Genomic DNA, 60948 nt, shown 5'->3' with positions numbered 1-60948 from the left:
AAGTTAAGTTACAAATATAGCCATAATTACAATTTCAAAAAATGCATTCTAATAACTATAATTAGAATTGATTATTATAAAGCGCGATTGGATTGCTAACAAAAATATTCTTCAACCTAAACCAAACTATATTTACAAGGCTCACACAAGGTGAGTCATAAACCAGAATAAATAGGGGCAATACCAATAGGAGTTTGTAGGGGCCAATCCCCAGTGGGAAAATAGTATTTTTCTCCCTTTAAATTTTATAAAACTATAAATTAGTAAATCATCAAATTGCACTTTATCCTGAAAAATTATATTTTTTTAAATTTAATCTTTTAAAAACTATAAATAAATAAGTTAATACAACGATGAAATTACATTTCAAATCACATAAAAATATATAGTTTCAGCCCCAAAAGATAATTTTTGGCTTCACCACTAAGAATAAATATAGATTAATAATCCACACATGATTTACATAAGATGAGACTCGATCCTGTAGGTTTAAAAATCCTAGAACCTTAACCTTACCATTAAAATAAGGCATTAACTTTGAGATAATTCAATTTTTTTTTCATTTCTTCCTTTATGTTATTTTAGGATTTATTTGGTCATATAAAGTAATTGGATGAAAATGCAATTATCAAGATAATAATTTTATTCTTTTGTAATTGTAAACAACTCTAATTCACTAGATATGTTTAATTGGAAGAATACAATTACATTGTAATTTTTAATATTATTTTGATAGTGTGATTTGTAATTACATAACTTCGTATTTATATTCTAAAACAAATATTAATTTTATAAAAACAATTATCGACAAATATTTTAAACAAATATCAAAACCTAAAATCAAATTATTGTATACAATGTATTAGTTGAAGTGGGTATGACAAAATAATTATTAATAAAATTAATAAGAAAAACCGCAATTTTATTTATTTACTTTATCAGTTTATATTTCTTAGGCTATCCACATATCCCTCTATAACATTAACGCATTGTCATCAATGGTTAGTCATTGATAAGTATAAATAATTAACAATAAAAGATTACATAATTTAGTTAAATTTAATAAGGGTGTGTAAATTTCGGCTAAAAGAAAATTAATCGATCAAATTAATTTGGTTAATGGATCGATCACCAAATTTAATTCAATCAGAAATTAATTAAAAGTTTTTTCTTTAAATTTTAATTATTGATTAATTTAATTTGAAATTAGGTAATTAATCAATTAACTAAAATTAATAATAGTATATATTATATATCTACAAAACTATGAATATAAACCTAATATATTTACATAAGTCTAATATCTATAAGACTAGAGCAAACATATCAAAGATTCATTGGACTAGATTATACCATTTAATTTAGATATCAAATGAAACGAAATCAAACTTAGATATCAAATATATTAACCCTAATTTGATATTAATGGGTTTATAAAATCTTATTAAATGGGCCTTGTTTTTTGTTGGACAAACGTTGACCAGTATTTCATTAAGCAATTCAACCTGTATTTCTTTTTTCTTTTCCATTTTATTGTTTTCAATTCATTTAAAAAAAGAAAAAACATGAAATCGACTAGCTTTTTAAAAGGACAAAAAACTATGTCTTTATAATATGATACGTGGTGATTTGCATGCGAGCTACGTATATAATCATTGTAAAGATTTTTAATGTATATGAAGGGTCTCATGCAAAGTTCACAATTATTTGACTCATTATTTTACATTAAATCTAATAAATTTGGTTAAATACAAAGACAAGACATTATAATTTATTATGAAGTTGAGTAGAGTGGATCAATTTCGAATATTTTCACGTAGCTCGTAAATTTAATTAAATAAATTCAAAATTTAAACATAAAATATTGAGACGTGTTGATACAAGGTATTAACGGTAATAAAGAAAGGGACGAGTGTTCTGGTTTAAGAGTAGAGAGAAAAAAGATAATCCAAATAAGATTATTTTCAGTACCATCCTTCTCCCTCCTTCAAAAGGGTCTTTAGAGTTTTATTATATAAAAAGATTAATCTGGTCGGATTCTGAGCTGAATCTTGAATCGGATTATTTTTTTTTTATAATTATATACAAGATGTAAGAACGTATATAAGAGACACAAAGAAGACAAAATGGCAAAAGGCAAAAATATAAAAGAAAATTTTTCATTTTCATATAAACCATCAAAAAGAAAAAAAAAACCATGAGCATATTCCCCACTAAATATATAACATCAAAATTCTTTTAGGCGCGACAAAACTAAGTGGGGTGCATTATCATGGTTATCCCAATTTCCCACATATCCTGCTCCCCACCTTTCTGATGCTGCCACGTCATGCATCCAAAACCATCACTTTTCTTTTTTTACTTTTTACCTTTTAACTTAAGTCAACCCCACATTCATCACCCTTTTCAACCAATCAAATCCATTCACATCATCATATATATAATTTTAAGGTCAAATTCTACTTTTGGTCCCTCTACCATACTCAAAATTTAAATTTAATCCATATATTTTAAGTTGACATAATTTAATTATCTATTTTTATTATAATTAATTATTCAAATAACTAACACAATCAACCATTCCAATGCTTATATGATTTTTTTTCTTAAAATTACCTCCTCCATTCAATGAGTTGGAAATGATATTTTTAAGAAAAAAAATCAACATTAACATTTTAATAAAAATAGTTAATTATGTTAACTATTTGAACTAATTAATGATATTATAAAATTAGAAGACCACGTTATGTCAAATTAAAATATAGAGAATAAATCCAAAATTTTAGTATAATTGAGGGACCAAAACTAGAATTTTACCTTTTTTTTCTTAACCCCTAGATATTTCATACAAAAAAATTTCCCCCCCAACTAAACCTCTCTACTCCACTGGTTTTAACGTTTTATCTACCTTTGTTGTTGTCGTTGTTGTTGATGACGTCTTTTTCTGGTTTTATTTCCGGCGAGCCGCCGTGAACGTTTGGAAGACCACGGTACCGGCCGTGGGGAACTCATCCATAGCAAAACTCCGGCATTTGAGTCCTAATGGTTCCATGGCATGAGCTACCCTGGTCCAAACTTCACGGCGATGGCTCGTCGTTGAAACAGAAACTGTCGCTGGCTTGAAAACTTGAACCGCCTTCTTCAAGGTCTCAACAATGTCGTCTTGGTCATCGTAAACGGACCCAACATACTCGAAGCTAGCGTAACTGAACCCATCTTCAGGTGTGACATGGATCGTGGAGTACCGATCACCGTCGACGCCATTCATGGAGTACCCACAAGGATCAAACACGAAATCGCAAATCAAAGCTCGAGGGTTAATGTTGCCGATCCCAGTCAACTCGGTCATTTCTTTAGCAGCTGAGTCTCCACCGGTTTTGAAGAATTTCCGAGCCAAGACTCGGTCGAGCTCCGTCATGCAAACTTCCACGGTGAATTCACCGTCGGAGAAATGAGCTCCGTTGTCAGAAGCGGCGGAGAAAACATGCCACGAATACGAAGGGTTCTTGGAAGGCATAACGGAAGCTTTTCGAAAGCAAAGATTGTTGGGGAGATTTTCTTCAATGTAAATAACTTCTTGTTTGAAGTTAATATGAGGGAAAGGCTGTGATTTAGGGAAGATGAAAGTACCTCGGGTGTACCTACACCCGCATATCGTAAGGCCGAGATTTTTGGCCAAGTGAATCAACGGCCGAATCGATTTGAGCAACTGAGTGGTCCCACATGTTTTGATGATGATCTTAGTGGGGTAAACAAACAAACTGGATTCAGACAACACGTAAGCATCGAAGAAATGGTTCCCGACAGCCGAAACGACAGTGCATTGAACGACACGTAACACATTTTCCAGTGATTCAAAATCAAGCAGCTAAGAGCCTCTTTCGATACCAACGCACAGCAGTGCGTTGAATTTTTTCCTCTTTATTATCAATTTGATTATACTGGGGTAGACTGAGACAGCCTTTGGATGCCAAGGCTTCCAGCACAGTGAGGGAATTCTACTGCACTGGACAGCCTTAAGCTGACTGGTGATAAAAGCATCAGTTGGGTGTAGCTGGGGCAATAGATATTTTTAGAAGACAATAACACCCTTGTTGCTGTTTCTGTTGTTGCTGCTGCTGCTGTTGGTATTGTTGATAATGGGAATGGGAATGGGAAATGGGAATGGGAATGGGAGGAGGGAACGGTGGAAGAGGGGAATCGATGGAAGAGGGGAGATGGAAGAGGGGAATCGATGGAAGAGGGGAGATGGGAATGGGAAATGGGAAATGGGAGGAGGGCACGGTGGAATGGGAAATGGGAATGGGTATTGCATGGGAATGGGAAATGGGAGAAGGATACGGTGGAAGAGGGGAATGATGGAAGAGGGGAGATGGGATTTCATTGTATTTAAAATTTTAAAAATAAAAAAATATATGTAATGGATTTTAAAAATAAAAAATACATGTAGTGTATTTTAAAAATAAAAAAATATATGTAGTGTATTTTAAAAATAAAAAATATATGTAGTGTATTCTAGAAATAAAAAATATATGTAGTGTATTTTAAAATATATATATGTAGTGTATTTTATTAAATGAATTTATAAATTCACATATTTTAATAATTTAAAAAAAGTAAAATAATTTAAATAACTTCTATTATATATCAATTCTAATCTAATGTCCTTAATAGTCATTTCTTATTCTCACCTCACCGCTACAGCTGCGTTTGAATCCAAACACACACTCCACCATTGTTTCTAATCTCACCGCTACAGTAACTAATCTCACCGTCACCGCTATTTTTAACCTCACCGGAGGTAAACACACCGCCCATCCAAACTAGCCCTAAGTCCCATTGTGGTGACCGTTGGATCATTATCGTCCCCAAAGAAATGGAGCTCTAAGCATTTCTCAAACCCTTCGAAACCTGAAACAGCCATTGCTAAAAAAAAAACCCTCGACCAAATCGAAAAAAAGAACAAGGAAAACCCAAAGTGGAAGTTGGGAAAATGGATCAGAAGGGAAGAAAATAGAGAGAGAGGGATGAAGATTGAAGAAGAAGTGGAGAGAGTGGGTTTTATAGGGAAGTTTTTAGAGAGAGAGAGAAGTGGGAAAGGCATGCGGGTGAGGCAACCAAGAATCATGATTGCAGGCATATAATGAAGTGAAATAAGATGATGATGGTGATGATATATACATATATATCTTGTCTAAAAACTTTCTTCTTTTTTTGATACGATATACAAGGCTGTGGCGAAGCAAATTTACCTTTTTTTAAAAAAAATTTAACAGGATTTAAATTAAATTATTAATAATTGATAAGGTTACATATCCAATTATCCCATTTCTGTTGATATTTAGATGGTTTGATATTTTACAACTGCCATTGCCAACTCTCTTTCAATCACTGTTCTTCCATTAATTCATGAGTACAAATAAACACTGTCTTAGCTTCTTTTTTTTCCCTTTTTGGAGTAAAGTAAGCCACTAACTTGTTTACTCAAACAGATATACCATTAGTAGCATCAAGGTATTTTTAAAATGATTTTTTGGTGATAAAAGAAGAGATTACAAGAACCAAGTTACATTAACAAGCCCAACTCTCCAAACGGGAATATTTTAAATATTCGTAATCTTTGGCTTCCAAAGTCACCCATCTTGGCCAGATTATCTGTTTCTTGATTCTCTTCTTTGGGTATATAATAAAAATTCTAATAAAGAATTTGAAATCGAATTAAACCCTTAAACCCTCATATAAGACTTTTCAGAATGGTCGTAACCACTTCAAAACTATCAATTTGGATCAACAATTTTTAAAATACTTTTAAAACCATTTAAAAGTCTAAATTGTAGGATTTTTAGTATATATGATTCATATAATTTATTAAATCCATTGTTATTATTTGAATTAGTTGTTATTAATTGGTTTTCCAATTACTTATCAAATATCTATAATTGCAAATGTAATGAACGATATTATAATAAATTCAAAGTATGATAGGTAAAAATCTTATAGAAGCTTTTCTATTATGAGTTAGATTGTATTTTGCTCTTTACTCGAAAAATTGGTAAATTGGTCCTTGTAAGTTAGATTAAAAAATAAATTGATCTTTATGTTAAAAAAATTGATCCATTTTTATAATTAAAAACTGGTTCATGTACTTTGATATAATGTACAGGAATTAATTTACCCATTTTTTAGATAGAGGAAACAAAATGTAATCTAAAACTTAATATAAACACCTTCATGATATTTTTACCATATATGTTGCTACAAGCAAGCCAAATTATGAAAACAACTACACTATCCCTTTCAGAAACAATCTCATTAATCAACCATATGTAATATGTAATATGTATATGTGTGTATATATATCATCTATATAATCAGATTCATTAACTAGTGTTTGATTGTGAATTGGAGTATGTTTCAAAATGTTTGGATAGAATATAATTGGTGGCACTCATCAAAGGATGATGGTGTTGGGGTGAATTTGTAGCAACATGAAATCATAACCATAATCCTTAGTTGTTTCTTCATCAACATTTCTCTCCCAGAGTTATCAAGGATTTTTGTCTCAATTTTTTACTTCACATGCAAACGTCTAATTATTCCAACATTCCTGTCTGGGTTTCATTGTAAAGTAAAACTAATTACAACATGAGTTTGTATAGCACGAAACGTCGTTACTCGAATTCGTGCCGAGTATGAATATTTTTAAGTTTTTTCATTTGAGAAACATAGAATAAAATTCGGTTTTTGGGTGCCTTTTTACTGTTAACAGGCAAACATTGACAACAAGCTAAGGGGAGTTAGCATGGGATAATCAAAATCATTGAAAACTTTTTGGCATTTGATTTTGTTTTAGGTCAAAACTGATGGAGGATTTACTGTATCAAAAGTCATTCATGGCAGTGTTCAAAGAACAGAAAACATATATAATCATAGGATGGACCAAAATGTTTGAATGCAGGACAAACAAAGAATCATCAGCTTTTGTAAATTAGAAAAATGTCTGGTCAGCTTGGTTTTGCTATTTTTAAATTTGTTCTCAAGTAGTGAATAGTTTTATACCCTGCCAAGAAAATAAAATTTAATTTAGTTATATACTATTAACGTATTAAATAAAAATTCAAATCTTATTTAAAGAGTGTTCGGTTTAAAGAATGTACTTATGATCATATGATTATAAAAATATAAATTACTTAGCATATTAATGGATATGCAAGCTTTAATATTACTTGGTTGATGAAATCTAAAGTTACTTAAAATTAAGCGCATTTTACTAAATTATCTTTATAATAAACATTGAAGTTTAAAACATTTTAGCTTCATGTTAAATGAATACATTTCTATAATAAATTAATTTCATTGGTTGTTCGACAAGGAATAAAGTTTATTCAAAAAAGATGCGGTATTCAGGTTACCCCTATGCTCTAAAATCTTGATACGGTTGAAAATGTGATATTACCAACTCAAGGTACCGTTTGAAATAAACCAAATGCACCCTTAAAATAATACTTCCATCCCATGCTTTAATATAAAGCTATTACTAAATAGTTCCCTTCAAGGCGCATTATATTCCTAATAAGAAAATTCACGTTCAAATGTTGGAAATGTCACTATTTCAAATAATGAATACCAACCTCAAAAAAATTAATTTTCATGAACCGTAAATTAAACATAAAAGATACATTAATTTTACCAAAAGAAAAAGAAGAGAGTGCCTTTAAAACCTATAATAAATTTATTTATTTTAGAAAAACCTAACATTTTAAACATTCGAATTTACTTAACTCATTAAAGACTTTACCCTCAAATTTAAATGTTTTGTATTTAATATACCGACAATGTTTAATTCTATACATTATCAGTGAACCAAATAATGACATGTCATCTAAAATTGATGGTGTATCTTTAAAATTTTTAAATGATGCGTTATCATAGTACTATACTCTGCGAGTAGATCAAATGTTAACTTTTTTAAACAGAAAAGATTTTTAGAATCGAAAATGAACTAAAATTAATTATCGTGTGGATCAACAAACATTAATTCATATAATATATACTAAATTATGGCACAATCACGATGTTTTATCCGCATTTATCCCAAGTCGGTTTCCCTATGCGCATTTATCCTAAGTTGGTTTTATCTGGTTATATTTTGTTCTTTGTCCATTTGTATTTTTTATTGATTTGATTCTACATTATAATTATTCATATATATATTTGTATTTGTAATCTCTAAAAAAAAAGACATGCCCAAACAATATCATTAAATATTAGAAGATGAAAAAAGACTTAACCTACAAATTAAATTGGTACCTAAACTATACCATTTCCCCATCTTGATACTTAAACTTTTTTTGTCAGGAAGTGGTACCTAAATTACCTTTTTCTCAAGTTGCTACCTTCGTTAGTTCAACAGTTAGTCAAAAGTCTATTTAAAACAAAGGCGTAACCTATAATTTAGTTCTTAAACTATACCCTTTCCCTCAAGTTGATACCTAAACAATTCTTTCGTACCCTTTCAACACGAAAATGTTTTAATTTTTTTCTTCATTTACATCTATTTTTTTCCTATATAATGTCTAGCAATGCTTGCAATTTGCCCCTCCCCAAGCACAGACAACCTAATGTTTTTTAAAAATACACTCAACGGATTTACTAATTGTTGGACTAACGAAATTACCGATTTGAGGAAAAAATAATTTAAGTACACTTATCAAAAAATATCAAATTTAAAAAATGGTATAATTTAAGGATAACTATAAGTATGAAGAGAAAAAATAAAAATATATGAAAAAGGATTCAGGCGTGGCAACTAAATAATGAGAATATCCTTGAATTAGGGGAGACCCCGTACGTGAAAATCAAAGGCAATCTATAACATCATTTTTATTCTCCATGAACCAAAAATAAATAAATAAATTTATACAAAAAAATGAAAAATCAACATATACATACAACTATCTATAATTTATAATATCCACATATAATTAAAAAAAATACTTTTTATTTATGTAAAATATTCTAAAATATTGTTTAAAATAATTTTATTATAAATTTTGATCATATCTGCTCTTTAACGTACTCAAATCTACATCCTCCTCTTACTTATTTTATAATTAAAATTTAAAATGATTTGTTTAGTGATAATCTAATTAATTGAAGGTTGGATAAACAAGATGTATGTATCCCTAATTCAAACAAAATCTTCAATAACTTTTTTTTTTAAGTTGAAAAGAAAAAGAAAGAAAGTTTTAAAAAGGTTAAATTATGTGAATAATCATAACTTTTTGGTCAAAATATTTTACAACTTTTTCCCTCTTAAATGCCTCTGTTAGTCATAACTTTTAATTTGAACTGTGATAATACCAATTTGTACATTTTTTAAATCATTGTTTTAATGTTGAACATAAACACCTATTTTAGTCCATAAATATGACGAAAAGCTATGATGGGAGATTTTAAATTTGAGTGTTGTAGATAGAAAAAATAACATTGGGAATTTTGTCATTTGTTGTAGGAATCCAATTTATCTTTATTTTAATTTAGTTGAAACTTATCGAATAGTGAAAAATTTTAGGAATGAAAACAAAATCCTCTCATATCAAATAAAAACATGTAATTTAAACTTTACACCAAAGATTATAGTAATAATTAAGCATGATAATTAAGCTGTATGAAAAGTATATATAGAGAAGAATAACCAAAGGGGAAATACAAGAAGAGTAAAAGAAGTGTCATAATTATCTCAAAAGCAAAGGTGGAATTAGAATGAGAAATGGTGATCTGGAGACAAAAGCAATGATGCTACTATAGATGTCTTTTAAGTTTTCTTTTTTTTTTAAATTATTATTACAAATATGTTTTAAGGGAAGATTTTGTGATTAAGTTTAGAGGATTTAATTAAAATTTTGAGAGACTAAAGCATCCCTTAGCTCCCATGAGAAGGGATTGTATAAAATTATTTTTCCACGTCATTCCTATCATTTTCTAATAAGAAAATGACAAATTAAATTTTTTTCACCTGATTTTCAGGTTTTTCCTCCTGTAAAAATTCAAATCAAGCTAAGAATACTAAAACTCAGGAGAAAAAATCTGATTTATCATTCTCCTATTGGAGAAGGGATAAGGATAACGTGAAATCACAGTTTCGTACAATCCTTTCTCTAACTTCCATTACCATATGCCTTGAGATATTGCAATTTTATTTTGGAATTGAAAGGAAAGAGTTGAAGATGATGGTATTTTTAACTTCATAGTTATTAAAAATAGTTGGATTACTCGTTAAAACTCGAAATCTTGATTAATATTTAGGAGGGTTTAGATAAAAATATTAACTTTGAAAAATGAATTAAGACAAAATAAAAATAGATACATTTAAAATATGAGTTGACTTGAATCTATCATTCAAGACCTGAATGGCCAAACCCTTTAATTGTTTCAACGCTATAATTTTTAATTGATTTAGAAAAATTACATGAACCTATGCGATATTTGTACATTTTCGATTTGTTTTTTTTAGATTATAATAATATTGATTTTTAAATAATTTCGTTAACCGAACTGATATAAAATTAACTTGAGACACCAATTCAATCAATCAATTTATATACAATATAGATATATAAATAAAAAGTGAATCTAATTGTAAGAAATACAAAGGGGGGTATAGGACAAGAAAGTGAAGACAAGAAGATGATGGAGAGGCAATGATGGGAAGTGGTGAGTTTTAGAATCAAATTTTTTGCAGTTTTAAAGGAAGGAAATGATTGAATAATGTTAATGTTAACTTATGGGTGGCTGGCAGCCCCCCCATTATTACCACATTCCCCACATCTTCAGCTGCATGCGCACCCCACCCCTCTCTCTCATTTCTCTTCATCCTATATCTTAAACAATAATTTATCTTGAATATTTCGATCGATTCGGTCCGTTAATATATTTTATGTTAATTTATCAATATTATTCACTAAAATAATATTTATAAAAAAATATTAAACCTCAAACACTAAACATAAAAATTTGAATTGATGTTCATAAAACATGTTATTTTTAACTTTTCTTTTTTATTTTTTTTAACTGTCATATCAATAAAAATGGTCATAACACTAGTAATAATAATACCCATTTATTGAAATCAAAAGCTTACTTGAAAAGACTCAAACAAAATCCCACCTTTTACATCAAAAGATGAAACCAAAATCTTCCTTGTTAGGGATTTAAATGCCTACATGTAACTCTAAGCTAAGCATATTCATATCACCCTACAATAACTATATATAGTGCAATAAATTAATTCAAAATTCAAAACTATGTAAGGTCCATCAAGATAATAAGTAAAAAGCACACTTATAAATGATGAAACCCCTAAGTAATGCCTAAATATGATTGGATGGATAATTACAAATATTGTAATTTAAAATATATATTGTGTAAATTGAAATAAACCCAAAGCTAGGCACAATTATTGGTCCCACTTTCTTACCCTTTTTAAACCATTCCCACCAAAACTCACCACCCCAAACCCCAAATCATGCAAGCCCTAAGCTAAGCCACCAAGTTTGGTCCCACTCATGAGTTTGAATGTGCCTCCCCCGACAACCACCATGGCTTGGTCCCATTGCAACTACACACATAATCTAAGATGTGCCCCAACATCTTGGCATATAATTGGTATAAACCTTGGGGTTTTATATGTTTTTTATGGGGAGGGTTAGACAAATAGTCCCCACAAGATCCCTTTGGTTGGTCGACATATGAATGTCTATAGGGGCATCTAACAAGTTGCCTTTAGCCGCCACACATATATGATTTGCATGCGCAACATCTGCCCACACACATGTTGCACTATTTGTGCAAAAAATTGCTTTCCCAAAATAACTTAATGGGTAACTTTTTTTTCCCTTTTCTTGGCTTTGTGAGTCTCTACTGAGTGCCACTGTACCATGCGCACAAATTTTGGTTAAAATTTTGTACAAATGGCCCACTATCTTTTATTTAGAAAAACGATATTATCCGCTCTAATAATATTGTCTTTAATATTTAAATTTGAGTTCTTATCTTGAAGTATAATGTGCACCATCATCTCATTTGTCTTGGATATGCTCTCATTATAATGAAAGTACTTGGCAGATCCTTAACCTTATCAAATAATCAATCTCTGCTAGATCAATTTAGTTCATATATTATTAAAAACAATCAAATAAGATCATATTTTTAATGAAGTAAACACTTAGGCTTTAATTGATAGAGTGAAAAGAAAATTAAAATGATAGGAAATTGAAAGAGTAGAAAAATAGAAAGATGAAAAATATAATTTTCCTTCTTTTTGATGTGCTTGATGGGAGGGATAGAAAAATTGAAAGAAAAACTAAATTTTTTTCCGGTTATTGCTCAATAGAGTTAAAAAGTAAAAGGAAAGAAAATATAATATTTGAAAAATGCATGCTTTTGAACAAGCATGCATGCACCTAGACCAGTTCATGGGTTGGGCTATTCGGCCCGGTCCGAAGGCCCGCCCTAAATGTGGGAGGGTTTGGGCAAAAATATAAGCCCGAAAAATGGGCTTAGACAAAAAAAATAATGCCTGTTTAAAAAATAGGTCGGGCCTCGGGTAAGGTATTTTTGGCCTGGGCCTGGCCCGACCAGGCCCGAATTCACTAAAAAACAAAAAAAAAATCTGCTATTTTTTTTTTACTTTTTGAATGTTATTTTCTTGTTTTTTTCTCCTTATTTTGCTACCATATTACTATTAGTTACTATTATTTTGTTGTTATTGTTTGGATATTGTATAAAACTTATTTTATTATTAATTTGTTATTATTTTAAAGGTATTTGTTAATTTTGTTATTATTTTAGAGGTATTTTCTTGTTAAGTTGCATCTATCTTAGTGCTATTTAAGTCTACGTATTTTTTAAAATTTATTTTCAATTTGTTGGAAAATATTTATTTTGATTTTTTAGTATTTTTGATGTATTATATATATTTAAAAATTATATAGAATAATATAAAAATAAATACTGGTGGGCTGGGCTAGGCCCGAGTTTTAGTATTTTTATTTGGTTCGGGCTTGAACAAAATTTTAGGCCCATTTTTTGGGCCCGGCCCGACCCATGATCACCTCCACATGCACCTCTTTTTTTTTTCTCTCTCTCTCTTCTTATCATTTCAGTCTCTAATGATTTATTTTTATATATTAGGATGAAAAATAGACTTCTCTCTTGTTTTCTGTTCTCTCGTTTTTCTTTTATTTACTTTTATTTACTATTTATCAGATTTAATATTTTAAAAGATTTTATGATTTTACAAATAAAATTTTTTATTTGGAATTGAACTGCAAACAAAAAAAAATATTATCATGCCATTTTTGAAACAGTAAATATTATATCTATTAAAAATTAGTTTTGTTTGGTTCTTATTAATAGTATAGTAACTAAATTGACTTGTTTATTAATAGGAGAACTAATTTAATCCTGTCTATATAAAAGGAGGACTTGTCAAATACTTTTACCTTCCGTTATACTATAAGGCCAACATGAATCTTATTCGAATCCGAGTAACCTATGCTAGATCTACTAAACACCGTCATATGATTGTATAGACAATGTGAACTAAACTTAAGTTCCATGACTAAATGCTTTACTCTTGGATTCATTTTCATTGGGTTGAATCACTTCTATTCCAACTTATAGAGCAGGTCTTTAGAGACAATTTAAGTCACAAACCGTATCAAATTTGGGTCCTATAATAAAAATTAAGTCATTCCGATAACTTTGTTAATAGATTTTTTATTAAATTTTGAATATATTACCTTCTTATATTTAAATATTTAATTTTAAAATTAAAATTCAATTGATAACGCATATTAAAATTTAACATAACTCAATCGATGGAATAAATAAAAAGATTAAAATTCTAAACTTAAAAATCCAAAGAATATAGCGTTATCAAAATTTGGTTCTGAAAACTGTAGTAATCCAGTTATACTGGTACAACAGTATCATACCTCGTAGATGCTAAAGATTTTTGAGTCAAATGTTAGGGATGGTTTTTAACATAAAATAAAATTGGTAGTAATAATAATGATCTTGTCAGATTTAGCCCCACAAACACATTAAAGGAAAAAAAAGAAAAAACATCTTTTATCATTTTCTCACATTCTTACTCAGGCCTATGAAAATGAGTGAAAGTTATATTTAAATATAAGGATATATCATTTTTCTTTGGTATTTTTTTTCGGTATTCGATTGTTATACTGTGTTTCATTTAAATTCGGGTAATTTTTTTTTAAACTATTTTTTTAAGAAAGAAGAATAAATAAACTAATTATATAAATTAGACTATTCCGTTTAGTGGGGAGATCTCAAACAAGAGTAAATTATTTATTCTATGTTGGGTTAAATTGACCAAATGATTAACTCTTTGATTATCCCCTCTAGAATTGTGGCGAATGTTCAGTTGTCTAAACCGCGATAAAATTTGATGAATTCTCCTGACCAAAGTAGAATTACACCTTTCTGAAGAACCGCTTTAAAACTATCAATTTAAATTAACACATTGTCATAGTCTCACTCAATTAAAAGAACCAGTCCATTCAAAATATCCCGTGGCTTAGTATCAAAAACAAAATTTAAGTATTAGCACACTGCTTTCTTTATTAACAATATTCGAATTTGAAATTTTATTTAAAAAAATATTAAATTCTTCATTATTTGACATTAATCAAATGTTAAAGGAGATTAAGTCTTAATTTAATTAACATTAACAATTAAGAAAACGTAAATTCAAGTATGTATTATACGAAATATTAGTAAACTTATAGTGTACTGTGTTGTGTTTAAGTGTCTATGGTGTCTTAATTCGTTTCCCTTCATCCCTACAGCTTTTATAATAACTTCCCGTAATTGTACAGTGTACAGTACAGCAGCAGAGATTTTCTGTCGTCTGTCCCACCCAATCATGCTTTGTCTACGTACACGTCTTAAAAAGTTAATTTATTCTTTTCATAAATTAAACTTATTTAAATCAGTTCAGTTGAATTATTATTTAGGATAAAGAAATATTTAAATTTTGAATTTGCTTTTTTTCAATTTAATTTTTGAATTTCTTTTATCTATATTAAATTTGAAATTTGATAATTTTTTTAATTTGGTCCCTGAACTTTGATTTTGTTAGGGTGTGATGAAGAGAAACCTTGATGGTGTACTTAATTGAGTTCAAAACTAGAGGGATGAGAGAAGAATGCGTAAAAATCATTCTTCCAAATTAGAATGATAAGAGGAGAGAAAATGAGAAAAAAATGCATGTTAGTTCAAAATTATTCATTTTTCAAATGCTTTATTTTTTTTCTTTCATTTTTCAACTCTACCAAGCAATGGATGGAAAGAAAATTACTTTCTATTTTTATTTTTCTATCTTTCTTACCAAACACCTATGGAACGAAAATTTATGTTTTTCATCCCTCTAATTTTCTATCCCTTTAATTTTTCATCATTCCAATTTTCTTTCCACTTTATCAAGTAAAATCTAAGAGTGTGCAATGTTCTCACCTAAAGAAAATTTTACATTAAATATAAAAATTATTCAAAAATTAAGAGATTATAAAGAAATTGTGATTTCTTTTATAAATCTTTTAAATTTTTGAAGTGATGATACTTCACAATCATACTTTAACAAAATCTAAGTTCAAAGACCAATTTTGAGAAAAGTTGGTAAGTTTTGGGACTAATGTGAACAAAAAAGTTCAGAGACTAAGGTGAGCGAAGTTAAGTTCAAGAACTAAAAGTGTGATTTGTTGGGTGGGAAAGTAGAGGGATGGAAAGAGAGAATGGAAAAGTAAAAAGAAAATAAATTTTAAGTGTGCTTGATAGAAAAGAAAAGTACTGAGAGGAAAAAAAATATGAGAGATGATCATTTTTCATCCTAATGCATTAAAAACAATCCTTTCAAATTGGAATGATGAGAGGAGAAAATAAGCGAGAGTTGTATGTTAATTCAAAACTATGCATTTATCAAAATTTTTATTTTTTCTATTTTTCAACTCTAACTAGTAATAGATGGAATGAATCATTTTTCTTTCAAATTTTTCTATCTTTCCTACTAAACACACCAATGGAAAGATTGGTTTTTATCCATTATAATGAAAATGATCATCCTAGTACATAATTTTGAACTAACATACATTATTCTCTCATGCATTTTCTCTCCTTTTATCATTCTCATTTAGAATGATTAATTTTTATTCTTTTCCATTTTCTTCCCTACCAAGCATACTCCAAATTTATTTTCTTTCCATTTTTTCACTCAATCAAATACACTCTAAATTTAAAAAATGCAAAAAATTAAAAACATATTTTAACTTTATATTAATACATAATCTAATATAAATATAGAAAAATATATTTTTAAAATTATATAATAATATTGAGATACATATAATATAATCCTTGGAATGGATTAACACCTCTACTTATGAAAAATGGAATTCTTATTACAATTAGTAATGACATAACCATGCTGTCATTCCTTATGCCTAACCCCAAAGGGTTGCACCAAAAAAGAGAGAAAAAAAATAGTGGACCCATTGAAAAGTGAGTGAAAAGAAGTGCAATTTTTTGTTTCATTCTTATTTATATTCCTAATTAAAGATTTATTTTTAAAATATAAATGTAATATTGTAAAAAGATTAATTATTACTCATGCATGGGAAAGAAAGTGGAGAGATTTTGTAAAAAAATTAGAGAGAGCCCAAAAGACCTGGTTTTTGATGGCATTAATAAATGCACATTGAGGAGGGGCCAAAGGCATGGCATATCCAAACATGGAGGCTATCATGCCCCTCAAGGCCTCATCTCTAAACTCTTTTGTCTCTTTTCATATTCGATAATCATATTTAGAGATAATAAAATATTAAGTATTAATTTTTTTAAATTATTTAAATTTGAAGCCGTTATTTTACTTATAATTGGAATATATAAATTAAATATTATTATTCATTGCATATATGAAATTGTAAAAAAGAATGTTAATTCAAATTCGAAAATATTCGAATTTAAATCCATTAAAATTTTTTTATATATAATTGAAATTATAAACCTTTTATGACTAACGGGTTTAGATTTGAATTTGTATCCATTATCTGAATAAGTAACGCGGATTTAGATAACGGATGTTTGGAGTATCTATTTCCATTTGCAATGAATAATAATTTTAAGATTTGTATCCAAATGTTATTTGCATATGCAATATCTAGATCCGAAAAAATAAATTAAATATCCATAAATATTTAAATTTGTAATCTAAATTACTATCCCTGATTTGATTTAAAAAAATAAACTTTTGATAATCGATAATTACATTAAATTTCAAATAAATTTAGAATCGAATCGAAATAGATTTAATATTCTTTCATAATATACAATGAGATTTTAGTTGAAAGATCCGTCAACTTTAGATATACATGGATAATTCAAAAGGTTTTAATAATATGTTATTTGGGGATGTTGGGGTTCTCATCTCTGGACAAACAAATCTATTGGAAAAGCTTCCTACACTTTCAACAATGGAAGACAGGGTTTGGGTTTTTGGATTTTGGAAGAACAAAAAAGTGTTGGATATGGTGATTAGGCTTTTGGGACTGACAGTGAACCAAAAGATATGAGACCACACTGCCCACATCTTGGAACTTGGGAAACTCTTATTATTTAATTAAATTAATACTGCTCTTATTTACTTACTGCTTCCACCAACTTTTTAGGGTTCTAATTACTCTACCACTTAAAATCATCTCCACCATTCTACAAAATTATAGGTGGTAAGATGGAAAGTATTATTTTCAAAAAAAAATTTAAAAAAGAAAAGGTTATTTCTCTTATTCTAGCTAGTCTCCTCAACCGTTATAATTATATTTAAATATCTAAATAAGATCGAATTATACATTGAATCAAACTTAATTTAACTCAATATTATGATATTCATATACGTCAAAACATAAAAATTATAAATATTTAAATATTTGAATATTTGATTTTATTTTCTTGAAATTTAAAAGAAAATGAAGAGAGAGAATCACAAAATTGCATATGAAATAGGTTTTGTTGATAGATAATGATATTAACACTTTTCCTTTTAGGTAAAGAGGGTTTCCTTGCATCCAAAACAGGCACTTAAAAAGCCCCCCCCCCCCCACCATCTGGTTTGATTAGGCAGACAAAAGAATCTATTAATGAGATAAAGAAAAGGCTAAAAATGTGACATAATGATTATAATGTTGATATTGTTATATGATCAAAATATATGCTTTTAAATGTGGCATGCATGATACAAGCATTGCATCAACTTAACCAATTTTATTATTATTTTTAACTAAGTTATAGGATTGATTAAATGTTACTTCTATTAATATGGAATTGTTGTCAATATAAGAGGATGTATGTTCTAGTGCGTTAAAACGTTTATCCTCCTGAGTTGGGGAGAGGCTATGGATAATTTTAGACATTGTGTCAAATAAAGCAGATATAATCAGAACCTATAATAAGATTGTTAAAAAAAAAACCTATATAATGAATTTTTGCTATTCAATGTTCTTAGTTTAATCTATAAATTTAAACAAAAACATTTTAATTAATAAGTAAATTAAGTTAGCTCGATCAAGGTGTTTATGAAGCAGATTGGAGCCGGGTCTAGATAATATTCAAGTCAAGTCAAATATTGTATAGTATTAGAATAATTTATGTTTGTTCAAGATTCATCTATATTTGTAATAAACTATTCTAGTTCTTTTTTAAACTTGTGATTTAAAAAAATAAATTATGTAAATTTTAATTTAATATTTAATAAATTTATATATTTTTTCTTTTATTAAAATTTTAATGTAATAAGATATTTATTAAAAAATGATTAAAAAGTAAAAAAAGACTTTAGTTGAAATGATATAGTACAAATGTTTAAATATTTCGTGTTTTAGGTTCAAATTTTATTATATGAGTGTTTTTTTTATATAAAATATATAAAAGGACAAAAGCATCCTCAAAATGATGTAATTTATTAGAGGCTTAAGGGTGTAAAAAGCTTGCAAATTTTTTAACAAAAAGCAATTAAGCCACTCATTTTTTTTTGTACTCAATTGAGCACTTAAACTTTCAAAATGCATAAAAAAGGCCCTCAAACTTCTTCTTCAAAAAAATTAAGCCCTTGCTTTCTTTTTTTCACTCAATTGGGTGCTTGAACTTTCAAAATGTATAAAAAAGACCCTCAAATTTTTTTAAAAAACTATTTAAGCCCCTGCTCTTATTAAAAATTAGAAAAAAATTTATAAAAAAAAATAAAATTTAAAACTTATTAAAAATTATATTTTTTTATAAAAATCGTGAAAAAAATTATTAAATTTTATAAAAATCATAAAAAAATTAATGACTCTTAGTTTTTTTTTTCAATTAAAGTCATCACATGCTGGCGTAACATGTGGCAAAAATTAAAAAAATAAAAATCAATAAAAATTATAGAAAAATTATAAAATGCTTCTTTTGGAACGATAACTTTTATAATTTTTTATATTTCTTTACATTTTGTATAATTTTCTCATGACTTTATAAATTTATATAATTTTTTTATATTTCTATATATTTTTTAATTTTTTACAATTTTATAAAATTTTACAATTTTTTAATATATTTTTTTATAATTTTTATAATTTTTATAATTTTTAATAATTGAATTTTTTATTAAAAATTAATAATATTTATAGCTTTTATTTATTTTAAAATTTTATAATTTTTTTCTAATTTTTAATAAAAGCAGGGGGCTTAATTGCTTTTTTTTTTAAGTTGAGGTTTGATGTATTTTGAAAGTTCAAGTACCCAATTGAGTGCAAAAAAAAGTAGGGGCTTAACTGTTTTTTTTTTTAAAAGTTTGAGGACTTTTTGCAGCTTTAAACCTTCATTTTATAAAGCAATAAATGTTTTAATATGAAGTTCTTTGAAGAATTTTCTCATTTCTCAATCTACACCCCTCATTAAGGGAAAGAATGTGTTTTTTTTTGGCCAACTTAACCGGTTATAATTTTAAAGAAATAGATCCAGTCAAATTAAAGCTCGAGAATTAAGGTAATCGAATCGATTTTAAATCAATCGGTTAACCAACTTTAATTATTAGATTTAAATAATATATGTTTATTTTTTATATTCTAAATAATAAATATAATATAAATGCTTAAAAATATTAAATTAAATCAAAATGTTTAATTAAATTAATTTGAAAATTTAAAAATAAATAAAAATAAAAATAATCAACAAAAATCGAATCCATAAATTTAATTAATTTCCTCAATTTTAACCTAAATAAAGAGAAGTTGGGTAGAGACTCAAGATAAATGAATTTTGGGTCATATTATTCATTTAACTGTTGATACTGATCTTGGCCTTCTCAATCTTGAAGCCGGTAAGGCCCAAAACCGCACAAGAGGTAGCCGAAGCGATCAAGGACAGCTCCATAGCACTCTACATCAAACCCCTTTTCCAAAGTTGAATATCTTGAGAAGGTCTTTCTTCTTTTATATGTTGGCATAATTTCAAGCATTTTTATTTTTATTTTGGAGTTGGCCGGAGTGATGGGTTTCATGAATTATTTCATTTGATAATAGTTTTAGCATTGAATTTACTGGTTTTATCTTTTATTACTTCACACGTTATGCCATTTACATTATTGTTCTTCTCCATATATTTGATGCTCTTTGCTTTCCCAACTGGCATGAAATGCTACGAACCGTCAACAGGATGTCAACAATGGAGTTTTTGAAGTAATTGTTGATTTATTACTGCCCATATTTGAAATTGGTAATTCTACTTTGAATGAAGTTAATATTTTGGAGGTATCTATAACAATCAATCTATTTGAAATAATTTATCTTAAAAGATTGAATGGAATCAGATTAAGGAATAGGATCAATTGGATTGGAATAGCATTGAAGACATATCTCCTATAATTCACTTTATATTGGTATTTATTATTATATTGCATCTTGTTATTATACTTGTTTAATAGAGAAATTAATTGTAATTGATCTCTAGTATGTTAGCAAATTTCAAAAAATATTATATATTGGGAGGCTTGTATAGATTTTTGTATTGAGTATCGAGAGCACTTCTCTATTGATTATGGAACAATTTGTGTTTACTGCCTAGAGGTAAGTGATCTAAACCTTTTATGTATAAAAGATAGTTTGCTATACTAGGATGTGATAAGATTTGGATTACTTGTTGTATTGGGTTGAAAAATATTAGATTTATTTATTAAGTGAGAATTTGCAGATATAAGGAAACCGAACTGAGTAAACAATTTGTTGTGTTCTTGTTTTCTCTGTTTTATTGCAATGCCACAAAACAACCATCACTTCCATTCAAACACTCTGTTTTCCTAGGCAAATAGCGCCGGTTTGTTTCAAAAATTGGTATTAGACTATCCCGCTTAATGTAACTAGTGGTGTTTTTTTGATGTTGTTAATTGCTAGACATGGAAGGATCTTTAGATTATTATCTCCCTATGTTGGAGGTTCCAACTATGTTTATCAAAAGGCAAGAATGAAAGCATTCATCAAGTCCATTGATGAAATGCATGGCGCTTTGTAGGGATGAGCTTTCAATTAAATTGAGTGACAAAAATTTAAGTTAGTTGAGTTGACGAGTCTTATTTTATCATCTTAAATCGATTTAAATTTTTGAATTTTTTTAAAATCTGGTTGAGTGAAAAGAAATTCGAGTTTAGTCGAATTGAGTGAAATTGTTAAAGTTAACTTAACAAAATTAAATATGCTAAATTAAAATTTTGTTACAATATAACTAATTACACATTAAAGCACATAAATTTGAAACTATATGTATTTGAAAACTCTTTCAAAATAAAAGATACTTTAGTATAATAAACTTAGATTGGTAATGTACTTGTTTAGGTCCTCAAAAATATTATTTTGGAAATTTTTATAAATTTTTTATATATTCTTTAAAATTTTTTAGGATTTTCAATATTTTTAATTTTAAAAATTATGAAAATTTAGAATTTTTTATAAATAATTTAAAATTTTAAAAATTATTTTGATCCTTTTTTTGTAATTTTTGTTAAGAAAAACCAATTTGCTCATTTTCAAAGTAGCAAGGGCCAAAGGGGTATTTGTATTAATATGTTATTTAAGTTATTCGAACATTTTGAGTCATTTGAATTGCAAAATCAACTCAAATCGAACTTGAAAAACCAAATTATATATTTGAGTTTACTCGAATAATTTAATTTGATTAACTTGATATTTAAAAAAAATCAATTTATTCGAGTCAAATTAAGTTTTGCTCACACTATCATTTTGTCCTGACTTAATTAAATAATCTTAAATCCTTGTAAAAAAATAAATTAAGAACTAGTAAAAATGTAAAATAATATAATTAACCCCTCCACATCATCATTTTTCCACATCAAACTGACTATGTTTACTGTCTCGTTATCATTTTTTCCATGCCATTTGTCATGTTAACTTATCACTTCAGCACTTAACGTTCGTCAAAGATTTCGACAGAAAAACGAATACAAGAAACTCGATTGGGTACATTTAAAAGCTCAATTTATTGTACTTTTCGATGGGGCTTAATTGATTTTATTAATTATTTTCAGTAGGCTTATTTGAAAATTTACCAAATTAAATAATAATTGGAACGAACAAAGGTCCAAAAGCCTAGCCTGAACCGGTTTCCGTATAATTTGAAATTTGGCGTCAAAAACATTCAAAAATAAAAATGAGACCCATCTCAAAACGGGCAATCTCCTAATTCCCAATTCTCCTCTATACGTCCCTTCAAAAACCCTAATTTCCCATTAATAAAACATTAGATTTGATATAAAGCCGAGAAAAAAGGAGGGTTTCTTTCTTTGTTTCTCTTACAGTTGAATCTGTGCAATCCACAATGGATTTCTTCAAAATTGTATTCTCCAACGATGTACAACCCCAAAGCCCCGATCCCCCCACTGAACCGTCTCCAAACCTGGGATCGTCCTCCACGTGGAGTTTCGGCGGCCTAGTGAAAACCCTTGCGAGCAAGTCGGAATCGGTGATTGAATCCTACCGGAAGGATTTCGAGGAACTCGGATCGGGATTGAAGAAGGAAACCGAAATTATCAGGAGCGTGGCCTCACGCGCTGTCACTGACTCCCTCGATATCGGCGCCTCAGTTGCTCAGGAAAAGCTCGAGTTGGTGGGACAGGCTATTGATGACATCGGTAGCTCCGTTTGGAAATCAACGGCTCAGATCATCTCTCACGGTAAAGATACGTTCTTATCACCTTCCGACGATTATGATTCCGATCCTGAAAATTCTAGAAACAAAAAATTAAATATCAATAGTAATAGCGTTAATGAGAAACGGTACAGTCGTTTTGAGATGCAAATTCGAGCGCTTCAATCAAGTAGAACTACTTACTGTACGGAACCCGATGATTTGGAGGATTATGGGAATTGGAAATTAGGGATTAATTTGGAAGATAAAAGAGGTGAAATTGAAGATTTGTTAAATGAAAATTCAGCTGTTCAAGATATTTTTAGAGAAGTTGAATCAAATGAATTTGAATATAAGAGATACTGGAGTAACTACTTTTATAAGTTAAGTAAGCTAATCAAGGCGGAGGAGGCGAGAGCTAAGCTCGTTAAACGAGCAATTTCGGGGGAGGAAGACGAGGATTTGAGCTGGGATATTGATGAGGACGATGAAGGAGTAGAGGGTGGAAATGTTGATAGTGAGAAAAAGGAGCATGATTTGCGTGAAGATAGTGAGGAATGTTCGAAAAAGGATGAGGATAAAGTGAGTTCGTGTAAGGATAGTGATGTTTCCATAATTTCGACCCAACATTCAATGGCTGAGGAGGAAGGGTGGGATGAGATTGAGGAGATTCGGAGTAGTAACGACAATAAAGGGGACAATGTTGTTGGGAGCACTAGTAGGATTGATCTATGTAAGCGGCTGAGTGTTGCAGAGGAAGAAGAGGATTTGACTTGGGATATCGATGACGAGGAAGAAGATCAGCCTGTTAAAGCTTGATTGAATACCTGTAGTAGTATTAATGATTCTTTTAAGATAGTTTTCGTTTTTAATTGATAAGAAACTTAGGTTCTTGTAAGGATAGTGATGTTTTTGTAGCATCAAGCCGACACTTGCTGCCCTAGGGGCTAGGAGGAAGGGTGGGCTGAGATGGAGGAGATTCGTAGTAGTAATGGTGATAAAGGGATGACGTATTGGTAGCACTGATAGGGTTTATCCGTGAAGCCGCTTAATCTCGCAGAGGAAGAGGAGGATTTGAGTTGGTATATTGATGATGATTTTGAGGATGAGCCTGTTAAAAGCTTAATTTGATATTGATGTAGGGAATCAAAATAAACCGTTGATGCTAGCAATATTATCATTTAGGTTCTTTTCGGATGATTCTTTTTTTTAAAACCCAGCTTCCATAGTTTGTATATGATAAAAGATCAACCAAATATTTAGTTTATTATGTAAAAATTTCACAGTTATTGAATTCAATTGTCTTTTTTCTTTTTTGAATGTTTGGCATACTAGAAAATTAACCCAAAGATAAGATAATCTGTAAATTGATCCATGGACAATGAATATTACATATAATAAAGCAACCTCATAAGCAAAACTAATTAAGAATAAAAAAAGGTGGTATTGAACAAGAAGAGAGAACCAATGATATAAAGTTAGGATAGTTCCAATTATGCATATCCCCCATATGATACTGATCAGGTTAGAAATACTGCAAACAGAAGTAGCTGGCTTGGTACTCGTGAAGAAACCACCGGCGAAAGTATTTTAGTGTCACCTTGTTTCGGTTCTTGCCAACCTGACCTTGTGAGTGAATATGATACAACTAACTGTCACCTGATCTCAGAACCCGCATAATGGAAATGAACAAGTTCAGGATGTCTAAATAGAGAGTGGCGGATGCTAATATGTAATCGTCGTATGTGAAGCGCTTGATCAAGTTGTTGGTGTCATAGACTATGAACACGCAGAATACCAAGGCGCTGATTGCACCATAGATGGCAGTAGTGGTTGGGCCGAGTGGGAAGAACATCTGCATGATAATAAAACATGTGTTAGGTCGGAAGAAACCTGCATATGAGTGTGTGAAAGCACAAGTGATGTTATAGTGTTGAACTTCTAATTGCATAGAATGATGACCAAGACACATGAAACCGTACATACGAGCATGTGCAAGCACAAATAATCGTATATTGTTGAACTGAGACCGAGATGTCTCACCTGGATTAGACTGGTTAGGACGAGGATCACAAGGCTGGTGAACAAAATTGGCCCAAGGTAGTTAAAGTCCTTGCCATTCTTAGACGCCCAGAAAGTGTAGCCAGTAAGAGATGTAACCACAGCTGCTGTTAAAATTTGTGCTTCAAGCACTATTCTTCCTGAATCCATGCAATGAAAAGCAGTTTAGTTTCAAGAATCCCAGATTTATAACTAGACCTAGAACTTGTTGACAGCAAGTATGGAGTAGGGATACTAACCATCAGTGTTGGCGCAGCTCACACCGACTGTGAGACTCAGAAACACGGTGAAGGCGCCAAGGATGATAAAATTCAGTGGGTGCTTTTGGTGATAGACGTGCAAGGGCCACACCACTGCATGGATTGAGTTTTGTAGGTAAGAAATAAAGACAAAGTGTGGTAATGTGACATAATAAATGAAGAACAGCTCCTAAAATTATTTGAAGTAATTGCTTGGGAGACAAAAGAGTCCTCTATGAATCAAGCTAAATGCATTATAACTACTAGATATGTTCATGGTTAGGTTATCTGTCCAGGCCATCTGTCCAGACCTGAAGGCCTGTCTAAAATTTGAGAAGATTTGGACAAAAAAATTAGACCCGTTTAAAATATAAGTTGAGCTCAAGCTTAAACATTCAAGACCCGAACACGACCTGTTTTAAGTTTATAATATTTTATATTATGTTATTTTTATATATTATGTAATTTAGAACACATTAAAAAAAAATCTATACTAAATATATGATACTACTTTCTATGTAAACATTAAAATAATATTAAGATGATTATATACTTTTTTTTTCAATGTATAAAATTATTAAATATTAAAATAATATAATATAAATATTTTTAAAAAAAATTATAAAATAATATGGACGAGCTTAAAATGGACTTGGTAAACCTTTTACAAATATAGGCGGGTTTAGGCAAGTTTTAGATCCAAATTTTGGGCCAAACAAAGTTTGGACAATTATAAAATATGTTAATATCATTCTTAAACCTGATCTGAATACTGCCTAATCTAACCTATGAGTACCTCTAATTATAACCGATAATTAACCAACTGAAGAGAAAGAAAAAATGGTAAAGAGTTATAGGAAATCTCTTGAAGCACATGATTATTATAACTGCAAATAATACACATTTGAAAAACTATTACTAGAATTATTAGAATTAATAATTCTAATAATTATGATCGATTTGAAAACTTGAATATATTTTGATCCATATCAAAATAAATTTGAACAAATACCCCATAATTTTGTGTTTCGATCGGATAATCACATGGTTGAAATAAAAAGAATAGCAGGTGAAATGCTATCGTACGAAGGACAAAAAAATAGGTAAAAGAAAAGAGAGAGGACATTACAGATGAGAGGGACTAAACAGAAGAAGAGCAAGAGGCCTGAGTTTCCACGTAGGAGGTCGATGATCGACGGCGACGAAACCACAAAGGCGGAGACCACGGTGGTAAGCAATAGCTGCACCGCCAGGATGCCGTAGACCTTGCGGATAAAGCCCCATCGGAGCTCATTCTCGCCATAGCCGAGTCCCGGGTAAAGAGTCTCCCCTGACTCTAGATCTATCTGCTCCGCCTTGCGGGCGTCCGTGCGACTCAGGCTCTCGTATCCGTACATCGTTTTTATTTCCGCGGGAAAACCCGTTCGGAAAAAAATCGTCGGGATTTATTTATACTAATAAATTATTAATAGTAAATGTAAATATAAATATCGATAACCAATCAAAATGATTGGTAATGTTGGACCCACGCGTTATTAAGAGCTTAATAAACTGATTATATATATTTTTTCAATTTGATTATAACAATAAATTTTATTGGTCGTTTTAACTAAAAAAATTAATTTAACCTCGTAATAAAAATGACTTTTTGGTAATTTTAAAATAAAGAAAAAAAAAGAAAATTCATTTTTTATATTTAAATTATAAGTGTAAATGTTATTTAGTCAAATAAATAAACAACACAAACGGATTTTCGATGGAATTCATGGAAATGGTGTCACTACACAATCAATATATTGTAAAATTTAAAATTGAAATGTCAAATAAACTCAAATAATAAGAAATTTAATTTATGATTATTATTGAATTAAGATAAGTTCTAATATAAATATATTTGTTTTTTTAAATGAAAATTTCATCAAAATCAATTTTCCATATATTATTACATAAAATCAAAATCATACAAAAATGACATTATTATACAAACACTCAACCAGGATATTAAAAAATTGATTATATATTTTTTCTACAAAAATTGGGATGTTAGTGGTGTTAACAAATAATCATGTAAAACCTGTCCACTTTCTATATATATATATATATTTGTATTACGTTGTTTTTATTTTACCTCAGTCAAAACAAACAGCAAAAAAAGAAGAAGAAGAAGAAGAAGAAGAGATTTTATTAAAGAAAGAAGCAAGTAAAAGAGAAACGAACTAAAAGGAAAATTATATTTATTTAAAACGATTTAAACTTATAAACTACACTATTTTGATTTGCATACAGATAAGCATCCATAGTGCAGTTCAGATTAAACTAAATTGAACAAAGTTTTAAGAAATTTCAGACCCTAAAAAGCGAAAGTAAAAAGGGAAAAAAAAGATAGATGAGTACTTGAAACGATTCTTCTTTGTTTTTTTAGTTGATATCGGAGTCATCAAAATCGTCTTCGAAGTTGTTGAAGAAATCGGCATCGGCGAGCTTGTTGTCGGAAGCGATGACGCCTTCGCCGAAGATCTCCGGTGTGTCAACATCGTCGACTTCCATGGCTGAACCTTGGTCGTCTGGGTCCGTCACGAATTCCATCGGCATCGGCCTCATCTTTCCCCCCTTTCTTTAAGCTTCTAGGGATTTCTTTCGTTGGTTTAATTTTAATTATGTTAATTGAAATATCACGCTGAGGTTATATAGAGGATGTTAACCCCGAAACGATGCCGCTTATAGGTCCTTTCAGAAAACGCAGCGTTTCAGCTTTTAATTGAGAAGAGAATTTTTTTCCTTTCGGCATAATGACGTTTTTGTCGCTCTAATTTAAAATAATATATATATTAATCATTTATTTAATTAAATGTCTTTTTTAATTAGTGAACTTATATTATTTTTTAAATTATCCTAAATAAAAAAAATTATGTTTTTTAATTTTACTAATGTCACATATACGTGAATTGTCATATAGATAAGGGAATTGACAAGAAGCTAGAAGTGTTCTCCAAGTAAAGTTTTTGACCTTTTCAAGGACCATGCAATTCCAAAGGCGCGAAAATGGTCCCTCCACAACATAATGATACACCGTGGTAGCTAAGTTCACTATTACTCGATAGTCGGTCTTGACACTATACTAGTCGTCCTTACTATGGTGTCAAACAAGCCTGTCCAATTGCTTATGGTATCTTATAGGGACCTTTAAGCTACGATGCACATCAATGGGAGCGAAAATGCATCTAAGCAAATCCATATTCCACTACAGACAGTCAACTGAAAAAAGCTCACTTACCCGTAAATTCTCCATGCCCGGAAAAGGTAGGGACTCAACAAAGAAGCTACTATAATCTCCCAACCAAGGATGGTTGAAAGCTTCATACTCAATCCCTCCCCCTCTAAAACCACCGGGTGCACTAGTAAGTAAGTCCTTTGCTGCATATGCTCCTCCAAGTGTACGATGGGCATAAACCCTAACTCATTGTAAAAACATCCCCATCAGAGAAATATTTGGCTTTGATAACACAATTAATAAGAGAATCTGGGTGAGTAACCAAGCGCACCGCTTATTTACCAAGCATAGCTAAAGTAAAGCAATAAAGGTTCCGAAACTCCATACCCTCATGCTCCTTGGGAAAGCAGAGCGTATCCTATAGTGCCCAATGAATCATTTGCCTATTATTGTTTCCTGACCCTACCAAATAAAATTAATCATCCTCTATAGCTTCTCACACATACTAGCAGGTATCAAGAAAGCACCCATACAGAACATAGGAATAGCTTGAGCCATAGTTTTAATCACAACTTCCTTACCCGATTTGGACAACAATTTATTCTTTTAAGAGAAAAGACACCTGCTAAACCGCTCCTTAATAAAAGAAAAAAATTTCCTCTTGTTTTGACCCACCAACAATGGCAACCCAAGATATCGACCATGGTTAAATGGTGTTGAGACCCCTAATACTGACGTAGCAGCATTCCGATCTTGTAACTTGGTATTTGAGCAGAACAAAATTTCAGACTTCTGTAAGTTAACTGTCTGCCTAAAAGTAACTTCATAACAAGATAATATGCTCTTCATAGTAGTATAGTCCAAACTTGTAGCCTGGAAAAAGAAGCTATCATCTGCAAACAACAAATGGGATACAGAATGGTTCCAACAGCTTACCGGTATTCTATGCAAATCCCCTCGAGTTATAGCTTTGCGAAGAAGATGACTCAGACCTTCTATGCACAAGATAAATGAATAAGAGGGTAACTGGTCCCCTTGACTTAAACCCTGCTTGGCACAATTAGCCCCACCTCTCGGCCACGATATCTACTGTCTGCCAAAACTCATTCTTTGTATAATAAACTCAAAGAAGCCCCAACAGAAACTGTCATAAGTTTTTCTAATATCAACCTTCAACGCTACCTCTCCCACCCTCCTTCGACCCATATTTCGTATATGATGGATCAACTTAAAAGCGACAAAACATTATCTGTTATAAGCCAACCTGGCATAGAGGCAGATTGCATCCGAGAAATAACACCAGGTAAGGTAACCTTCAGTCTATTAGCAAGCACCTTCAACAAAATTTTATACAAGACGTTGCACAAAGCGATAGGCCTCAGATCCTTCATACAGTCAGGCTTATTCATATTACAAATCAAAACAATTGTAGTGTTAATGAGAACTATAGAAAGGAATCAAGAGAAGTAAACTGATTGAATAATTTTGATTTTTAGAGTACATTGCACAGCATTTATAACACAATGTATTAATAGTTAACTAACTATAACAACCATAACTACTAAGCTCTAACTACTAACTACTAACTGCCATAACAGTTTCCATTCCTTAACATGCCTCCATCTTCTCGATTTTTATTGATTTGTCAAACTTTTGCAACCACTTTAAGACATGATCTAAATTTTGTAAACAAGGGGCTGACAAGGTTTTGGTAAACACATCTGCAACTTGCTCATGTGTTGGAATATACCCCACACTAAGCTTTCCAGCTGCAATCTTTTCTCGAACAAATAACAGGTTTAACTCAACGTGCTTAAACTTTAAATGCAACACTAGATTTGCAGATACAGCAATGACGCCTGAGTTATCACACCATACTTGTAATGATTTGAAATTTACGGTTATTGGAAAAGTGTATTTCCGAGTCATTGTTCTATTAAAACATGTTCGTAAATATTTATTAATATTTACGAAGTTAATTGTGAGGTTAATTAGGTTTTGGCTAGGCGAATTAGCTTGAATTAATGTTAATTTAGTGTTAGGATTAAATTGAATAAAGTGTAAAAGTTTAATTGTAGAATAAAGAAAAGATGAAAGACTAAATTAGCAATTAAGCCATAGATGCCAAGTGTGTGGTAAAAATAAAATACATGTGTATTAAATAATATACATACACTTGTAATAAATACATGTATTTACTTATAATTTAAGAAATAATTATTTAGTTAATATAATATAATATAATATAAAAAACATAATTTAAATAAAGAAATAAAGAAACAAAGTTAGAGAAGAAACAGAACAGCAAAACAAAAAATAGGTGAGAAGAAAGAAAAGAAAGAAAGAAAGGGGAAATATGGATTTCAAGGTTTAAAGCTTGATTGCTAACGTTGAACCGGAGACATCGACTAAAAAGGAGAAAGAGAAAGTCAACGACGAGTGACTCGAAAAAAATACGATTTGTATTTCTATAAGTCGAATTTAATTATTAATTGTTGAATTTTGATTATATGTGTATGAAAAGATATTAAGGTAAGTATTAGTGTTCTGATATTGAATTGAATGTATTTGAATTTGTGATTAATATGATATTTGAATATTGGATAATTATGGTGTTGAATTGAATAAAATGGAATTGAATTGTGTATTATATATTATTATATTTATATTGAATTAAGATTATGATGATTTATGACTATTGTTGTAACACCCCCTAACCCTGTCCCATCGCCGGAACAGGATTACAGAGCATTACGGGTCTTTACAGTCCTTTAACACTTGAAACGGAAATATTTGAGTAATGTTACTTGATATGAATCTTATTATATCCTTAATAGGCCCACAGTGCTTACTATAAACATTTAAATCCAACCGGGGTTCGATTGGAGGCTTATAAAATTTTTCGTAAAACTTTAATATTCCCCTTTTTGAACAATACCACACGCCCGTGTGGCTTATGGGACACGTCCGTGTGTCCCCTTACCACGCCCGTGTGGGCATTCCGTGTTGCTTCATTTTAGAATCTGCCAATTTCACACGGTTAAGGCACACGTTCGTGTACTTAGCCCGTGTGGATTTATTTTCAATTCGAACTTACTGCAGTTTTCACACAGCCAAAGCACATGCCCGTGCTGCATGGCCGTGTCCTTCACACGGCTGAGACACACGTCCATGTCTCTTGCCCGTGTGGCAATCCAAGTATTCTGTTAGGGACACATGTCCTGATAACACGCCCGTGTATAAACCGTATGTCTCTCACGATTCAATCACACGCTTGTATGATCTGGCCGTGTGGACCTGTAATAAGCTTTTATTTCAGATTTACCAATCCTGCAAGACTTAAACCTCAAGCTAATATTTATTTATTTCTTTTTATATCGACTATTAACATAGTTAAAGCTAGATTAAACATACTTAGTACTTGTCCAGTTTAATAACGAGACATTCAACCAATGTACCCTCAGTGGCACCACAGTAAAAATCGGCTTAAACTCTTTTTATACAATCATAATCAACTTACTTAAATTAACTTTCCAAACATGCATGTTTTAAAATATTTACTATCTTTTACAACACCACACTTATGAACCTATGTACATGCCATTATCAACAATTAACGTGGTTTACTTTATCCAGTCTGGGATCGGCTTGGGATGCTGATTTGACGGCTTAACCGTAACTTAACCTGCGCACGGAAACAAACCGTACGCTAAGTATAAACTCAGTGGTATTTCTATAAACAGAATTACTGAATAGTATAAGGAATTTAACATTTACTTAAGTCATATAATAATCATAGTAAACTTGTAAATCATTAAATAATAATACTCGTCATTCATATATACATTCGAGCTTTAAACTTTAACTTCATAGTCTCTATAGTTCAGTCATTTAACTTAATCTCATAACATATATACCTTACCATTTGATTCAGTCTACCCTCATTATCCATTTGTACCTTCCATTTCATCATTCATCAATCAATATAACATTTACTTTCATTAGCAGTTAACATTCATGTATTCTTAGACTTTAAGCATTAACTTTAGAATCTTAATACTTCAACCATTTACTCTTCATTATTTAGCCTTAAAATCTTATTAATCGGTCTTCAGTATACTTTCATTACTATACAGTAATCTTCATCTGTCAAGCAATCAAGCAGTCTTTATAGACATAATAGTTAATAAATAATAAATTAATAATATTCATTCTTTGATATCCTTGATTATCCCTATTAACATGACTCGGACCTGACGGATACACGAACTCAAATCCAACCCACACACCAGAGATATGTCACAGTGTTTCATCGATTGAAGCCGGAATACACCGTAAGGGTAACAGTAACAGTAACAGTAGCGGTACACAAAGTACCTCATTGGAACAAATCTGAAACAGTAACAATAACAGTCAGGTACAGAGTACAGAGTACCTCTTCGGAACGAATCCAAAACAGTCACAGTAGTCGACATATATAGTGTCTCATTGACACACAGTCGAAATATCCCTAACTCCTCTGGTCCTATGGCATGCCAACTATATCTGACTAGCCCGACATTGTTAATAAGGTATTCAGTCAACTTTCAATTTCCACTTTCCATTCTTAATTTACTTTCACTTCATTTCAATACCTTTCCATATCAATTCACATGTAATTTAATTTTAATACAACATACCTTTTAATTCATTTTCCAATAATCACACATTCAAATATTTCATACTTACTTGTCACATATCAATCATCATACAACAATTAATAATCATATTCAATAAATTATAAAACATTATAATTCTTATCTTAGCATTTCCATTCTCAAGCAATTCAAATATTAACATAACAATTAACTATTAAGTTCAGTTTATAGAAATACAAACCGTAATTCTCGAGTTTACTCGATATCCTCGTCCACTTTCTCTTTCCCCTTCTTCGATGACATTTTCGGTGCTACGTTAGCTACAGAAAAATTTACATTCTTTCAAAGTCATTAATATCACATTCTTAAGATTTCCATGTAACTTTTCCATAAATTTCAATTTAGTCCTTCCACCATAACCATTCTTTTTCTTCAAAATTAACTTAAGTTTTCATCTTTATACTTGCTTAAAATAAATTCCAGCTTTTCATATTCAACATAAAACTTAAATTCTGAATTTCTTTCAACTTAGTCCTTACTATGTCAAAACTTAACTTTCTCTTTATAATTTAATCATTTCCCACTTCTAACTTAAATTCCTATCAATAAAACTCATAATTCTTTAATTTGTTCAACTTAATCAACACATAAAAATTCATGAACTTCCTAACTTTTGATATAATTCATGTAGTACTCTTCTCTAGGATTCCATAAACTTCCAAGCTTCAAAATCCTTATTTCCCCCTTTTCTTTTCTTTTCTTTCCTTTCTTTTTCTCCTTCTTTCTTCCCTGTTTCATTTCTTCTCTGTTTCTTTCTATTCTTTTTCTTTTTCTTTTACTTTCTTTTGTTTTATATATAATAATAATAATAATAATATACTTATATAATAAGTAAATCTACATGTATTTTACAAATGTACATATATTAATATTACACATGTCACTATAGATACCATACATTTGTCAACTTTTTATTTATTTTTCACATAAAAATCTTATAATATAATTATTTAATTAATAAATACCTTTTATAAATAATAAATATCTATTAATACTTAAATACAAGCATTACAAGTCTATGTATTTTTATTAATACACTTGTACCCAATCATTACCACACATTTGTCTTACTTTTATTTATTTATCATATAATATCAATTTAGTAATAATAAATACATTAATATTTACTTAAATAATAAGCAAATACATACATGTATTACAAATGTGTGTATTATATTTATTACGCTTGTATTTTGTTTTTTTGCCATACACTTGGCACTCTCTTTTGGCTTATTTACTTATTTAGTCCTTTCTTCTTTATTTTATAATTAAACTTTTACACTTCATTCAATTTAATCCTTTTATCCAATTATCCTTAATTTAAGCTAATTCACTTAATTAAACTCTAATTAACCACTCTCGTAAATATTTTTAATAAATATTTACGAATCAATTTTTCAGAAACGGAGACCCGAAAATACATTTTTCGGTAACAGTAAAATTCGCGTCATTACAATTCTCCCCCCTTAATAAATTTTGTCCTCGAAATTTTCCTGAAAAGAGTTGGAGGTACAGAAATCTCACTGTTTCTCTCGGTTACCGTGTGATTTCTTCAGTATTATGACTTCACTTTTCAAGGTAATACCTCAATCAATTATTTTTATTCATACCATGATTTAGTTCAACTTTCATTATCCTTTGTCGAAGTAACATGTGGAAAATCTGATCTATATCTTCTCAGCACTAAATCTTGAAAAATCTCATAAATTTTCTATAACTTCAGATGTAAAACCAGTCAATATGTTATCGGTTTGACTTTTCTGTGATTTCACATAGCCAAACAGATTGTGAGCTCAATTTCACCTTTTTAATCAAATATCAGATTTTCTTCCAACATGCAACTTAAGAAATACTTTATCACTAGCAGAATATTTGATATACATAATTTCCATCTTTCAAAAGCTGCTATCGATCTATTTCAATCTCTTTCACTCTTCTTCAATTTCACAATCAAAACAACTCCACATATTCCCTTTCTCGCTACATCCAGTCAAACACTATGAAGTTTTACATTCACAATCATACAGAGCTTCATACAGTGCTGAAAACTATTATCGCGTACCCAGAACTTCTTATATTCATTCTAGAATCTGAATATAAACCATTTAGCTCAGTCAGAAATAATAGAAACTACCATACCATATAATCTAACAATCTTAGAAACCCATATTTCAGATAATTACTAAATAAGAAACTTATTCATACTAGAATAAAATATACAGACTTCGCCTTACCTTCGACGATTATTCAAATATCATCTTTCTTTTTCACGGGCAGAGATAATTCCAGTTCAAATTCTGTAAAAATTCTATCCATTTCCACTTTGATATCATCAGAGATTGTAGTAGTTCTGAATTCTTCAGTACATCTTATGTTTCTAAATAACAGACAATAATCAGATTCAATTAGAAATTTTTCATCAAAAGTCATTTGTACACTATACCCACATAACTGGTAACTCGTTACCACATGTTTGTAAATGAAATATAAGTTAATATTGGTAATTATATAAATATGTTTTGGGTTATAGCTATTAAATGGTATATTTTGGTTAAAATTAGTATAATCTTATATTTAGTTCAAATGGTGGTTTTCGAATTAATTTGGATATTATGGTTAAAGTATTTATATAAATAAATAGGTCAGGTCATTAGATTGATTAATTTATGAAATATATGTTATTTAATTGCGTAATGTTTATATTTGAACTAAAATGACTGGTAATTCTCTGTAACCCTATTTCGGTACCGGATAAGGGTTTGGGGGTGTTACAATACTGTGGTTTTTCTTGAGGTTGAAACATGCAGTTCAAACAAAAGAGACTCAAGCCAAACCACCTCTGTAATTGTATGAGCTAGCCTTCTATATTCAGCTTCTACTGTTGACCTGGAGACAATCTGTTGCTTCTTTGATCCCCAAGCTATAAGGATACCCCCAAGGAACACACAAAACCCTGTAGTAGACCTTTGATCATCAACATCAGTTCCCCAATTTGCATCAGAATAGCTAAAAAAATCCAAGTTGGCAGCTGTAGTAAAGTGAAGACCATAGTCTATAGCACTTTGAAGATACCTAAGGGTGCATTTGATAGCCTTGAAATGCTGATCAAAAGGTCGACGCATGAACTAATACACTTTATTCATAGCAAAAGTAATATCTGGTCTGGTGATGACCACATACTGGTGAGCTCCCACAATGCTTCTATACTCAGACATATTTCTAATCGCACAGCCAATATATTGAGACAAGTTGGATGAAGTGACCATGGGTGTAGGTGAGCCATTTGCCTGATTCATTCGAGCCTTTATTAGAAGATCAAGAACATATTTGTGCTTGCTTAAAAACAATCCATCAGCAGTGGAAGTTACTTCAATACCAAGGAAATAACTGAGGCCCTAAATCCTTCAAGGAAAACTGAATATCCAAGGTTGAAACAAAGCTATTGGTGCTGTCCTGATAATTTCCAGTGACAATTATGTCATCTAATACTAGAACATACAAAAGCACCCCCTCAGTTTTCCTAACAAAGAGAGAACCATTTGACTTAGCCAAAATAAAGTGGAAATAGAGCAAAAAATCTAGCAGCTTGGCGAACCAAGCCCTAGGAGCCTGTTTAAGATCATACAATGCTTTCTTCAACTTGTACACCAGCGATCGGTCATTATGGTTCTACTCAAAGCTAGGAGGTTGAACCATATAAATCTCCTCAAACAAGTCATCATTGAGGAACACGTTGTTGATATCCAACTGCTTTAGCTACCAGCCAAACTTGACAGCCAATGTCAAAACAACTCGAATTGTTGTTGGCTTTGCAACTAGACTAAAAGTGTCTTGAAAGTCAATACTTGCCTACTGAAGATAACCCTTAACTACCAATCAACCCTTGTAGCGAGAAATAGTGCCATCTGAACGATGTTTGAGTTTGAACACCCACTTATAGCCCACGACACTTCGTTTTACAGGTAAAGGAATCAAATCCCATGTGTTATTTTTTAACAGAGTGTCATACTTTTGCTGAGCTACTAGTTTCCACTCTTTGCTAGCAAAGGCTTCTTCAATTGTAACAGGCTCAGTCTCACTTAACTCAGTAGGGAATAACTTGGGCTTAAAAATGCCACTTTTGGACCTGGTTTACATAGAATGAAAGTTGGCAGGTAAGCCTGAGGAATGATCCTAACTTGAAGGCACTGGGGGAATTACAACAGGAGTAGATTAAGTTGAAGAATTAGCAGAATGGCTACTGCAAGTTTCATTCCCTAGTGAGAGGCTATCATCTAGCCTTAATATGAAGTCAGTAGATTCCAAGGGAAAATGACCACAAGGAGGAGCAGCAGACCCTAACACAGCTTATGAAATTTTCTGAGCTGAAGTAACAGACAAATTTGGAACACCAAATCGAGGCTGATCCACAGAAGAGACGATAATTGGAACTTGAAACTGCTAATGCTAGAACCTAGGCTAAGTGCAAGAAGTGACAGAACCACCACTTGAGCCAATAGAACTGGTAAAAAGAAATCAGACTTCATCAAACACCACATGCCTAGAGACAAAGATCCTACTAGTATCATCAAGACATTTGTATCCTTTGTGAACAAGATTGTAGCCAAGGAACACGCAAGGCCTAGAACGATATTGGAGCTTATGAGTATTAAAAAGTCTTAGATAAGGATAGCACCTACAGTCAAACACTTTAAAATACATGTAGCTAGGCACAGTCTTATGCAACACCTCATAGGGTGACCTGCCAGTGAGCACTGATGTGAGAAGTCTGTTGATAAGATACACGTCACTAATGAAAGCTTGAGACCAAAGATGCATAGGCATATTAGCCTGAGCCAGCAAAGTCAGACCAGTATCAATTATATGCCTATGTTTCCTCTCTACCAAGCTATTTTGTTCAGAGGTATGAGGAAAAGAGAGTCGATGATGAATCCCCAACTGAAATAAGAAATTTAGAAAAGAATGAAATTTTGCACCTCATCAGTTTGAAAAACATTTATTTTACATCCAAATTCAACTTCAACAAATTTCTATAGATGTAACGACCCATATTTCACGGGCACCAGAAAAGTGAATTTAAGGCATCCGTCTTAAGAAAACAAGTCCGTAAATATTTATTAAAAATATTTACGAAGTTAGTTATGGGTAGAATTAGATTTTGATTAGGTGAATTTAGTTTAATTAGAAGTAATTATTAAAAAGGGCTAAATTGAATAGAGCGTTGATAAACCGTAATTTATACATATTTTTACCCCATGTTTAATGCATTTTATGGATGATTTCCCATTAGAATTGGTTAATTCGATGCTTTTAATGCTTTAATTTCATGTTTTATATTTAGGAGAGTATAGAAAAGCGAAAGGAACGAGAAACAGGCCCAAAACGGAGAAAATAGGCCAAGGTACGAAATCAACACGGCTTGGACCACCTCACACGGGCCGACCACACGGCCGTGTCAAGTTGGTAGGCTCGAACATGACCTGAAGTAATTAAACAGGGGCGTGTCACACGGGCGTGTCCCTGCTGAGCCCAAGTTAAGTCCAATTCGGAAAAAAGCTAATTTTGAGGGCTCTTAGGCATTCCAAAGCCTATAAATACACCTTAGAGAAGGAAGGAAAGTCACACAGAGAATAGGGAGTAAGGAATTACTCCAAGGAAGCCAATTGATCCATCTCAGAAGCCGAATTCATTACCAAGACTGAAGATCTCTCATGAATTTCCTTTCAGGAGTTTTGGGTTTTCTTTATGTTTTGTATTCTTTATCATTCTGATATGATTTCTTATTTAGTTATGAACTAAAACCCCTAAATACCTAAGGGGAATGAAACCTAAGACCAATCTTGTTATTATTTTCTGAATCGTATGATAAATATTTAACTTGTTCTTAATTATGTGTTCTTAATTCTTGTTTGATATCCCAGGATACTGATTCAAGATAAGCTCTTATTCAGAGAAGGAATAGACCTTGTCTAAGAGTACATTTGTCATAATTAAGCGGAGTTGATTGCGCGCCTAGACATAGAGTGACAAGATTTTGCCAGATTAGGGTGAAACTTAATAAGGGGATCCATAGATCGAGTTAATGCAACCCTAGAGTGTTAATTAGAGAAAAGTCTCAATTATTCAATCTAGGGATTAGACGTTGTTAATCTTGAATAGGGATAATAACATAACTTAGGGATCTCTACGGAACAAGTTGAATGAATAAATCGTCCGATTCGGAGCCAGAATAACAAGTAAAGTCTAGGTGGATTTTTCCTTAGGTATTGTCTTAAGTCAATAGATTTTCCCCAAAAGCAATTCCCCAATTCTTTTCTTTGTGAGTTCTTAGTTTAGATAATTAGTTAGTAAAAACAGAAACCTCTCTATTCTTAGGCTAGATAATAAAAAGACAGTCATTAGTATTTTTAGTTCCTTTGGGTTCGACAATCCGGTCTTGCTAAAACTATACTACTGTTTGATAGGTACACTTCCCTACATCGCTGTAATAGTTAGTTCAAGAACGAATAATTATAAATATTTAAAACCTATCACGAAATCACGGATCAAGTTTTTGGCGCCGTTGCCGGGGAACTAAGATATTAGGAACGCTCAATTTTTATTACTTTAGCCATTTATTTTTCTTACAATTTAATTTTATTATTATTATTATTATTTATTAATTTACTTTTTCCTTCTCTTGGTAGGTTTTTATAGTTTATGACTAGAAGAAACCCGTCAGGACTACTACTTTTTGAAGAAGAAATCGATCATACAGTTCACAGAAATCAAAGAGAAATAAAACGAAGCTTACAATACACAGAGAACGAGCAATAAGATGATGCTCAACCCCCAACAGAAGAGATGGCTGAAAACCAAGGCAATCAGCTACCTCCTGCAATTGCGGCTAATCAAAATCCTACTCCACGGATTGCAGGTAATGAAAATCCTACTCCACGGACTATGTATGATTATGATAAACCTTCTTTAACAGGAATTGAATCAAGCATAGTTAGACCTGCTGTAGCTGCAAATACTTTTGAATTAAAACCTAAAACTATTCAAATGATACAGCAATTTGTTCAGTTTGATGGTTTGCAGGATGATGATCCTAACGCTAATTTAGCCAATTTCTTGGAAATATGCGATACATTTAAAATTAATGGTGTTTCTGATGATGCTATTCGTCTTCGTCTATTCCCTTTTTCATTGAGCAACAAAGCTAAACAGTGGTTGAACTCGTTACCACGAGGGTCAATTACTACTTGGAAACAAATGACTGAAATTTTTTTTACTAAAATATTTTCCGCCGGCTAAAATGGCTAAATTACGTAATGATATCTGTTCTTTTGTGCAGATGGATTTAGAAACACTTTACGATGCATGGGAGAGAGACAATGATCTTTTGAGAAGGTGCCCTCACCATGGGTTACCGCTTTGGCTCCAAGTTCAAACATTCCACAATGGTCTGAATCCTTCGACTCGGTAAATGGTTGATGCAGCTGCTGGAGGTACCATCAATAATAAAACACCTGAAGATGCTTCTGAGTTTATAGATGAGATGTTACTGAATAACTATCAGTGGCAAGGCATGAGGACAAAGTCAACGAAAATAGCCGGCGTGTATAACGTCAATTCGGTCACCATGCTCTCTAATCAGGTATAACTCTTAAATAAAAAGATTGATGGTTTTCTTAGTTCTTCACAGGTTCACCCAGTGATGCAGTGTGAAGCAAGTGGAGGTGGAACAAGCCATTCGGAATACCAACCTTATGGCCACAATATGGATAACGAGCAATTAAATTACATGGGTAATAATCCTCGACCTTAAAACAATCCATATAATAACACTTACAATGCAGGTTGGAGGAACCATCCCAATTTCTCGTGGGGCGGTCAAGGAAATCAAAGACCACAACATCCTCTGGGTTTTCAGCAACCACCCTACCAACAAGAAAAAAAGCCGGACCTTAAGGAGATGCTCTCAAAGTTTATATCGGTATCAGAAACCCGTTTTTAAAATACCGAGACAACACTTAGAAATCAACAAGCGTCAATCCAAGGGCTCAAAACTCAGATAGGCCAGCTTTCCAAACTAATCTCCGAACGACCACAAGGTAGTTTGCCAAGTAATACTGAACCCAACCCAAGGGAACAGCTCAACGCGATTAATGCTCAAAATGAAAAAGGATTTGTAGAGCCTGAACCAGAACCGAGGCAAGAAACTATGGTAAGCAAAGGTCAATGTGAGGTAGATCAAAATACAAACAAATTGGTGAATGTCAAATATAAACCTCATGTGCCATACCCCAACGCAACAAGAAAAGACCGCTCAGATGAACAATTTGGTAAATTTCTTAAACTCTTAAAAAATTACATATTAACTTACCTTTTATTGAAGCCCTATCGCAGATGCCAAACGCAATAAAATTATTAAAAGAGCTTTTAGCAAATAAGTGAGAATTGGACGAGGCGTCGTATGTGGAGCTAAACGCAGTGTGCTCAGCTATTCTGAAAAATAAACTACCGAATAAACTAAAAGATCCAGGGAGTTTTACGATTCCTTGCTTAATTGGTAGTTTAGATGTTAATAATGCATTAGCTGATTTAGAGGCTAGTATCAACGTCATGCCTTATAAAATGTTTAAACAACTAGGTCTCGGGAAACCCAAACAGACTAGGATGAGCATTCAATTAGCAGATAAAACTATAAGATTTTCTAGGGGTATTATTGAAGATTTGCTAGTAAAAATCGATAAATTTATATTTTCCGTTGACTTCATTGTTTTAGACATAGAGAAGGATAGCAACACTCTTTTAATTTTAGGAAGGCCCTTTTTAGCAACTGCTAAAACAATTATTGATGTTGGTACAGGTGAGCTCACGCTTCGGTAGGAGACGAAACAATCACCCTTCAAGCTCGCAATTCTGACAACACATCGGAAATTGAAGGTAATTGTCTAAACCATTCTATTAAAACTAACCACATGATATAACCCACTTTGTAGGAGATAAGTCTAAAAGAAGCACATGAGCCACTCTCAAACAATAGTAAAACATCTATTCATGAAGAACGAAGGCTGCAAATAGAGGAGCTAGATGAATGGTGAACACATAAACAAAGAACACACGATAAACCGAAACTACACTAGAATGATCTTGACACCTCTCCAAATCAACTTAAAGTTAGAGATAAAGTCTTATTAGATGCCACAGATCCCCACATTGTCACTACCACATCAAATGAAGAAATCCCTCTTACGGTACTCAGCATTTTTCCATTCGGTACAGTGGAGGTGAGTCATCCCAAGTTCGGCACTTTTAAGGTAAACAACACCCGTTTAAAACCTTATTTTAAGATTGATAGTAGGAATGAGGAGTATAAACTCCTCGAACCATCATGATCATTCAACGGAGAGGTAAGTCGAGCTTAGACTATAAATAAGCGCTTCTCAGGAGGCAACCCGAGCAGTAACTGTATTAAGTTCTTTAAAAATTTAGTCTTCAACATCTAACTTACTAACAGAGCTCTCGAATACAGGTTTTCCATAGAGACACGGCCAAGCACACGGGCGTGCTTATGGCCGTGTAAAAATAGGGCAAGGATTTCTCCAAACACGGGCTACGATAAAACGTCACGGCTATGCGACATGGCTGTGTTCGAACCTGCCAAAACAACATGGGCGTGCGACACATCCGTATGAAAGACCAGTGGTTGAAACTGAGAAACTAGCATGGGCGTGTGACACGCCCGTGTCTAACACTTGTGGTCGAACCTGTTAGATTGACACGGGCGTAAGGCTCGTACACACGGGGGTAGAAGAAGCGAATGAAGCTAGACACGGTCGTGCGACACGACCGTGTGAACCCACACGCCTAAGGTACACGGGCGTGGGATGAATTTCAGACGCGCCCAAATAGGAACAACACGATACACACGGGTAAAAATTGGAGAACACAGACGTGTACCCTGGCCGTGTGGCCTAAAATCTATAAATACCCTGTACTATTCACTTTCTTTTCCATTTAAAAACCCTAACCCTAGCCGCTGCAAGTTCACACGGACTCTCTGCCACGCCCGTGCGCAGCCTCCAACACCGTTCTCGACGCCCAATCTCTTCCCTTAGCGTTTGTTTACACCTTTTTCTTTTATTTCACTGATTTATAATGCTAGTTATCATATTAATCTATATTTTTCATGTTATTTCCATATTGATAATCATATAAATTTAATTTATCAGTCAAGCTATCATCTTTCTCAAGTTTAAAATCTTACTCATTACATGATTCCTACACTTCATTTAAGTAGTTAGAATTGAATATTCATGGCTAGGATATTGGAAATAATCATGCATATTGTGTTGACATCTCTTTTCATTCATCTAGTATTTTGCATTCCATTCTTTACCATTTTTACTTATAAAACCATGCTAATGACACAAAGACATGGGTCATTGAACTTATTGTTTTAATTGAATTTAGTTGTTGTGGCTGAATATATTTATGCATTTTCCTTTTCGAATTTAGTCGCATTCCTTTTATATATTATTAATTGTCTACTCATCAAAGACGAATTGATGTTTCTACTTTCAGGTATACAATGTCGTCTTCAAGAGGAAAAAAAACCGCTGTACCTGCTTCAAAGAAGAGGAAAGGAGCGTCCTCTTCCGCGGGTCCAACCGCAAAAATTTGTCACCCTCTCCTACAGTTCCCCCGTGGGCCCTAGGAAGAACTTTTCCAAATACTTCAGGCCCGACCTTTAATTGCGGGCCGCTGCATCGACTGGGCTGCCGTAGAACAAGTTCAGTTGGCTGATGCGATTCGAGCCCTCCTAACCACCGACCATTGAGAACTATTTTTTGGGATCATCTAGCCAACATACCTTGAGCTCACGATGGAACTATGCTTAATATTCCATCTTCAGACTATAATGACGAACTAAGATGATCCTGGCACAGTCTAATTTCGCCTAGGCAGATTAATCTACCAGCTAAGCGTCCCAAAGTTCGGTGCTGCACTGGGTTTATATACGGAGGATTTCAAGAAAGAGAATGACTTAGATGCTCTCACTCGCCACATACATTTCTCTCCCTCGAAGTGCTGGCACATTTTGGCCCCTGACGCAGCCTCCTAAATCCTAGCCACTCCAAGGCATCAGTTCTCCCACCTTCCTTGAGATGCCTACACGCTATTTTGGCTCACACGATTACAGGAAGGTGAGAGAGTACGGGCGTCGTCAACACTCACGACGCTTACTTTTTATAGTGTTCGACCTTGCCTATTTCATCGCCCTCACGATTCAGCACCAAACGGAGCAGCATCGGAAGTGGGTCATCTCTATTGGCCCCTACGTAACTTGACTAGCGCTATATTTTGGGCTCTTCAACACCGCGGCTCAAGAATCATCCCTCACCCTATTCGGCCAGATATCTCCACAAGGCATCTCGAGCACGCTTAGCATAAGAATGATCGAGAGGTGCCAATGAACCTACCCTCCCTAGTATCGTTTCGCCTAATCCACCGAGGAGGAGGCCTACGAGGACATTCCTGATGATGTCCCTCTACAGCACAAGGACCCACCGACTTAGCCGCCACCACCCTCTCGTCCAGTTCATGCGGCGACTTCATACGCTGACATCTCTGAGCGCCTCACTCGATTCAAGCAGCAGTGTTTTCAACGATTTAACAACATTGATGCTAATCTACAATAGATTTGTCAGCACCTCCACATCTCATCGCCAGTCCCACCTCGCGAACCATCCAGCGATGAAGATGTTTAAAAACATTTATTTATAATTTTATGTTTTTTTAATTTTTATTAAAACTACTTTTTATTTTTGTTAGATTTTAGAATTTTATTCTTAATTATTAATTTCGGTTATTTCTTTATGAGTAATTATTCTCCCTATATCCTCTAAAAAGTTCTTGATTTTATCACAGTTATATAGAGCTTTTAAGCTAATCATCACATAGAAACTAAAACTCCACCGGGAAAGGTTCTCCACGACTACCATGTCCTGTTCGACCACGACCATAGCTACCACTAGATATAATGTTCTTTTCGTGCAGGACTTATGGACTAATGAACCTCTACGACCGCCAGAATATCCACCTCCACTCTCGAATCGATTACTCTCCAAAACTCCAGTTTGAGGAATTCATCATACAGGAAGTCTCACTTCTCTTCTCTCTTTTTCTTATACTTTAATATCTATCTTTGTACATTGAGGGCAATGTACGTCTCAAATGTGAGGGATATTTATTTCATTATCAGAAAAATCCCTGAATTATTGCCTAGTTCTCTTGAAAAGCTTTCATATCATATTTAGGATAAATTTTAATTGATTTATGATTTTGATTAATGTATTTTGAATTAAAACATAGGAAATTATGCATTGATTATTTAAACTTTGAGACATTAGAGAATCAAGCATGATGAGTTGATTTTTAAGAATTTAAAATCTTAGGTTGTTTCCCCAAAGTTGATGTATTACTTTGAGTTGGAATTCACAAGTTTTTAAATATCAAAAAGCCATAATTTTTGTGAGATTTTTGAGCCTTTTGAGCATCTAATTCTTTTTATGCTCACTTTTATTATTGCTTTGAGTGCGTCAGTATTGAACTGTTTTTCTAAAACTTGCTTGATTATGCATGTCGAGACCACACCATTTGATTTGATATGTCAAAATGATTAAGGCACTTAGGATTAACCTACTCATGCCATGAAAAGCCTACCTCCATGATTAACCCCTAGTAAACCCCCTTGAGCCTAACAAGCCATTCATTGTATTATCCTTAATATTAACCTTTAATGCATTATTGTTGAAATCCCCTAAATTAATCCCTATTTTTGTCGAGATTTAAGTTGAATGGATTGCTTAGCTATGTCTTGTTCTTAATAGTTAGTCTATGTTATGTGACTTGCTCTTAAAAAAAACTATGTATACATATTAGTAATTCCATATTCTGAGAAGAAGCTCTGTTGTACGTAAGTGAAGATTAACTCTTTTTCTAGTTAGGCAATTTTTCAATTCAATCTCGATTTCAACCATTTCTTTCAGCTTGTGACCACACCCCCTAACCAAGCCTCATTACAACCCTCTAAAGACCTTTTGATTGATATATCATCTTAAATTATAGTGGTGGAGATTTGATTTTCATGCAAGCCTATGGTAATGACTTTTCATTATTGACTATTGAGTGCTTCATTTATTGTCCATAAACACCTCGAGTGATTTGAGTGAATCATTAGTGAGGATGTAAAACTCTGTGATATTCTGAATCAAAGGTAATTACTTAGACGAGGGGAGGCACCTATGTTTACATGACTAAATATTCAACTTTTTAGTTGAATTCTCAATGTATGATTACCTATGGATTGTTTTAAGATATTATCGATAGAAATTATAAGTTGAGAAGAATTTATTTTGATTATGAGTTGAGAATTTTGCTTGAGGATAAGAAAATGCTTAAGTGTAGGGGTATTTGATAAACCGTAATTTATACATATTTTTACCCCATATTTAATGTATTTTATGGATGATTTCCCATTAGAATTGGTGAATTCAATACTCCTAATGCTTTAATTTCATGTTTTATACTTAGGAGAGCGTAGGAGAGCGAAAGGAACGAGAAACAGGCCAAAAACGGAGAAAATGAGCCAAAGTACGAAATCAACACGGCCTGGACCTCCTCACACGAGCCGACTACACGGCTGTGTAAAGTTGGCAGGCTAGAACACGGCCTGAAGTAATCGAACACAAGCGTGTCACATGGACGTGTCCCTGCCGAGCCTAAGTTGAGTCCAATTTGGAAAAGGCTAATTTTGTGGGCTCTTAGGCATTTCAAAGCCTATAAATACACCCTAGAGGAGGAAGGAAAGACACATAGAGAATAGGTAGTAAGGAATTACTCCAAGGAAGCCAATTGATCCATCTCAGAAGCCGAATTCATCACCAAGACTGAAGATCTCTCCTCAATTTCCCTTCAGGAGTTTTGGGTTTTCTTTATGTTTTGTATTCTTTATCATTCTGAGATGATTTCTTATTTAGTTATGAACTAAAACCCCTTAATACCTAAGGGGAATGAAACCTAAGACGAATTTTGTTATTATTTTCTGAATCGTATGATAAATATTTAACTTGTTCTTAATTATGTGTTATTAATTCTTGTTTTGATATCCCAGGATACTGATTCAAGATAAGCTCTTATTCAGAGGAGGAATAAACCTTGTCTAAGAGTACATTTGTCATAATTAAGCGGAGTTGATTGCGCGCCTAGACATAGGGTGACAAGATTTTGCCAGATTAGGGCGAAACCTAATAAGGGGATCCATAGATCGAGTTAATGCAACCTTAGGGTGTTAATTAGAGAAAAGTCTCAATTATTCAATTTAGGGATTAGACGTTGTTAATCTTGAATAGGGATAATAACATAACTTAGGGATCTCTACGGAACAAGTTGAATGAATAAATCGTCCGATTCGGAGCTAGAATAACAAGTAAAGTCTAGGTGGATTTTTCCTTAGGTATTGTCTCAAGTCAATCGATTTCCCCCAAAAGCAATTCCCCAATTCTTTTCTTTGTGAGTTCTTAGTTTAGATAATTAGTTAGTTAAAACAGAAACCTCTCTATTCTTAGGCTAGATAATAAAAAGACAGTCATTATTAGTACTTTCAGCTCCTTTGGGTTCGACAATCCGGTCTTGCTAAAACTATACTACTGTTCGATAGGTACACTTGCCTACATCGCGATAATAGTTAGTTCAAGAACGAGTAATTATAAATATTTAAAATCTATCACGAAATCACGAGATCAAGCGTAAAAGGTTAATTTTAAAATAGAGAAAAATGATAAGGGACTAAATTAGTAATTAAACCAATTTAGTGACATGAGTAAGATAGAGAATAAATACATGTGTATTTAAATTATTAATACAAATGTATGTTATATATTTACTTATAAATTAAGTAAAATATATTTATTTATTTATTTATTTATTTATTATTATTATTTACAAATGGTGACAATTGTATGGTGATAAATTAACACATGTGTACATGTGTGTATAAATACACATGTATTATTTTTATTTGTTATTATATAGATATTTTATAATTAAATATTAATTAAGTAAATAATGTAATAAAATAAAGGATAAAAGAAAAAGAATAGAAAAGGATACAGGGAAGTCACGAAATTGGGGAAAGGAAAGAAAGGAAAGAAAAGAAAAAGAGAGAATTAGGGTTTTAATGCTTGAAGTTTTAATTGGTAAGTTTAATTAAGCCATTTTCTTGTGATTTTGATGTTTTTGAAGTCCTAGAGTTGAATACTTTTGAGTTTATGTGGAAATATTGAAAATTAATAGATTTTTGAAAAGGGTTTATGTTGAGAAAATGATGAAATTATGGATTAAATTGATAGAATCATTTATTAGAATTGATTAGAGGACTAAATTGTAAACTAGGCTATAAGTTTTGAGTTTATGGGCTAAATTGAAAGAAGTTTGAAAGTATGGTAAAATGATGAAAATTTGATGGTTATATTTAAGTTTTGATGGAAATTGAATAAGAAAATGATGTGAATTGTAAAAAGGAAGAAGATGAAAATGGTTAGGACAAATTTAGGATTTAGATAAAAGTTGCATGAAAAGTTATTAATTTATATAAAATATGTGTGTTATTAATTAATTGTATTTATGCTAATTTTCATAGCAAACAAGGAAACCGAGACGTCGAATACGAAGGGAAAAGAAAAAGTGATCGAGGAATAGCTTGAGAAAAATATCGATTTGTATTATCATAATTCAAGTTATTTCTTATTAAATGTTTTATTTTAATATATGTGTATGGAATTTGAATGTGAGGTAAATATTAATATTTAAGTTGAATGTGAATTAGATTTATTTGATGAATAAATATATGTATGTGAAATTGAATTGTATGATTGAATTGAGTAATGTTGGTATGCATATGAATTTGAATTGAGAAATATGTGAGAAAATGTGGTCAAAGTGGAATTGATGTGAATTGACTGAAATAGAGGAAGTAATCCGATACCCTATTAACTAGTCAGGCTTAGTGGATATAGTTGGCACACCATAGGAATGGAAAGGTTCAGGGATACTTCAACTTCGAGTCGATGAGACACTTGATATGTCATTATTGCTTCGGATAGATTCGATAAGGCGTTGGTCGCCACTTTGCTTTGGTTTAGCCGATGAGACGTTGGTCGTCACTTATTTGCTTCGAACTATCCGATGAGGCGTTGGTTGCCATTCAAGTGTGTTTGGTTGGATCCGTGTATCCGCCAAAGTCCGAGTCATGTTAATAGGGGAAAATAAGTGAAATAATAAAATCATATGAATTTGATTAATTGAGCTATTGAATGAAATGAGAAAGTGATATTGTAAGATGGAATGTGAGATGAAATTTGTAAAGAGATTGAAGGTATAAACCAAAAGTTCATGAAATGTTCATATTTGAAATGTGAATTGAATAATTATATGTGGCAGAGAGATGAATCATAGGTTCATGAGTTATTTGAAATCTCATTGATGATTTATTGGATTTATCATTGGAAAATATATGATGGAAATATAATAGTTTGGTATGAATTTATATATATATGATTTGTATGTATGATTTGCTAATTATCTATGTATGTTATGATATTTTATTATTGTTATAATTTGAATTATGATAATACCATTGAGTATTTCCAATACTTAGCGTACGGTTATTTCCCGTGCGCAGGTTTGGTAAAGTTGAAGTTCAGTAAACATCCAAGTCAATCCTGACCTCAGCTTAGTTTCTGGTGATGAATCTATATTTTGGAAATGTGGCATGTATTAGGTTTTATTTTAGTCACCTTAATATATTTATGTTTTGGGTGTAAGTAATTTGTAACTTTTAAGAAGTATTTGAAATGAATAGATGAATGTTATTTGATCAAGATTTATAAGTAAATGTTTGGGCATGAATTAGGTGTGTTTAGTATGTGAAAATAGCTTAAAAATGGTGAAAAATTAGGTTTTCACACAGCCTAGTCACACGGGCGTGTGCCCAGGCCGTGTGGCAAAGTCAGACTTGCCCACAGGTTAGTCCCACGACCGTGTGAGTAAGTCAGATCTGCCCATAGGCTGGCCCCATGGCCATGTGAGCCCCAAGGGCAGGCCACACGGGCATATCCTAGGCTACACGGGCGTGTGCCCCTATTCTCAAGGAAAAGTTTCCAAAGTTTCCGGTTTAATCCCAAAACTCTTCTTAAGTATATTTTGGGCATCGTAGGTAAATATTAGGGTCTTAAAGGTGGAATTTAAGAAATTTTAAATTGAAATATAGATTTATGACTCGGTGTTGTTCGTTATTAGTGTTTAATTTTGGTAATGCCTCGTAACCCTGTTCCGACGACAGGTTGGGGTTAAGGGGTGTTACATCAGATAAAGAAACTTGTCAAATACCTCAGACTTGCTTTTGATAAGATACATCCAAGTGTACTTAGAATAAGCATCAACAAATGAGACATAATAAAAGTGACCTTCAGATGCTACAGGAGCAGGACCCCACAAATAAGATATAATGAGTTCAAAAGGAGCTGCATAAATAGTAGTTGAGAGAGAAAATGGAAGCTTATGAAACTTGCCAAGTTGACATGCTAAACAAACTGAACTTAACCTACAATTTTTTAAAACAACATTATATTTTTGAAGAACTGTCATAACAATTTTATTACAAGGATGACTAAGGCTTTTGTGCCATAAATGAAAGATCGAACCACTAGAAGTAGGAGACTTCATATGAGTGGTGTGAGCAATAGATAAAGAATTTGAAGCAGTGTTGAAATTCTGAGTGCTTGACAGATCGAACTAGTACAAGCCATCATGAATGCGGCCCACCAACAAGATACCCTATCTTGATATCCTTCAGAAAGCAATAGAAAGGATAAAATTCAAAATAAACTTGATTATCATTAGTAAATTGGGCAACAAACATTAAGTTTTTGCAGATTCGTAGAACATGCAATACATTTTTCAAATGAAAAACTCTGTTTGAACTGGCAAAGAAGGAAGAGCCAATGGGAGCTACTGGTACAGACACACCATTTCCTATGAAAAGCCTGTTGTTACTTGTATATTGTGTTGCCTCCTGCAGATTATCCAGGTCATTAGTAACATGAGTGGATGCTCCTGAGTCTGGATACTAGAATTTTGTGTTCAGATAGCTTGTGGGAAACTGTCCTTTTGTAGAGGCAGCATTAGCTTGCAAACCAAGATGTTGCACAATGTTCCTTTGGAAACAACAATGAGAGCCTTCACATGGTGATCTTGAAGAATCTTGAAACGGATGACAGTGTACTTGCATTGTCTGATTAGAAACACTTTCAAAATACTCATCAAATCGATAGTAACACTTCTGGATTGTGTGACCAATTCGACCACACAACTAGCATTGATGTTTGTTATGAGCAAACCTCCTCCTTCGGCCTCTGCCTCGAAATGTTTTAGAACCACTACCCCTGTAGGGTGGTCTAGAACCTCTGTCAAACTGTCATGCATTTCTATCATCAGTACCACGTTGTTGAGCAACGTTAACCTGTAAGGGCATACTCGAAACAAAATCTTATTGTCGAGCCTCACAATCAGTTAGCATTTCAGCAAGAAGATCAAGAGGAACACTCATTACTGAAGCCACAACACGAATTGACTCATATTCTACTAACAAACCAGTAAGAATGATGCTAATTTGTTCCTGCTCAGAAATAGCATTGCCTGCAGCCATCAAGGTATCACACAAACTTTTGATCTTGGCCAAGTGCTCTTTAATGGTTAACTGCCCTTTCTTTTGGGAATACAAAGGATGCCTTAGAGTAGAAACTGTTATAGTGGATTTGGTAGCAAAGTGCTGAACAACTATGTTCCATACATCAAAACTCGATCGAGCACCAATAAGATGCACCAAGATATCATCACAGATAGTAGACAATAACCAGGAAGCTAACAGCTTATCTTGTTGCTTATGAAATAAAAAGTCAGCGTTAGCAACAAGGTTGCCATCTCTGTCAACAATAGACTGTAGAGGAACATTGATAATACCAAGAACAAACTCATGCAACCCATACCCCTCAAGAATTAACAGAACCTGTTGTTTCCATAAAATAAAGTTATGCTCACCTAGTTTCACCGTATCATGTTTGGGAAATTGTTGAATCTTTTGCAATGAATCACAACCAAGATTAGAAGAGGAGCCAGCTAAATGTGTAGCCGTGTTGATTGATTGACGATTATCATTGTAGCGACGTAAAATTTTCGCTTGGTCACTAATTGTGGCGATTTAGTGAAAACTTGACAAACTGAAATTTGATTTTAAAATAAAGAGGGGAGTCGCCACCGATCCTTTTTTTAGGTGTGATCGAATACCTAATAAATCACTTTTTTGATAAGAAAATTTATTCTTGAACAAAAATAAAGGCCAAATTTGGGTCTATGTGAAAAATAGAGCAAAGTTGGGTTCGGGAGTCGGTTACGCGCGAGGAAGGTATTAGCACCCTCGCAACGCCCAAAATTGGTATCTTGTAAAACACGTGTTGTCTTGATTTTCAAAAATACGAGTTCAATGTAAGATTTAATCGTGATCTGATTGAAAAGACGAGAAATTTTAGTTTTTCCATTTTTTAGTAGGGTGTCCCGTTTTTAACACGAGCCGACGAATTTCACCCAACATAGCGATGAAATCGATGACTTGATATTAAATCGGTACATTGCCTTATGTATTGAAATTAATTAGAAAACGAGAATAAGATTTTCGAAATAACGCAAAGCAAATTGATATGAAATAAAAATGAATAAAAGACAGAGCTAGAAATATATTGAAGCTAATATAAGTGTGACAATAATATTAAAAACGATAAAGATATATGCGATATTAGACGTAATACTAGAATTAAACATGAAATGGAAACAATGAATATATATACATAATAATGATATTAAGAGTATGTACATAATATATATATATAAATAGTAATAATGTTAGAAATATACCATATATAGTTTTTGAAGTATATACCTAAGATAGTAAAAATATAACTAGTAATGTTAAAATATATACATAGTATATACATATATATATATATAAAATAAACATTGACAAAACGTATGTACATGACATATATGAAAAATATATACACAATAATATTAAAATAAAAATAACAAGTGATAATAATGAAAGGTGTAATAAATAATATAATGATATATGAAAATAATATTATATAATACTATTATATACACGGATAATAAAATATGTACTAATATAATAGGAAAAAATAAATGAAATAATATATACATAATATGATATTTAAAAATATAGTATTAAAAGCATGATATATATATATACTAATAATAGTAATAGTAAAATACTAATGAATAATAGTCTCAAAAGAATATGTAAACAACAAAATGTATAGGTGAAAATAAAAAACAAATAAAGAGAATTAATAGCGCTACATGTGCGTAAGCATATATTCATACATGGAAAATGTATATACATAATATTAATATTTAAATACATATAATATAATATTTAAGCAAAAATCGTATATAATATATGCATACTTGATATAGTATTTAATATATATATATAAATATGACTAACAACATTTAAGGACATACACCTAATATAGTATAAATGTATTTACATATGTAATATAGAATGTAAAATATACCTAATATATTAAAAGGGTAAATATATAATATAAAATTTAAGAGAAATAATAATAACAAAAACTATTAATAATACAGTATAATATATATCTAAGTATTAAGTAAAATAATACTGATGCTAATACATAATAAATATAACAATAATAGTAAAATTAAAATAAAATAATGAGAAACAGTAAAAAGGTGAAATGGAATTAAAAATGAAGTTCTAGGGTAAATTTAAAAGAAATAAAGGGAAAAAGTACTAAATTACACGAGCGAACAAATCAGAGGGACTAGATCGGGCAATAAACCATTCGGCCTAAAGCCCACAGCAGCGGAGGGACCGAAATGAAACAAAAACAAAACTTCTGGGCAAAATTAAAAATAAAAAAATGAATTATAAATCTATAAAAAGCGGAAGGGCTAAAAGTGCAATTAGCCTTTCCGTTAAAAAAACCCGGATCCTAGGCCGGAGCGAGTCGGATCGGGTCGGGCTATGGCAAAACGACGTCGTTTTGGGGCTAAAGGGCAGCCTCCAAAACGACGTCGTTTTGGGAGGCTATATAAGGGCCAAAATTTTTTAAAATTCTCATTTGCAGCAACAAAAATAAAAAAAAAAGGAAAGGGGAGAGGGGAGAGGAGAGCTGGGGCGATTTTCGGCCATGTGCACGGTGGCCGAAAAAGGTAAAATTTTTATTTTTATTTATTATTATTATTTTTTAAATATGTATCTGTTAAATATATATGTTTATAAAAACAATAGGTTTAAGAATGGGAAAGAAATAAAATAAATCACCTTTGGTATTTGCTTTTCAAGTTTTGTATATCTTGGTCCTCTGATTCGGTACTATACTTGTGCTTTTGTATCAATGGAATTTGCTATTCTTGTATTGTCTAGGAATCGAATGCTTTTTCTTTCTTATCAAAAAAAAAATGTTTTTGATGGCTTTTTATAGCCTTTGTACAAATCTGTTTCCCTATATTTTGCTGCTTGCGTGCTCTGTTTGATTTTGCAGGTGGAGCAGATGGTGGATGTGATGGTGGCAGAGGCTGGTATGGTGGTGGCAGAGACTGACAGTCAGGAGCAAGTGGGGAGGGTGGTTGCGGCTAAGGGCTGATTAGGGTTAGGTGTTTTTGTGTTTTTTTTTGTTTTGGGTTTGGGCTGATGTATGTTGGATTTGGGTATTATTTGGTGGGTTTTAGTATTGGGTTATGGGTATGGTTTGGTGGGTTAGATGGTTTTTTTGTAATTGGGTTTTGGTTGTTAGTATTTGGGGTTTGGGTTAGTATTTAGGAATGGGTTGGCAAAATTAGGTATGTACAATCATCATCATTGCCAGAAACTGCTTCTATCGCCATGGTAGAAGCACAAAGAAGAAACACAAAGAAAAAAAAAACTTACTGCTTAGATACCATAATGAGAACTATAGAAATGAATCAAGAGAAGTAAATTGATTGAATAATCTTGATTTTCAGAGTACATTGCACTGCATTTATAACACAATGTATTAATAGTTAACTAACTGTGACAACCATAACTACTAAGATCTAACTACTAGCTACTAACTGCCATAACCGTTTCCATTCCTTAGCAAGTGTTATTCATAAAATCTTGGAATGCTCCTTGATTTAACCAATGACAACACATTGAACACATCCTGACCCACAACATGCCAACAAGATTGATAGAAGGCAGGGTTCATACCGTCCGAACTTAAAGCCTTGTCCGGGTGCATCTTCATGACCGCCGCTTTGAATTCATGGCGCAAACAATGCTGCATTCTGACTAGACTCCATAGAAGCGAGTAAAATCACAAAACTACTGAAATCCGACTTAGCCGAAGCAGCAAATAAACCTTCAAAATAAATATACTTTATTTATCCTTTATTTTTATATTTTAAAATATAAATAATTTCCAAAAAGAACATGCGTTTAGATGAGAAATTCGGGGAGAAAAATCCTATTAAAATTATCAACAAATCTACAAATTAATTTTTCTTGGTTTCCATTTCATATTTTTATCATTTCAATGATAAATATTTCAGCATCATTTAATGCATTTAAGAAATTGTTTTCTTAAATTTTCATTAATAATTGAATGCTTGATGAAAAAAACAAACAGAATAAAGTTTCCCTTCAGATTAGATCAATGAAATTCAATAGTTAAATAATTTTATAAGCATTATTGTGGAAATTATTTTTTCTTTACCGATTCATTTAACTTTTCAAATAGCCTCTATAGTTCATTAGATTATCAAAGGCAAATCAAGTCCACTCATTAAACCCATGTTTTGGGCTTTTGTTTTTCTTCTAGATATAATGTGAAATTTAACTCCTCAATATTTATATATATATATTTGTTAGTTTGATTGTTATTTTATTTTTGAGTTAAATTCAACCTTAAATCATTTTAAAACAGTAAATTTTAATTATATTTAAATTTATTTTTAATGAAAATATTGATTAAAATATTAAAGTTTTATACATGACCGTCTATATGTTAATTACAAGTGTTTATGGGTTGGGCCTAAGCATGATATTAACATATTTTATGCTTGCTCAAATTCGGACCGACCTAAAAAATTAGACTTAAAATTTTACCTAAATTTATCAATATTTATAAATTATTAACCCGAACCCATTTTAGACCCGTTCATATTATTTTTTAATTATTTTTTAAAAATATTTATTTTATTTTAATATTTAATATTTAATAATTTTATATATTTTTTATTTATTAAAATTTTTTATACAATCATTTTAATATTATTCATACATTAGGCATACCGTTTGACCAAGTGTAGTATACTTTAATAATTAGATAAACTTGTGCTAAGACTTTACTATTTTCTTCAGTCACTTTCAAACATGGTGGCTTTAATTTATTTAGTTTTTTTTTTTATTTCTTCGAATCATCATATCAGAATTCAGATATAGATCATAGCATTAGATTTAGTTGTACCTTTTTCAACCGCAGGTTTCTTAATAATAGCAAAGATGAACTGTGTTTGCCTTTGAAAATATAATTAATATAATCATCACAAAAGTACAGGTAATTAATGATGCTTCCCATGGCTCATCAACTACCATTTTTTTAATTTCCAACCAGCTGGATCATTTTTTATAAAAGAAAATCTACAGCGAACACAATTTGTCTTTTTCCAGGAAAATAATGCCGCAATAATAATAACAAAAAAAGCGTCAATTTAAAGTACATCGGTTAGCACAAGACTGACCCACATTGGACTCAAATTTATATCTGGTCTGCCTGCCTGACTGCCTGTTTCTAGAAAACGTGTATTGGTTGTGGTTCTTAGTGTGTTTTTTTGGACCACATCGGATTTCTTTCTCCTACATATATATATATGCTGTTGTTCTGATTTCAGAGTTCATCTTCAACTCACAGAACTCGTTTTGGAACCATTTATATTTTCTCACTGTTCTTCCCATTTGTTTTAGAGCTTCCAGCATCGGCATCGGAGATCAGCGACCCCGCATTATCCCAGGTGAAGCAGCCGAGTTTGGAGGTTAGAATGGATCATAACGGCGAGCTTCCGGCTTCTGTAGAGGTGAAGGAATGTCATGCATCTGGCTTTGATAGCATCTGCGTAAGTTTACACCTTTTTTTTATAGTAAATGTGTTTCTCTCGTGGCAATACTTAGGCTTAGTTTGGATGGGCGATGTGTTTACCTCTGGTGAGGTTAAAAACAGCGGTGGTGGCGAGATTAGTTACTATAGTGGTGAGATTAGATACCGTAGCAGTGAGATTAGAAACAATAGTGGAGTGTGTGTTTGGATTCAAACGCAGCTGTAGCGGTGAGGTGAGAATAAAAAATGACTATTAAAGATATCATATTAGAATTGATTTATAATAGAAGTTTTTTAAATTATTTTACTTTTTTTAAATTATTAAAATATGTGAATTTATAAATTTATTTAATAAAATATTAAAATGTATCTTCTAATATTTTATTATAAGGCTCTGTTTATTTGCGAGTAAAATATTTTCTAAAAATTATGATTTACTTTTCTGGAAATGATTTACTTTTCTGGTGTTTAGATGAATCTATGCAAAATATTTTCGGTTGTTTGGTAGATTTCTTGAAAATATTTTATAAAAGCTATTTTAAATTAAACAAATATATATTTAAAAATTTATTATCTTTTCATTGTTTATTTGAGTTTATTATATATATATATTAATAAATTTATATTTTAAATTGTTTTTACATATATTACAATGATTTTAAGTGCCAACTAGATTTTAAGTATATTGTTAATACATACTTCATCAGGCTAAATTATACAGTTTTCACTCAAATGCATAATTTAGCCGGATGAAGTATGCACAAACACCCCATACAAGGGTAAAATAAACGGTTGTTTTCTTCCCAAATCTGATAACAAATGAGGTTGGGAGAGAAATTAATTTAACTTGCAAGGATAAAATGGTAAAATAATAAATAAAACTATGAGTATTTTTGTCTATTAAAAATACCCACTGCCCCAATGCCCTTAATTGTAGCTGAAACCACCAGCCCCTTTTCAGCACAGCAGTGAGGTTGAAATTGATTTTCACTGAACTGAACTGCTGAAACAAACAACATATCAATGAGATTAAAAGCATAAACCTACCTCAACTGTACCTCACTGGCGCTAAAAGCGAAACCAAACGAGGCCTTAATATGGGATCTTTTTGTCTTCATAAATTATGTATAGTCCTTGTCATCAGATATGATTTTAAATATGTAAACTAATCCATTTATGTCAGATTTAGATGTATTAAAAAGAATATGACAGATTTTTTTAGTTAAATGGTAAATTTTTTCTAACCCCATTAAATTATTAATAAGTTTATGTTTTAGTCATTTTAAATAAAAAAGTTACAATTTGATCATTAGATTATATGAAAGTTTTCATTTAAGTCACTAGGTTGTTAAAATAATTGTTGTTTGGTATTTTTTGTTCGCATAATCTGCAACAATCAAAAGCTCTCATTCCTCTTCTCTGATCTCCAATATTAGCCATCAGATTGATTTGAATTTAATGTATGTTATTCTACTCTTTGATAGGTACTGATCTACTGTATCGATGGTCAAATTGTCGCTTGAAGCTCGTTATCTAAACTTTTCTTTTTGAAAAAAATATAACAGCCAATGATTGAATAAAAATATTCGAATAGTTCAGTGACTTAAATAAATTTTTTTGAATAGTTTAATGACCATTTTGTAACATTTTGAAGTTAAGTGATCAAAACGTAAACTCACTAATAGTTTAATAATTGTGGGGTATAATTTATCCTTTATTAAATAAGTTCTTATGCTTTATTGTATTCGAATGTTCTTACCTTTTGAGTTATATCTAATTTAGTGCTGATTTCAAATGAAATGTCGATTAATGTTAACAATTTATTTAGGTATGAATTCAAGGTTAGAGGCTGATTTTGATACAGCTTGAAGATTAAGGGCTTATTTGGTATAAATTAAAGTTTAAAGTGCTTATTTGGGTATAATAAAATTGTAAGCGTTTATTTAAATAAAATAGTATATTTCATGGGTTTTATTTAAGATTTTTAGCTTTTTATTTTTGTCATACTTCCACTTTCTTTTCATTTAGTATGTCATCATTACAAATATATTTGTACTAAAAGTTAAATAATATTTTATTTTCTTACTCTAAAAATGAGTAATTAGTAGTTATATGAAAAAATAAACTGATCATTTTGTTAAAATTTTAATAAAATGATTTGCATATTAAAATTAAATTACTCTTTTTTTAAGTAGTAAATTACATATACTTTTACCGTCATACTTACACTTAAACATAATGAAATCGTTTGAAATATATTTGCGCATTTGCAGGTGGAAAATGAAACAAATAATTTCTCAAACCAAATCAAGGTTTGGCAACCCAGCAATGGTGATGAGATGAAGCTTTGTATTTCAATGCCCTCTTCTCCTACTAACCATTGTCATGTTGATGAAGCTAAGGGTTTAGAAAATGGAGTTCCAGATTCTTCAGCTAACATTAAAAACATCAATCAACAACTACATCTCAACCATCAAAAGCTCAAAGACAAGAGGTTTGATTCCTTCAAAACATGGTCTGGTAGACTTGAAAGGCAGCTATCAAATTTACGTGGAAAGCCACAGGAAATTGAATCAGATTCAGAGAATATTGAACCATTGCCACTACCTGTGGACCGATACTTTGATGCATTGGAAGGACCAGAATTAGAGACCCTAAGGGTATCATTTCTAATACCCTCAAATCATAATTAGACCATTGGTTTCTATTGGAAGAACCTGACATTATTTTGTTTTTAACAGGCTTCCGAGGAGATTGTTCTTCCTGATAATAAAACTTGGCCATTCCTCCTTCGATATCCCATTTCTGCATTTGGTATCTGTCTGGGAGTTAGTAGCCAAGCTATCATGTGGAAAACCCTAGCCACTTCACCATCTACAAAGTTTCTTCACATCAACTTGATTATAAATCATATCCTATGGTGGATATCTGTCGCTTTAGTAGCCATGGTTGCTTCCATTTACCTTCTGAAAGTGATTCTCTACTTTGAAGCAGTTCGTCGAGAGTATTACCATCCAATCCGTGTCAACTTCTTCTTTGCCCCATGGATAGCTCTTTTGTTTTTAGCTCTTGGAGTGCCACCTTCACTTGTTTCAAAATTGCCTGTACCTTTATGGTACGTTCTTATGACACCAATCTTCTGTTTGGAGATTAAAATATATGGACAATGGATGTCAGGAGGTCAACGAAGGCTTTCAAAGGTGGCTAATCCTTCAAACCATCTC

At 31.8% G+C, this 60948-nt stretch overlaps 5 protein-coding genes, 1 long non-coding RNA gene and 1 other non-coding gene across 7 annotated transcripts in view; 3 read left to right on the top strand and 4 right to left on the bottom strand.

Annotated features, from left to right (window-relative positions):
• Positions 1 to 2145: 2145 nt before the first annotated feature.
• On the bottom strand, positions 2146 to 5104 carry LOC107936588 (S-adenosylmethionine decarboxylase proenzyme 4). Its single transcript, XM_016869349.2, has 2 exons — positions 4829 to 5104; positions 2146 to 3868 (listed from the first exon to the last, which is right to left on the bottom strand). Exons 1-2 carry the CDS (start codon positions 5102 to 5104, stop codon positions 2951 to 2953), a joined length of 1194 nt encoding a protein of 397 aa, XP_016724838.2. The 3' UTR covers positions 2146 to 2950.
• A 17588-nt stretch (positions 5105 to 22692) lies between these two features.
• On the top strand, positions 22693 to 24567 carry LOC107936601 (BSD domain-containing protein 1). The gene has a single exon (XM_016869359.2). It carries the CDS (start codon positions 22939 to 22941, stop codon positions 24064 to 24066), a length of 1128 nt encoding a protein of 375 aa, XP_016724848.1. The 5' UTR covers positions 22693 to 22938; the 3' UTR covers positions 24067 to 24567.
• A 19-nt stretch (positions 24568 to 24586) lies between these two features.
• On the bottom strand, positions 24587 to 27001 carry LOC107936602 (BI1-like protein). The gene is made up of 4 exons (XM_016869361.2): positions 26677 to 27001; positions 25548 to 25661; positions 25291 to 25448; positions 24587 to 25102 (listed from the first exon to the last, which is right to left on the bottom strand). The coding sequence occupies exons 1-4, from the start codon at positions 26942 to 26944 to the stop codon at positions 24896 to 24898; spliced, it is 747 nt and encodes a 248-aa protein (XP_016724850.2). The 5' UTR covers positions 26945 to 27001; the 3' UTR covers positions 24587 to 24895.
• On the bottom strand, positions 25548 to 28200 carry LOC107936603 (small acidic protein 1). The gene is made up of 2 exons (XM_041089572.1): positions 27942 to 28200; positions 25548 to 25661 (listed from the first exon to the last, which is right to left on the bottom strand). Exon 1 carries the CDS (start codon positions 28146 to 28148, stop codon positions 27966 to 27968), a length of 183 nt encoding a protein of 60 aa, XP_040945506.1. The 5' UTR covers positions 28149 to 28200; the 3' UTR covers positions 25548 to 25661; positions 27942 to 27965.
• A 12558-nt stretch (positions 28201 to 40758) lies between these two features.
• Positions 40759 to 40865, bottom strand: LOC121216426 (small nucleolar RNA R71). Its single transcript, XR_005912616.1, has one exon. It is a non-coding gene; the product is annotated as a small nucleolar RNA R71 (small nucleolar RNA).
• A 13871-nt stretch (positions 40866 to 54736) lies between these two features.
• On the top strand, positions 54737 to 55594 carry LOC121215284 (uncharacterized). Its single transcript, XR_005911013.1, has 2 exons — positions 54737 to 54818; positions 55151 to 55594. It is a non-coding gene; the product is annotated as an uncharacterized lncRNA (long non-coding RNA).
• Positions 55595 to 57521: 1927 nt separating this feature from the next.
• The window catches only part of LOC107936587 (S-type anion channel SLAH3), a 5195-nt gene continuing 1768 nt past the window's right edge, over positions 57522 to 60948 (top strand). The window contains exons 1-3 of the mRNA XM_016869348.2: positions 57522 to 57743; positions 59998 to 60384; positions 60466 to 60948. The exon at positions 60466 to 60948 is cut by the window's right edge and continues 288 nt beyond it. Coding sequence (XP_016724837.1) covers positions 57669 to 57743; positions 59998 to 60384; positions 60466 to 60948 — 945 coding nt within the window. The 5' untranslated portion in view covers positions 57522 to 57668. The remainder of the gene's footprint in view (positions 57744 to 59997; positions 60385 to 60465) is intronic.

This window comes from Gossypium hirsutum, chromosome A02, assembly GCF_007990345.1.
Source record: "Gossypium hirsutum isolate 1008001.06 chromosome A02, Gossypium_hirsutum_v2.1, whole genome shotgun sequence".
In the NCBI taxonomy this organism is placed as follows: domain Eukaryota; kingdom Viridiplantae; phylum Streptophyta; class Magnoliopsida; order Malvales; family Malvaceae; genus Gossypium; species Gossypium hirsutum.
This window is presented reverse-complemented; position numbering and strand designations above follow the sequence as displayed.

Coding starts and splice junctions, on each gene's coding strand:
- LOC107936601 (XM_016869359.2), top strand. CDS start 22,939: ATGGATTTCTTCAAAATTGTATTCTCCAACGATGTACAACCCCAAAGC.
- LOC107936602 (XM_016869361.2), bottom strand. CDS start 26,944: ATGTACGGATACGAGAGCCTGAGTCGCACGGACGCCCGCAAGGCGGAG. Junction 25,662..26,676: donor CTGTTTAGTCCCTCTCATCT/GTAATGTCCTCT, acceptor CAATCCATGCAG/TGGTGTGGCCCTTGCACGTC. Junction 25,103..25,290: donor TCCTAACCAGTCTAATCCAG/GTGAGACATCTC, acceptor ATTATCATGCAG/ATGTTCTTCCCACTCGGCCC.
- LOC107936603 (XM_041089572.1), bottom strand. CDS start 28,148: ATGAGGCCGATGCCGATGGAATTCGTGACGGACCCAGACGACCAAGGT.
- LOC107936588 (XM_016869349.2), bottom strand. CDS start 5,104: ATGCCTTTCCCACTTCTCTCTCTCTCTAAAAACTTCCCTATAAAACCC. Junction 3,869..4,828: donor TCACCACAATGGGACTTAGG/GCTAGTTTGGAT, acceptor AGAGGCTCTTAG/CTGCTTGATTTTGAATCACT.